Source organism: Ciconia boyciana, chromosome 9, assembly GCF_034638445.1.
Source record: "Ciconia boyciana chromosome 9, ASM3463844v1, whole genome shotgun sequence".
NCBI classification, from domain to species: domain Eukaryota; kingdom Metazoa; phylum Chordata; class Aves; order Ciconiiformes; family Ciconiidae; genus Ciconia; species Ciconia boyciana.
In genome coordinates this window covers 32,499,267-32,561,447 of record NC_132942.1, presented here as the reverse complement: position 1 = coordinate 32,561,447, position 62,181 = coordinate 32,499,267, and the positions used below count along the sequence as shown (strand labels likewise).

At 45.5% G+C, this 62,181-nt stretch overlaps 1 protein-coding gene across 1 annotated transcript; it reads right to left on the bottom strand.

Annotated features, from left to right (window-relative positions):
• Window positions 1-2,110: 2,110 nt before the first annotated feature.
• On the bottom strand, window positions 2,111-27,046 carry VSTM2B (V-set and transmembrane domain containing 2B). Its single transcript, XM_072872890.1, has 5 exons — window positions 26,732-27,046; window positions 25,883-26,067; window positions 24,229-24,258; window positions 22,758-23,163; window positions 2,111-2,505 (listed from the first exon to the last, which is right to left on the bottom strand). The coding sequence occupies exons 1-5, from the start codon at window positions 26,802-26,804 to the stop codon at window positions 2,417-2,419; spliced, it is 783 nt and encodes a 260-aa protein (XP_072728991.1). The 5' UTR covers window positions 26,805-27,046; the 3' UTR covers window positions 2,111-2,416.
• Window positions 27,047-62,181: the final 35,135 nt, after the last annotated feature.

The window sequence follows — 62,181 nt, the reverse complement described above, 5'->3', positions numbered from 1 at the left end:
TACAAAGGGAAGGACAAATGCAAGATGATATATTTCCTCCCATGTTTTCTGCAAACCACACAGTACGCAATTCAAGACATAATGTACTCTGTAAGTGATGAAACAAAAGTATCAGAGCAAAGCAGATCATCTATTTACTAAAAGACCACGCTGAGGTATGGCTGAAGTTGAAATAGAAGCATAACTACTCCTAGATAGACGTGGTCCACTGCTTCATGCATCAGCTATTTGTTTAGATAAATTTAGGCAGATTTTCTTCTTCCTCTTGTGGAAAAACTTGTTTCTTTTCTCTCCCTTAGAAGGCAGATAAGTCACTGGGAAATATTCACTGCCCTTGAGAAAAAGCAGCAGCGATGATGAGCTCACCAGAGGACCCACAGTTCAAACCCAGGCAGGCTTCACTTTCATGACCGGCCATTACATGAAGGATTAGAGCTCTCGTGACATTACAGGCTCCACACATACCTCTACATTGAATAATTGGCCTTGAACAAGTTCCCAGACACGAATGCTGGTATTCCTTTAGGCACGGTCTGACATTCACATCTTTTTTTCCACCTGTCTTTTCGTTTCACGTTATAAAAGACTTGCCCTCCCGCGTGCATATGGAAGCCAAGGACTGTGCTCTTCACCGTCTCACGCTCTGGTGCACTTCCAGGCTTGCAACAACCGCCTCCCCCAAGTCCTTCCGAAGAGCAGTTCTGCTTTTTGTGAGATTATTATGGATCATTCCCCAATCCATGGGATACTACAGCTGACGTTAAGGGGATGAACATTCTCACAAAGGTTTTATCACCTTTGGATCCCCATGGCGAGTTGGCTCCAGTACAAGAGCGCTTTTATTAACACAATGTAGTAGCACGTATGAAACACAGACGTGTTCTGGGCTCACACCTAGTGAGATGTGAGTGGCACAAATCCCTCACTATTACTGGCAGCCCTAGAAAAAGCAAACTCTGACCATCTGAGAAATTGAAAATCCCTTCCTACCCTCCTTCTAGAAGAGGACTCGGGTACGAGGTGAGGCGACGGCACGTCCTGCTTTTGCTCCACAGCTTCTGCCGACAGAGTCCTGCTGGCGCTGCAGCCGTCACTTTACCATTTCCACAATTAAGGTCCTTTCTAAAATGCTACGCAAATGAAAGGATAAGAATCATAGTCAGACATAGGAAAATTCAAAGTACTTCACGAAATTCAGCTAAAGAAGGTCGTGTTTCTTTACCAAGTCATCCTCTTATCCCACTTAAAAACCAAGCATTTTGGAACAGAAAAGGAACTGCTGTATTTACTGTAAAAAGGCCTTTTGCTTTCATTAGAGGAAAGCTCACTTGGTAAGACAAGTGACACAATTATGTAATTTTAAAAATCTGAATATATTTTAAACAAATATTGGAACCAGGTCTGGGGAATACAACATTCCAGGTTGATTCATTTTTATTTTTATTTTCCACTGGTTGCTTCATCTTTTTTCAGAGGCCTGGAGAAAACCAAAGCAACTTACCTTGAAGGCTCCATGCTGTCACACTGTCCATCTGACTAGATCTTGCATTAACTGCCCAGAGATAACTGGTGTCACCACAGGAAAATGCAGCTGTAGCTTGCGACTAGCTGTCAGCACACTGCGCTGTGGGGTTTGGCAATACATGGAGGTGTGTAATAAATAACTGATTTTAATTTTATTTTGTTTGTGATGCACCCTTCCTCAATTCTCCATGCTGTGACAAGGTAGGGAACAGACACAGCCATGAAGCCTTCTCAGGGAGCTTCACGGCACAGGGAAAGGCACACACATCTGTAAAAACTTTATTTCAAAATCTTTTTATTCAACTGTTATTCAGCAATATACAATACAGTTTATAAACAAATGTCTTACCTTGTTTCCAATCTTCATTTAAAAATAAATATTATTGACAGTGAATATTAATTATGGTAAGATGTACCTTTTTAATTAAAATGTCTCCAAAAGAAATAATTTAATTAAAAAAGAAAAAGGAAATCCAAAAAACCTAAACACAATAATCTACTAAAAATATTTCCTTTCTTAGGAAGGGCTTTGACCCAACATCTTTACATATTATCATAAAGATAACTGCTCAACAGTTCGTGCAAAATGAAGAGTCAGAGGAAAGGTTTAGAAAAGAAAAAATATTACATTAAAATAGAGAAACCATAAGTGCCATGCACAGAGCAGGGCTTTACACCATAGAGTCTGGAAACTAAATGCATTATTCTATGTGGTTTACTTTCTGTGGCATCCCCAAAAATATGTTTTTCCCCCCACGTAGAATTTATCATGCTTCTTTCAGTCTCTCTCTGTCCATCTTTAGAACTGTAGGTATTTTTTTGTCAGGGGTTTGTTCTGTTTTTAAATAGATTCCTTTTTGTTTGGCTGAGGAGGAGTGGAGGAAGTAGTCCGTCAGTGGTTTACTAATAAATGTACAAGCTTATGCAGTATTAACAGGAACATATATAGAAGTGGGTCTGTAGCATAAATAGGTCCTGTACCTAGAAAAGAAAGAGACAAGGGAGAGAAGGAGATTTTATTCTTTATCTTTTCCAATATAGAAGATTAAATGCAGAAGAGAAATATAGGCAGATTTATTTTTATCACTTCAGAGCCAGGGGTCAGAAGCTTAATTTTAATAGTAAAACAGCATCCTCAAGCTATCCAACTCAAATAGCTTTCTCTTCCCCCTCCCAAATCTAACTCCACTTAGGTCATTTCATTATGCATTACTAATGCTATGCCTAAACTTGGCTTCAGCCAAGTTACCAGCAATTGAGATTTCTATAAATACACCTTAATCTGGTATATAGTTTCTTGAGAAATGACAGGTATCAACCACCCATTACTTTAAAGGGAAATGACAAATGCTGCAGCTGTACTTCTTGATTAACAGGACATGAACCCATTTCATTTGGAATGGGAACAGCAAGACCTTGACATCTTCTTTACCTTTTATAGGAAAGAGCAGAATTCTAAATTAAAAATGTGCACAGAAGCTATAGAAAAACAGAGGTCAGATGTGGAACACAGATGTTACACTCATTTCTTCCAAACCCAGGGAGTGCAAGTCGGCTCCCGCTTCTATGAGGTAAGCTTATGCGGCACGATATAGGGCTGCAGGGGTAGTTATGGACGTGCCATCACAGGAAAGCCGGTGCCTGTGACCTTACGGCTGTAGAGGGAGGATGCAGCTCTCCCCGGGAAGGGGCAGACACCGATGCCCTCGCTCACAGTGAGAAGTGGCATCCATGTCCATACTGCAGCTAGCAAGGCTGTCCCTGCCTCGTATCCACTTACACTAAGACATTTGTTCAGTTTATTTTCTATTTACCTGCACAAAAAGGAGAGGAATTTACTGTCTGCCACCATGGTCTGGCCCCTCTCCCTTGCGTGGGAGGGCTGAGCTGTGGGGCCGAGGTCCGTTGGCCACACTGCCAGGAGAGCAGCACACGCAGGCACGGTGTGGGGCACTGGGGCTGCTCCGTCTCTGAAACAGGTCACTGCTCTGCCACCGGGCAAGGGCAAGAATAGCCCCTTCCTATGGAGAAGTTCTGCTGTCCTGGTGCAGCCTACGGCATTGCTGCAGGACAAGAGATGGGTGCCTTTCACTCCCCAAGCCCCGGCTGAGCCGACGCAAACAAGGCTGGACCGGTCCGCAGCAGCAGCTGTTTGGGTCCCAAGTGCCAATGGGTGACACCTTCCCAAAGCCATGACATGGACTAGCGTGTGCAGTTGTCACTCAACACTGTAACATGACAATACAGGGCTGCACACCCGTGACTGATGTCTCACGTGGCCGTGGGACATTTCCACAGGGGTGAATGCAAAAGCCGGCGCCCAGCGGGAGCTTTGCCCTGCAGCTGGAGTGCACAGAGGCACCCAGGGAGAGGCTTCATCAGTGCTGAACGTCCTACATACAGGAGTAATCAATGCCCAAAATACTGACAGCCACCAAGAAAAGTGACTGTCAGAGCCACTTTGCAAAGCATGAAAGCTTTAAAAAAAAGTTTTTTGCGTTCAGTATCTCTGAAAAAGGAATCAGGCCACTTCTATTTAGGAAACTCACTTCAGGCACCCTAATGTGAATACTTTAGTCTTGGTCTCTAGGAGATGTGAGTCTCTCTCAGCTGTGGCATGATCAAAGGAAATACCTCGAACAGTTCCCGAGTAAACCACTGCTCTTGGGCTCGCTGTTCAGGCTGCCTCGTAATCTATATATACCTCACCAGCAAAGCTAGAGTATTATTATCCAATATCAAAAAATAGTTCATAGTAATGTGGCGTGCAATTGAGGAATTCAAGAAATGTCCCCACAGTGCTATCTCATAGATGCCTAGACTGCGTGGAGATTATTTAGTTATTAAGGTTTTAATTAAATCCTTGCATGCACAAACACGTGGCTAAGGACTGCCTACGTAGCAATAGCAAGGCATTAAGATGAATACAGGATTTTTCTTTTTAAAGCTGAAAATCATTAACAAACACAATTAACTCAGGTAACTAAAGAAGTAACTTGTTAAATTCTTGCAAAAAGACACTAGAAGTGCGTGCAGGAAAGTGCACAACAGCTGCTAAAGCTCAGGTTCCCGGCCAGCACATGGGGCAGACAACCACCAGCCCCAACCGTTCTGGCTGCTCCGAGGCAGCCGCGCAGGAGCTCACGAGCTCGGACTCGCCTTCCCGCCCCGGGAACCAGCCCTGCGGAGCCGAGGGGCAAGGAGGGTCTGCCGCTGGAGACCTGCAGTCCCCTGAGCAATGCCCCTGCCCGTGCCGAGAGGGCGAGGGCAGCGGGAGCCCTGCCTGTGCTGGTGCCAACCCTACCAGACCTCCCAGCCTCTGTGCCAGCCCGGCAGCAAACAGGGCTGTGACAGCCGCTCCCCAGCCTCATGGACATCCCTGCTCCAGCAGGTCCCGCCGTTCCCTTAAAAATATACAGCCAGTTCACAAATATGTTATACCCTACAGTTGTAGCCAGGATAAAACCCTAACAACAAATCTACCTACACCAGCGAGAGAAAACAGCTTGCTGACTGGGAAGGCTGAAGGTAAACCCCCATTTTCTGTCGGTCTCTGAGCCTGACATGCTATGTGGTATCTGAAGACAGACTGCTTATTAACAATTTGCAGTCACTGGCACAACGGACTCATACTTTCAGTCAGCACATCCCCATCTCCAAGCTGTCAGATGGCTCTCCTCACTTCTGGGACACTGCACAGTGCCCGAACGCCAGCCCAGGATGGTCCCCATGTGCTGTTGCTGTCTCCTGTGCTCGGGGACGGCAAGGGCAGCCCGGCAGCCGCCGGCACTCCTGGCAGCCGCACGCAGCTCACAGGTGCCGAATTTGTGCCAATTCCACACCTGCCTACCACTGCAGTGAAGATCTGGCCTTGGGTATTTATTATGCTCAGACCTGAGGGTAGTGAGAACCCATTTTTCCCTGCCAGGGCTGAACCTGTTCTTTCAATGAACAGGACTCGAGTTTGAGGAGGTGCTGCCAGTTACTCAAAAAGAAAGCTGCACTTTTGTAAGGGGGGAATCCCCCTGCAAACGCTGAGGAGCTCAACCTGGAGAAACGGGCTCTTGCAGCTCAAGTGCTCTTACAACCATCGTACTGAAGGGCTGCGAGGGACACCAGGTTAGGATTGTTTCTGTTCTGAATGGAAAGCAGTATTTGTCACAACTCCCTGCAGTAGCCGTGTGCCTGCTTACCAGAATCATTCCTACACCAGTTTTACCTTTATGTACTAGTTTTAGTTTAAACCTCGACGCAGGACTGTGAATTAATGCAACAATCCTTTTTTTTTTTGTCTTTTTCTCTTGTAGAAATTGTGTTGTTTTTAACCTACATTCTCCATCTTCTTAGTCTGACAGCAGAACGTGAGTTCAGAGTTTGTTAACAGAATCTTAGCAGTTAAATAAAATATATTTTAAAAAAAATATTTGAAAGCAATTATTCTTACTGAACACCAAATACAAGCTTCTTTTTTTCATACTGATTCAGTGTTATTCTGCTCTAAGACTTTGGGCAGTAGAAGCAGATACACAGAACTTCAGAATTCTCCTCCCTCTGAACATGAGCACACCGGAAATACAATTTCTAGTAATTTCTCCCTGTTCAGTTAACCCGAACCCTTTTCCTTATAGGTAGCTTTGTTTATAAACAAGCTGGACTTAGTGCCCCGAGTTCTGCTTTTACTGCTGTAGCGGAAGTCTTGACTTTTAAGTAATAAATTGCTACAGGTGTAGATGTAAACAAACAATGTGGTCTTGCCCACTAGGATCTGGACATGCGACCGACCCAGATTTGAGAACAGAGTTTCTATCCAGAGACTTTAAGTCAGGCCTACACAGTTATTTACAAACTACAGACACTTACAAGAAAACATTTCATTTATATTTTGAATATTCATTTGATATTTTGTTATTGTAAGATTATTTATCACTACATAGATTTACGATTTTGCTTTTAAATTATTTATATGGACATGGCTTAAAGGGAAAGTCTACCACTAAGCAGAACAGTAACAAATTGTTCTGTTCGTGTACGGTGAATTGCTCTCTGGCATCACTCATCCTTCTTTTCGATTTACAACATAATGATGTTTTACTGTAGTTTTCGATTTAATAATTTGTTTTGTGCCAGCATCCATCAAAGTTTGACGTAAACCAGTTCATCCAATTGAAAACAATCATTAATTAACCAAGTGACTTGTGACACATGGAAAAAATGGGATGATTCTTTTGCAAGCTATATTTAACCAATGGCCAAAACCCACAGTTTCCAGCAGTTTCCTATTTTTCTTCCTAGAAAGAATCTGAAAAGTCCCTTGATGTTTCTTTCTGAGGTGGTGGTAAAATGCAGTGGCCCATATAATAAAAAGCTGAAAGACATCAGTAGTCTGTTTTCCTTGAAAGATGAGATAACACCAAAATTTGACTGCCTATTCATGATGGAGCTGGGACCCCGGCTGGCAGTATCACAAAACATTTCTCTGTAGTGGCTTTTATGCAGTGACCTGCTAGCCTCAAGACTGTTTCCTTACAGAACAATGTTCAATTAAAACTCTCAAACCTGGCATTTCATTAAGAGGTGAGGGACCAAACTGACTGTATAGATTGATTTATTCTCTCAATCCAGAAACTTTAGACTGTGCTGGAGACATATTCTTGCAGAAACTGCTCCTACTATCTTGTATCTATGGAAAAAAGAGGGTTTTATATGGGTTGTTGGTCAAGGATCATTACAGGCAATAACCTCCTAGATAAAACAAATTCTCTCTCACTGACATACATTTGGAGCACTTCCATTGAATTGAAGGGAATTTACCAAACTTCAGATCTAAGAGCTTCTTAGAAGTTTTTAATTAAAAAGACACCATTACTAAAGTAACTATACACTTACTGAACTGAAGAGATAATAAGCTACACCACATTAGAATTACTCCACAGTCTGAGACATGATCTTATAAGCTGCATATATCCTTCTTCCACTCTTAAATACTTACAGCACAATCCACACGCTGCATTTTTGCTATTGGGTTTTTTTTAAAGGCTTGTAACTGGCACCTTAAACTTCCTACTCCTCACCAAGTGCTAATTCTCCAGGATGGTGTGCAGAAGCATATCCAGAGCCTGTGCTAACTTTAGCACACTCTCCCAGCTAAACCCTAGAGCACTGTACATAATGTGAGGTGCTCTTGTGAAACGAAGTACGTGGTACTATGGAAATCTATGCAAAAATACTAAACTATGGGGTCCCCATTGCTCCTGGCTTTCAGCTGGCTGTGGACCATCATGCCTAGGCACAACTAGAAACTGCTCTGAGCTGCCTTTTGGTGTTGCTAATTTTGGCAATGGTGACTTCCCACATAGTTATAAACAACTGCATGGGATGTGCTCACCACTGAACCTGCCTAGAAGGCACGATGACAAAATTAGTTTTCTACCCACTACACATTTTTATTTATGATTCACTGAATTTTGGAACAGCTTTCCATAACTCATCTCAAACAAAATGCCTCATAGAAGTCAGCACATGTATTTATTTCTACACAACCATGCAGGTATAAGCTAGTAATCCTGCTTTCTTCCTTCATCCATGCCATCAAGGTTTTTAAGGTCAAGAGTAAATCTTCTCACGCAGCTGGGTGAAACTATCAGCATTGCCCTCCGCACCCTTCTTCTTGAAAATGCCCACGTTTCACTTCCCTTATCCACACTGTAGCCTCAGACTCTCCAGGAAATGGAAACCAGTTTTACTGGCCAGAGTTTTGTAAAACTGTGTCATCAATTCAGGTCTTGCCAATTACACCTGAGTTTGACGGTTTGTCTACCTTCTCTCTTAAGATATCCACTGCTATGTTCAGGCCTATATTTAGAAGTGAACTGCCAAAATACCATGTAACAAGGGTAACTGAAAGCCACTCCTATCCTAATTTTGGAAACTCAACAGGTTTTAGTACTTCAAATAAGATTCCATTTGCATTTGGAGTATTTAGCACTCCCGAAATGACCATGTTTGACTTGCCCATACCTGTATCTATTTACGTGCTGGGCTGAACTCACGTGACTGAACATAGAGGTGAGGCAGAATGTAAGGTTTGATAACTCTACAGAGGCTGCATACAGGGCAGCACAATGCAAATTGCCAGCACGGGTAGAAAAATAAGTATGTGTATTTGAGGAAAATCCAATTCTTTGTAGCAGCCTGGTTCTTAATTTTGATTGTTCTTGATGTGACATCTGAAAAAGCCCATCTAGGACAGAAGACTTTGGGGTTTTAGTGGTCAACCACAGCATGGCTAGCAGGAAGGCATGGGAATTGCAGCATATTGAGAGGCATGACAGCACTATTAAGGAGACCAGCGGAACCTTGTTTTCTTGAGAAGCAGCATCTTCTAGCTCCCTGAGCATTTCAACTGACATGCTTAATGCCCACTTTGAGAAAGAAAACTACAACCTGGCTAACCACCCTTGAATACCGTGATGCCCCTGTTTTAGCTTATTCTGTGAAAAATGGGTCACGTACATAATACAGTTATGGACAGATTAGAAAACAAATAAATTGGATGGCAAGGAGAGGGAGGTGTAGTCATGCAAGGAAATGATGGAGAAAGAAAAGTTTGGTTCTGATACGAAGCTAAGAAAAGAAAAAGATTCCTTCTGCAGTGTCACTTTTCTAAAATACTGCAGTGCTTTGCTGGGAGTCCACCTGTGTGAGTGCCTGTGGGATAGGTCAGACGCAGGAATTGGTAGAGGAGTTGGGTATGTGTCTCTCAGGCACTTGCAATTACTGAGGTGGATTTCTGATCACATTAGGGCTTATTTCAACTGAAACTCATTAAAGCCAAATTGTTCTCAAAATATTAGGACTGACAATCCCTTCCAAACATGCATATGGTACACGGATCAGTCAAGTGCTCAATTATCCTCTATGGAGGCTCCTCCCTTTTTCTCCTAGATCGTAAGGACATTATTAGACATAAGCGACAGGATTAGATGGACAATTGATCTGATCCAGTTCGACAGTTGCTGCAGGTCTGCGTGGCAAGACATTTTTGTATTAAGCACAGCTACTAACAAACAGAAAGAGGGGTAGTTAAACTAGTGGATTTGGTGAATGTATGGAAGAGCATATCAGGTAGAGAGCAAGAAATACTTCTACCTTTATAAAAAATATTTCTACTTTTTAGGTTACCAGAGAAATATGCAGTTTCATTGCCAACAGGGTGGTAAAAACTCATCTCCCACTAAAGTTACAAGAAGTAGGGACTCACAATACAGGGAACAGTTGCTACATTTTCCCTCAATATCCCCACTTCCCTTCTGTGGTAGCCGAAGATGTACAGAGCTGTCAGCAGTCTTAGTGAAAGCCTCACCCCACTTCTTCCAAATGCTACATTTGACTATGCAAACTGCTGTATTGAGAGAAGGTCGACCAGGGAGCGATGGTATCCCCCCGGCAGAAAGCCACAGCCTCTAAGCTCTGCACCCACCACGACTGACGCAGCTCCCAGACAGCGCTCTGGCGGGAGCACGCTGCCGCCCGGTGCCAGGCACGGTGCGGGCTGTGCCCTGCTCTTACGGCAGTACCAGACCACAGCAGCGAGCACACCCGCGGGAGTGTGCCCGGGCAGGGGAACTCCTCCGCTTGGTGACAGAGCTCCGGGAGGAGGGGAGTAGGTTGAGGAGTATCAGGGAGTGCGAGAGAGAGAGAGACCTCTGGAATCGCACCCTGCCTTCCCCGAGACAGCCCAACAGGCAGACAGGACGCATGATACGGAGGATTCCCGTCCTCTCTCCGCCTGGCTGAACACAGTGACTTACGGGATAGGGGGCAATGGCCATGAGCTCTTGCCCGGCGCAGCAGGCGCGTCTCCTCTGTGACTGCCCCACCTTCCCCGGTGCCCTTGCACAATAGGTACAAGGCTCTGCAAGTGGAACCGAACAATGACGAAGACGATGGTTCATCTAGCTGGGAGGTGTCCTCGAGGTTAAGTCGGCCTACGCCCTGCATCAAAACTGGTTCCATAAAGAGAAAAAGACGGGTCATTGTCATAGGGAGACTCCTTCTGAAGGGAACAGAAGGCCCAATAGGCAGACCGGACCCACTTCTTAGGGAAGTCTGCTGCCTCCTTGGGGCCCGGGTGAAAGATGTGAAGAGAAAACTTCCTACCCTGGTACAGCCCTCAGATTATTATCTGTTATTCATCTTTCAGGTAGGTAGTGATGAAGCTGCAACTAGAAGTCTGAGGGCAATCAAGAGAGACTTCAGGGCCTTGGGACAACTGGTTAAGGGGTCAGGAGCACAAGTAGTGTCCTCCTCTATCCTTCCAGTTGCAGGGAATGATGAGGGAAGGAACAGGAAGAGCCAGCAGATCAATACCTGGCTCCGAGCCTGGTGTCACCAGCAGAATTCTGGGTTTTTTGATCATGGGTCAGTCTACACGACACCAGGCCTGCTGGCGACAGACGGGGTACACCTTTCTCAAAGGGGGAAAAGGATCTTTGCACAGGAGTTAGCAGGGCTCATTGAAAGAGCTTTAAACTAGATTTGAAGGGGGAAAGGGATAAAACCAGGCTTGCTAGAGATAAGCCTGAGGGCGGCACGCCAATGTTTGAGGGACGGTGCGCTAGCGAGGTCCTTCGGTCTGTGTCTCAGTGGAGGTAGGGGATGGACATCCATGCGGCAGCAAAGATGAAAGGGTTATGGATGCATTAGAAACTACAGAAGCGCCTGAGAATGGTCACGTAGGAATTAGGGGCTTCTCCCTCCAAAAAGGTGACAGGATCAACAGCCCAGCTGAAGTGCATCTACACCAATGCCCACAGCATGGGCAACAAACAGGAGCCAGAAGCCATTGTGCAGAAGGAAAACTATGACATAGTTGCCATCATGGAAACATGGTGGGATGACTCGCACAACTGGAGTGCTACAATGGATGGCTATAAACTCTTCAGAAGGGACAGGCAAGGAAGGGAGTGGGGTAGCCCTGTATGTTAGGGAGTGTTTTGATTGCCTAGAGCTTAATGACGGTGACGATAGGGTTGAGTGTTTATGGGTAAGAATCAGGGGGAGGCCAACAAGGCAGATATCATGGTGGGAATCTGTTACAGACCACCCAACCAGGATGAAGAGGCAGACGAAATATTCTACAAGCAGCTGGGAGAAGTCTCACAATCGCTAGTCCTTGTTCTTGTGGGGGACTTCAACTTACCAGATGTCTGCTGGCAATACAATACAGCAGAAAGGAAACAGTCTGGGAGGTTCCTGGAGCGTGTGGCAGATAACTTCCTGACACAGCTGGTGAGTGAGCCAACTAGGGAAGGTGCCCTGCTGGACCTGTTGTTTGTGAACAGAGAAGGACTTGTGGGTGATGCGATGGTTGGAGGCCATCTTGGGCACAATGACACAAAATGATAGAGTTTTTGATTCTTGGAGAAATAAGGAGGGGGATCAGCAGAACTCCTGCCTTGGACTTCTGGAGGGCATATTTTGGCCTGTTTAGGAGACTGGTTGACAGAGTCCCTTGGGAGGCAGTCCTGAAGGGCAAAGGAGTCCAGGAAGGCTGGACATTCTTCAAGAAGGAAATCTTAAAGGCGCAGGAGCAGGACGTCCCCATGTGCCGAAAGATGAGCCGGTGGGGAAGAAGACCGGCCTGGCTGAACAGGGAGGTTTGGCTTGAACTCAGGAAAAAAAGGAGTGTTTATGACCTTTGGAAGAAGGGGCAGGTAACTCAGGAGGACTACAAAGATGTCGTGAGGTTATGCAGGGAGAAAATTAGAAGGGCCAAAGCCCAACTAGAACTTAATCTGGCTACTGCCGTAAAAGACAATAAAAATGTTTCTATATATACATTAGCAACAAAAGGAGGACTAAGGAGAATCTCCATCCTTTATTGGATGCGGGGGGAAACATAGTGACAAAGGATGAGGAAAAGGCTGAGGTACTTAATGCCTTCTTTGCCTCAGTCTTTAATAGTAAGACCAGTTGTTCTCTGGGTACCCAGCCCCCTGAGCTGGAAGACAGGGATGGGGAGCAGAATGAAGCCCCATAATCCAAGGGGAAATGGTTAGTGACCTGCTACACCACTTCGACACACACAAGTCTATGGGGCCAGATGGGATCCACCCAAGGGTACTGAGGGAGCTGGCGGAAGCACTCACCAAGCCACTTTCCATCCTTTATCAGCAGTTCTGGCTAACTGGGGAGGTCCCAGTTGACTGGAGGTTAGCAAATGTGATGCCTATCTTCAAGAAGGGCTGGAAGGAGGATCCAGGGAACTACAGGCCTGTCAGCCTGACCTCGGTACCGGGAAAGCTGATGGAGCAGATCATCTTGAGTGCCATCACGCGGCACATACAGGACAACCAGGTGATCAGGCCCAGCCAGCATGGGTTCAGGAAGGGCATGTCGTGCTTGACCAACCTGATCTCCTTCTATGACAAGGTCACCCGCGTAGCGGATGAGGGAAAGGCTGTGGATGTTGTCTACCTAGACTGCAGTAAAGCCTTTGACACTGTTTCCCACAACATTCTCCTGGAGCAACTGGCTGCTCATGGCTTGGATGGGTGTACTCTTCGCTGGGTAACGAACTGGCTGGATGGCTGGGACCAAAGAGTGGTGGTGAATGGAGTTTACTCCAGTTGGCAGCCGGTCACAAGTGGTGTTCCCCAGGGCTCTGTGTTGGGGCCAGTCCTGTTTAATATCTTTATCAATGATCTGGACAAAGGGATCGAGTGCACCCTCAGTAAGTTTGCAGATAACACCAAGTTGTGCGGGAGTGTTGATCTGCTTGAGGGGAGGAAGGCTCTAACAGAGGGACCTGGACAGGCTGGATCGATGGGCCGAGGCCAATTGTATGAGGTTCAACAAGGCCAAGTGCAAGGTCCTGCACTTGGGTCACAACAACCCCATGCAACGCTACAGGCGTGGGGAAGAGTGGCTGGAAAGCTGCCCGGTGGAAAAGGGCCTGGGGGTGCTGGTGAACACCTGGCTGAATATGAGCCAGCAGTGTGCCCAGGTGGCCAAGAAAGCCAATGGCATCCTGGCTTGTATCAGAAATAGTATGGCCAGCAGGACTAGGAAAGTGATCGTGCCCCTGTACTCAGCACTGGTGAGGCCGCACCTCGAATACTGTGTTCAGTTTTGGGCCCCTCACTACAAGCGAGACATTGAGGTGCTGGAGCGTGTCCGGAGAAGGGCAACAAAGCTGGTGAAGGGTCTAGAGCACAAGTCTTATGAGGAGCGGCTGAGGGAACTGGGGTTGTTTAGTCTGGAGAAAAGGAGGCTGAGGGGAGACCTTATTGCTCTCTACAGCTACCTGACAGGAGGGTGTAGCGAGGTGGGGGTCGGTCTCTTCTCCCAGGTAACAAACAATAGGATGAGAGGAAATGGCCTCAAGTTGCACCAGGGGAGGTTTAGACTGGATATTAGGAAAAATGTCTTCACCGAAAGGGTTGTCAAGGACTGGAACAGGCTGCCCAGGGAGCTGGTTGAGTCACCATCCCTGGAAGTATTTAAAAGACGTGTAGATGTGGTGCTTAGGGAGGTGGTTTAGTGGTGGACTTGGCAGTGCTAGTTAACGGTTGGACTCGATGATCTTAAAGGTCTTTTCCAACCTAACGATTCTCTCATTCTAAGGTGGTGCCCCTGGAAAGCCCAGCAGAGCAGCAGCACACGGAGCTGGGCCCTTGAGGGGCTGCTCTTGGGATCTGTCCTACACTGGAGACAGCCAAATAAACCGCCCAACCACTCCAAATATCCACTCTTAGAGAAATTAAGTAAAAACTTCAAGAAAACACCAGCATGTGCTTCAAGAAAACACCAAGACTAATTTATATCAAGCTCCAAAAGGAAACACTGCTATAGACAGTGTCAATGTAGAATAGGAATGTATCCTGAACACTTAAAAAGAATCATTCATTCTATATAGATTATACAGCTTAAATACTTTATGTTGGTCTGCATTTAAATAAGCCAGTACCTTTCCTCTGTAGCGGGTCTCTACTTTGTAGCACATTCCCATAAACAGACTTCTGCTCTAGTATCTGTGAGATGATCTCTCCTCACCAAGTATCTTATTAAAGAGACCCAAAACATGCAACTATGGATTTGTTTCATTTCCAGAATTTTCTGCAGTTCCATGATCTAAAACTAACTTAACAAAACCAAGCACCATTAATTCACTCCTTGACACTTGAATAATGAGAGATATAAAATTCTTTGTGATGTGATTTGGTGGAAAATGAATTTTGAACTAAAACATAGAAAAATATCTAACTACATTAGCGGTAGTTCAGGTGGTAAATGAGCATCCAGCCCTACACGTCCTTCTTCAGTACTACTATGTGAGCAAGTCCACAGCATATTGATACACACAAATAGCAAAAAGCACAACTCAAACTACCCGAATCATGAGGCGATGAAGAATACTGGTAGCGGGGTTTCAGTTACTGAGCGTTGAAGTGAGTCTGAGCCATATTCTCAAGTTTTTCATTATAAGCAGGAGGACTAAAAAGCCGTGCTGCAAAAAGCAGGCGAGCTAGACATGGTCGCACAATTCCCTAAGTCAACACTTTAAGAAAAGACTTACAATAAAAGTCACACTGGACGGAACCACAGATTTCACATTCTGTAATTGATACAAGCTGTAAATATTTGCAACTCAGAAGTAAAGAACAAGGCACCATAGTTCTCACTTCACTGTCTTTTAGAGTATTGTTGACTTGATTAGGATTAGCAGCAAGCTGCCAATGTAGTTGTAATTACCACTCCAATCAGAAGTACTAAAGTTAAGCAGATCTGAGTGCAGATTATCTAAGGATTTTATTGAAAAATAACCCTACCCTGTCCATACTTAAAGAATAGAGCTAAGTGCATTAGCAAAACACATGATGACACAAGGAAAACGGCTGTATTGAGAGCATGTGCCTGGAAAAAAGCAGAGCCTGTGATTTACATAAAGAAGGGATCACCTTTTTGCTATAAAAAGCAGAGACATTTTGGGAGTGACCCACAAATACACAGAGCCTCCAAACCTTTCCAATGATTGATATCTGCTAGATATTAGCTAACTAAAGACATTGCCATGCCCTAGACCTAAGGGAGGCCAAACTTTACAGAACAAGCCAGCAAGGGGTTATCTGGAAAAACTGTGGACATAGGATATTCCTCAGTGTCCTCTTTCCATGTGAAATCTCCAGCTCCCTGGCGTGAGAGGGATTCAGATCATAACGCCGATTTTAAAATTTATAAAGTACTAAGTAGTTCTAATTATACCAGTTTGGTGAATTTTACACACGACCAATAAAATGACAGACATAGAAGATGATGTCCATTAGAGGACTTACTAACTGTGCTCTGCCTCATTTCGAAGTTAGCAGCCGCTCCTAGCACACGCAACAAGGATGCTCTGCTTCCTAGCCACAACCATGCAAATGCAGGGTAAGACCAGATATTACAGCAACTACTTGACATCCTGTGTAAGCTTCGTTAGCACAGCTCCCTTCTCCAGCCGTGGCACAACGATCTGTGCACTGCGATCACACTGCCTTCTCCACAGAGCACAGTTGCTGCTCTGCCAAACTGCTCTTCTTTCCAGCTAATAAAATTGCCTCCCAACTGATAACAGCCTAGCAATATAAAATACTCAGTTGTTAACTGCTGTTGTGACAAATAATACCATTCTGCTGACAACCCCATTTTTTCCAATACAAACCTACTTGAACTGTTTATTATTGACATATGGGACTGCTCTGCCATTATCTAATCTTAAAAAACACATAGTAAACAGCAATAGTGAACCTGCCAGCATTCTCACTGCTTTAGCGAAGCTAAATCAAAACCCAAAACAAACCTCTTTTATTACCAGCACAGTCCTGTCAGGCTCTGTTACGTGCAGAAGAAACACCTTCTTCACAGGACTACGGTAAGATTCGTTTCCTGGCAGCTCCTGCTTTATGTTCGCCTTCCAACTACAGACCACCACTACTAGTATCCTTCTCAAAACTAGTACCAGTAAGATCGTCTTGACATTTCTTTCTGCTATGACTGCTAAGTATACCACTTAAAGTATTAGGGACCTGTATAATCCACAACACAGTTCAAGTGTTACTTCATACATCAGTAAAGCTGCATCAGTATAGCAGAGGTGGGGAATGCATAACAATTATCTGCCTCTTGTAAAATATACAGACTAAGTTAGCTGGTACTGCAAACTAAGACTCAATTTTCCAAAGTACCTATTGAAACTGTACATAAAGAACTAGCAGAATATGTTTATTCCTGCCCAAAGTCCTGTTTGTTCATGCAAAAAGACACATGGGTGCACTCAGCCTTCCCTCATACAAATTTCTGATTTTCACTCCCTAATGAATCGATCTGGCATAGAAATCTAGACTAACATTAGGTACAGCTTCCACATTCATTAGAAAGACCTGGAATACACCTTTCATTGTGTTCAGTAACATATTTTAAAGACTTTTTTTCATCTATAACTTGAAGATATTAAAGAAGTTCAAATAATATTCAGACTGCTTCAAGGACACTGCACAGGCTTTAGCAGAATAGGTTAGTACAGTTTTCTCTGTCCTCTGGGGAACAAGCAAGAACCGCTGAAAGGAGGTTACTCAAATAAATTGCATTTCCACAGTACAAAAACACCCTGGCACAGCTTGTTTCTGCCCTAGGTAATGAGGTGACACGGTATTGCAGTTCGTGCTTTTGTCCAGTTCGAGAATTAATCCGTATTACACACACACAAAAGAAGATATTTGACCTCGCTTGTCCCCAAAGCAGTCTAATTTGCCTAGATATTAAAGTGCTAGTGATGTGTATTTAATGAGAATTCTTTTTGCATGTTTATTATCTAGTGACATTTAGGAGGTCAGCCTGATAATTCAGTTATGGCCTCTGCCTTGCTACTTTATTTAATGTAAAGGAAAATGTGATGTGACCCAGGCTGCATTTAACTACAAATAACAACAGAATGTGAGCTCATAGATGGCCTCATAAGACGCACAGGGGGAGTGAAGTAGACCCAGACATTACCGGGTTGGAAAGGTAGGGAGCCTAAGCTGAACAGCAACATAGAGAGACTTTCCTTTCTTGCTATTTTGTGTAATGTTCATCTATCAAAGATAAACGAGCTCCATGGGCTGCTTCTCAAACTAGCACGCAGAGTCATTCAAATCCTGACAAAGCCAGGAGAGCCCTAGACCCAAACCCTTACCCAAAGTTAATCCAACCTCAACCACAGCCACTCCAAACAGAGACCCTCTGATCAGCCACAGCTCGTTACGCTCAAGAAAACAGCGTGTTCATGGACTTTCTTGTCTCTAAGCTGCAAAAAAATACCTTTTGCTTCCCAGTGCACGATGGAGATCTAATAATCTCCCACATGGTCTCCTGCCTCAAGGTAGGTTGCCACAGCCTGACTTTGTGCATGTACTGCTCTTATAAGCATCACCAGGAGCTGCACATGCACAGAGACTGCAGAATTGGGACCTGGTGCTTTATTATCTCGGGCCACGTAGCCCACAAGCAGACTTCCTTCTGCCTCAGACTTAAAAGGCTTTGTGGGGGGGAGAGGGGGATAGGTGTGAAGTGAAGACTTATTTTCTCCCTTGCTGTGAACACTTCATCTCTGCATAACACATGAGTCTCTCTGTGTCCTTCCTAGAGCACTCTAAGCATAATGAAGCACAGTTTCTTGTTTCACACTCCCATCTTTGTTTATTTTATTTAAAGCTTTCACTTCAGAGCTTTGAGGCTAGAGATCAAATAAATAAAAGGGAATTTGGAAGCTGCAATGTCTGATCTACATTCTGCTCAGAAGTTAAACTAAAAATTGCCCCCAAGCCACAGGCACTCATTTTGGACACCGTTTGGTAGGATATAATCCAGCCAACTTGCCTCCCAGAAGGTCAGTGTGAAGATCCTTGTTTATTACTTTACCCGTCAGATGACAAAGTTAGTCTCATGACTAAGGCACTGGACTTAAATTTAAGAGATCTGAAATTAAGTTTTTGTATTTAATTTCACAGCTGCCACACACTCAACATCGCTCTTCCTGCCATTTGTCTGTCTCATCCATTTGGACTACAAACTTTCTGGGACAGAGACACTGCATGTCTTGCTCAGTGATTCTCCTGTATCCCCCCTACTTACCTAGTAAAAACTAGGAACACTTCCAAACACATTAACACTATATGCACTCTTTCACTTGCTCACCCTGATTTTTTTCCTACAGCAAAAGATTCCAATTGCTTGTAAGTATTTAAACTGAAAGCTAAATACTATTTTCATTTAGAACCATATGGACAACAACTCCTTCTCTGATAGTATTAAAACCAATTATCTTACCAGCAGATCTTTGCCTCCTTGCAGCCTAAGTAACACGTTTTCAGTTTCCACTTCAGTCTACCTTACCGGCAGACAAGCAGTAATCTTTTTGACTCTTGTGAGACCACAGCACTAAGTTTTTATATGGTAGTTTAAACATTACAGATAAAATTATGTTTGAGTAGCTAATATTTCTGGCATATTGGGCAATTTTTCCTGTTACATTGCATCTATTCCCTTATATACTATAATGCTGATGACAAATTTCTACCAAATACAATTTCAGATGACATGTCCAAAACTATGGATTTTCTATTTATACCTGGTTTGTCAGATAAGACTCTATGCTCTTTAGAGAATCTCAGTAACAGACACATTTATTGTAGGAAGTTCATGTTTCAGTTCAACTAGATGAGGTAGAGAATCACATTTTTCCACAGTGCATGACTGGGACTCCAACTGAAGTCAACAAGAGCCCTGCAGGCACATCTGAAAGCAGCATTTGATCTATAATCACATTTATTGGAATACAAGCACACAGAGTCCCTATCTTACTACACTGAACTTACTGGGAAGATTTCTATTGCAAGGAAAATAGGATTAGAACCCAATTAATGCAGGACACTGTGGCTAGTGCCATGCCATCAGCTTTTAGGCAGAGCTCTCCAGTGTATTAAATGAGGGTGTTTCTTAATCACTGATGGCAAATCCATTGTTTGAGCACATTTCTGCTTTTATACAGAGGAAATGTCCCTGTGTACAATGAAAAGACTTACAAATGCTAAGGACTTTTGAGAGTAAATGTATTAGATGATTCAATGATTACACACAGATGTGGTGCAAGTACTTATCTGTATGTGTGTTACAGAGCTCAAAATAGGATAATGAAGCACACGTATTATGCTACTATGCATACACATAACTCATACAGCAACACAGGGTTAGGTCCTGCAGTCTTACACACCTATGTGAACAAAGGTTTAGTTTGATTTGATGGCCCTACTGTGTGGAAAACCAGCTACTACACTGCCTTGAGGGGGTGGACTCGAAACAGGGCTTCTAGTTTCCAGAGGTAAAAAAAGAGAAAAAAAAGTATTTCCTATAAAGAGACTGCATTCTTTACAGAGAAAAATAATTACTGTACCTAAAATAGCTCTAAAGAACACCGCTTTAACATACAAATGGGAAACTCTGAAGCTCTAGGATGTAATTTTCTTTTAAGACATTTTGAAGAAAGTTTAGTGCTTATCCAACCCGAGCGACAGCACTGGAGACGTGAGTCTTTGATTTCCTCACAAAAGCAGGTGATATCCCTAGAAGTCCTCATTACACTGACTTCCACGTTAGTATTTTATCCACCTGCCTTTATTCTGGGTAGGGAGCAACACTTCATGTCTACAGGAGATAAATCCATTTCTTGCCTCTACACCAAGCTGTCTCTCTCTGCTTCCAACCAACTGCCTGGGCCAGAAGTCCTTCTAAAATACACCGGTGATGGGGACTGGGACGGCAACCAGCAATCCGCTTCACAAAAGCAACCAAAAAGACATCTCGTGGTAATGAGACTCAGACAGTTCTGGTCCAGAGGCACCTGAATCAGGAACTTGGAGAGACAAGTCTTTCAGCTGCTAGTCTCCTGAGCCATGCTGTGACTCATGGTTTATTGATAAGTAATTACAGGCAGCTCCAAACTGCCACAGGTATGGAAATCACAACAAACCAAGAAGCAGCCTGTTATCCAGGGGGTCTTGATTCAAGCAGAGTAAAAAGACATTATTTTTACAGAGGACCATACCGAAATACAAAGTTAGTTGCCTCCCTTGTATGGAGACAAAAGCAGTTGCTGGTTTGTACCTTATTAAGTCAGTACTATGAACAAGAACAGGAGTCCTGTGCTCTCTATGCTGACTTCAGCTGTCTCCCGGAACGGAAACTGCCACGGAGTGGCACTGTTCACAGACACCAGTGTGCACAGGAGAATGTCACAGCAGGAAATTTTGGTTTAGCCTATTTTGTAGCCCTCTTAGCATCAGTCTCCATTTGGAGATCCCCACAAAATATTTTTCTGCATTCCACTACCTTTTTCACTGATTTAAATCATTCCATTATCTCCACTGCTGGCCACAATGCTTATGGCTTATTTTCAGAATTTAATCCAGCCTAGAAATGATGCAGCAGTGCCACATCCCCAAACCACGGACATGTAAAAAATCAGGATAGACAGCAGTTTAGATGATCTGGGCAGGGGGTCTTGCCCTAACAGACATATGTGACATGCTCTCTTGGCAGCACACACTCACATCCATCTGTTGAGATGGAACTGAGCCCACTGCACTTCCATAGTCCTGTTTTTAGTTCATATGCACCACGTAAGCTCTGGGTTCAGTAGGCAGGGCACACAGTGCTGCGAATCCTAAACCTAACTTCTATTGTCGGCATGGAAAACATTGCAAGAATTCTCACTGTGGGGGAGTGGAAAGAGGAAACATGAAAACAACCACCAGCCCTGGGCTCCTAGGAGGAAAGCAGATCTTTCCAACAGGAAAACAACAGATCGTGAGCATTACAGCGGTTGGTTTAATTTCTTGTGGTCAGTGAATTCAGCAAAAGCAAACTGAATTTTTTTATATGCCCACAGGCACCTGTAGTTAGCCCTCGGGAATTATCACTTTGTCTTCCACTAGACACTGATGAACAGTCAGCTTAGTTTTAGGAATTATAAGGAATAAAACCTAGTTTTCACACGTATTTCTACATGAGAAAGAAACTAAATTATTCAGGAAACAGCGAAAGGTAGTAGCCAGATAAAGCACAGCACCTGTAAAGCACCAGCAGGTCACAGTGACCCATATACAACTGATTTCCATTACTGTGAGCCAAAACCCGCAACCGTTTGCCCTGAGAGTGTGAAGAGGTATCAGGAAGAAGTGTGAACATTCCTGCCTGAGGATTATGAATCTGCGTCAGAAGAGACTCAGCAGACAGAGGAGCTCAGGGCTTTCCCTGCACAGTCAGTGGCATAAGATTGTTTCCCTTCTTCCCTAGATAACTTGGCAGGGACATTTGTTCAACATGAGCTAAGTGACGGTGGCTTAGAAGGGAGCTAAAGCTCAGCCGGGGCAGCACCACACCTTTGAAGCTTGAAACACCTTTGCAACACGGATTTAAGACTGTGCTCTTTGTCCCAGACTTTGTTGTCATTAGTGTAAATAAAGGTTTACAATGGCCTTCTCCGGCTAGCTGTGATACGGTAATGTGGCATTAATAACTTAATACAGTATTAACTGATAGACAATCAGTATTAGCACAATGTTTACATTTGCAAACCACTATAGAGCGTAGTATCTCCAATTCTTATCCTGCCAGTAATCCCAGTGTGGAGCTCATTACACAGGAATTGACAGTTCCCTTCCGAACCCGCACCCTGCTCCACGTGGGCCCGCGCCTGCCCAGGGCGACCAGCCCCTGTAACCGCTCGCCGATTCAACTTCTCTGCAGAACAGCCACGGCGTTTCGCTCGCCTCGGGCTGCAGCCACTGTTTAAAACACCACGTCCGAAAAGCTGCGAGGGGGACGCTGGAAGTGGGGCCTCCCACAGCACCTACCGAAAGCAAGCAGGTCCCAGCCCGGCTCTCAGACCCACCTCCCCAGCCCCGCGCCTCCGTGCTAACTTCTGACGAGGCAGGGCGCAGCGCGCCGGCCCGGGCTCTCGGGATAACTTAAGCGCATCTACTTACAGACTCGGGTGCAATTACCCGGCGTTAGCACCGCACCGACAGTCCCACCCGTGACAGAGGGGGTCGCGCTGCCCGGCCCTAGGCCGCGCGGCGGGACTCGGGGCGCCACGGCCGGGCAGGGGAGAGAGAGGGGCGCGCCCCGCCCGCGCCCCGCGCCCCGCGCCCTACCTGACCCGTGCTGCTGGCGGAGGATGGCGGCCTGCCCGGGCGGCGGCGAGGCCGAGGAGGCGGCGGCGGCCGCCGAGGCGGTGGCGGTGGCGGCGGCACCCCCCTCGGGCGGGCGCGGCGGCGGCGGCGGCGGCCGCTTGCCGGGGCCAGGCGGCGGCGTGGGCCGGGCGGCGGGGCCGTGGCGGCGCGGGGCCGCGCCGCTCTGGATGTGCGAGACCGCCTCGGCCGCCTGCACGTCGGGCGGCGCGAAGCGGGAGAGGACGCGCAGCAGCGCCTGGGCCTTGTGCTCCTGCGTCTCGTCGTCGCTGTAGTCCGCCACGCGGCACTCGTAGACGCCCTCGTCCTGCCGCCGCACGCCCGAGAGCCGCAGCCGGTGCGAGATGTCGTTGCCCTGGACGCGGACCGTCTGCAAGAGAGCGCACCGCCGGGCGCCGCCTCAGCAGCGGCCGCCGGCCCCCGCCTGCCCCTTCCCCTCCCCAGCAGCGACCCCGCTCTCCTCGGTGCAGCCCGGGCAGAGCTCGCTCTCGCCCCAGGTACGTGTCTTTTGCTGTCGAGAACGCCGACCCTGGGCTGATCCCCCCCCAAACCGAGTGCACCGGACGGTTAAGCCCAGCTGTTGCAGCCCCGCTTCGGGGTCCCAAGGGGCCATCCGGAACCAGCCCCTGCTCCCCATCATCCCCGCGCCGCCACGCACCCCTCACCGCTGGCGCTCTGCCCCCACCCCCCCCCCCCGGGCCCGCCCCTAGCCCGGGCGTCCTCTCTCCCCTCTCCTCCCGCCCGGTCCCGCCCGGAGCCCCGCAGCCGTCCCCGGTGCCAGGCAGCCTCCAGCCCGCCCGAACCGCCCCGAACCCGGCACCTGGGGAAAGCCCAGCACCCCGGGGGTCTCCGCCCCGCGCCTGCTGCAGGGGGCCAGGCCCTGCTGGGTGAAGAGCCACCCAGCCGAGACCGAGGCGGTGCCCCGCAGTGCCGGTGCGGCGGGAGGGGACGGCTCCACCGCGCCTCAGCACCGCGGAGAGGGGCCGGCGTGCCCCGGCGGCCGCCTCGCCGGGGCAGAGGCAACCCCGGGCCCGCAGCGACGGGAAAGGGGCTCGTTTCCTGCAGGCCAGGGAGAGAAGGGGGTCGCCGCAGACGACCGGGGTTTGCAGAGGGCAGGGAAAAAAGCGGACTTCTCTCCTGATCTGGCCCACCGTGCTTTTTAAGCGTGGCTAAGGAAGGGCCGTAAGGCAAGCATCACCTCCTCTCAATTTGCGAGGAATGAGACGTGACTGCTAAAGCAGCAACAGATGGTAACGTTTCGACCAAGCCACGACACACCGAGGAGGGGAAACGTGCCACACTCCCGCCGTGCTGCAGGAGCAGGGCTGCCAGTGAGACCAGCTGCATTCCTGTGTCAGGAAAGGAGGGGGGCATGCAGTAAATCCCCCGTGTATGGGAGGAGGGGTGCGCACCAAACAGCTCGAGCTGCACTTACGCTGATTTTGGTTGCATCCTTATTTGTTACCTAAAAGAACAGAAAAAATGGGGATTAGACTCAGCTCCGCCAGCACATCAACAAGATGGTCATCTTCCCACCGCAGTGCAAGGACAGGACACGGGCAGCTGCAACTTTCTCCGCTTGCCATGCACACAGCCCGTGCGTGGCTGGGGGGGAGTTCCCCAGGCGATGGGGAAGGCAGCAAACCAGTGCTCAGCTCGGGGGACTGTTTTGGTAAAGCTTCTGTGGTGCCCACAGAAGCGCTGGCTTCACCAAGGGTGCGAACAGCAGCCAAAGAAATGCTTGTTGCATGCTGTGCTGCTCACAGTCACTGACAGACACTGGGGAAGATGCTCTACCAGCAGCATTAGCACAGTGGTGAAGTACTTGGGCAGGCTGGATCCCGTACTGCTCAGGGCAGAGCTTCGGTCCTGAAACATCCTGGGAGCAGGTATCGCTCAGCAGGTTTCGTACTTGGTTATTTTTTTTGTCTCCAGCCAACTACTGTAAAGCTAACTGATGCCTCAGATCCCATTGATGCGCCTCCCAGGGAGACGGTCATCATTCTCCAGGCATGCCCTGTCATCATTTATTGTAAAAGCAACTCACGGTTTTTATATAAGGTTAAAGAAGACATTTAAATCCAAGCGATTTATTTCCCTGTCTGACAACTGACTTATACTTTCCCCAGCTAGGCGGCATCGCATTAGCTCAGTGTCTATATGCTTTGCATCTCTATTTGAGCTCTGCAGGAAAACAAGCGTGCTACAGAGATGGGAGCTGGCACAGGCACGGAGGCTGCCGCGGGGCACCCTGCTGGCACAGGGGCCGGGGGGCTGGAGAGGATGACGTGCCCCGTGCAGTAGGGCAACATGGCCCGGAAATCCTGCTTTACCCCACTCCTTGTACAGCCTCATTTGGCACCAGCAAGGTGTCTTGCACTGGGGGGAGGCTGCGGAACGAACTGGCTTCTGTTGGGAAAATGCAGCTGAAAAATTTAGACTAGAGCCTACCCTCACGCCAGGTGGCTTGCTAGGGGGAGGGGAAAGGACACGCGAGATTTAAGTCTGCTTCATGCATTTTAATTACTACGTCCAACTGTCTGAAAATGTCTTGCTGAGCTCCAGATACGGACACAGGTGTGTACGTGCACCCCAAGAAACTGTGTGCATTTGTATATGCAGATTGATATGTACTTAACATACCCACAGAGAGAGGTGTATCCCTCATGCCTTTCTCTGCTCTATCAGTGAGCAAACAGGGGCTCTCCCACCTTTTACAACAATTCCTAGCTCAGCCCACAGAAGCACCGGTTTTTGCTTGTCCCCACTTCATACTACAGCTATTTTTGACTGCCTTTCTTGGGTCCTCATTGCTGATTTTGCAGCGGGACATTTATCATTTTTCTATTTACAATCCTTAAAGCACTGACGTTTTTTCCTGAGGTGAAGTCCCCCACGGTGCATGCCCTCTCCTCCTCTGTCCCAGGGAAGGCCCGGGGAGGCTGGTGCTTCCAACCGCTCGCTGGCACTGGGTAAAGGAAGCGCTCTCCTCTCAGCACTCTGGTCTCTGGGGCGGCTGAGTTTATTTTGATCACCCTCTAAGCACGCTGTACTCCGTGAATAGATGTATCTCCATAGCACTGTATTACCTTGCTCCTGCTGCCGGGGACACTGATGGCTAATTCGTGTGCAAGTTCTCTGGCTGGTTCTTTAAGGTACCACCACTGGATTTCCAAGGAGTAAGAGGTGGATCCGCTGGCTCGGAAAGCACAAGGCATCTCAATATCATCTCCCTCCCTAACAGTCACATCTTTGGGAACTTCAGTAAAGGTAGCTGGGGGGGGAAGATAGAGTTACAAGGGATGGTTAACGGGAGAGATTAAAAGACAAGATCAGTCCTTTTCAGTGTAACGTGAGCTGCTTCAGCTCAAGGGCTAAGCGCTGACCGAGACACGGGTCTCCTGTGGTCCCCCGGCCGCAGGATAAGCGGAGCATCCAGGACTGCGCACCCGCGGTAGGGCCGAGCCGGTCCCCGCCACCCCGCAGCCGGGGGCCGCGGCTCCAGCGGAAGGGGGAAGTCCGAAGAGGGCTTCAAAACCTCTCGCCCTCCCGAGCAAGCCTTCGGCTGGATACAGGGGCACCCGTGTCCCACTGCCCCCTCCCCCAGACGCGGCGCGGGGACCGTCCGGGCTGCGCGCCCGCCGCGCCCCGCTCCGCGCCGATGGCCGCTCCGCGCCGGGCCCGCGCTGCCGGCAGCTGCGGCCGCAACAGTGCCACCTTGTTCTGCAGCCCCCCGGGCAGCGCTCCCTGCCCCCAGCCACCAGCGCCTCCGCAGGGGAAAGCGGCGAGGAGGCCGGGGCTCGCAGCAACCGCCGGCAGGAGCGAAGCGGCTGGAGCTCAGCTGCGGACAGGGCACCGCAGCCCCCGCTGCCTCCCGCCAGCAAGTTGCGTCCGGAGCGGCGGCCGGCCGCGGGAAGAGACAGAAGTTTCCTACTCACCGGTGACGACGAGCAGCAGAGGTGCGTTCAACATCAGGTAACAGAGGGTGCACAAGAGCCCCCGATTTTCCATCGCATCTACGTGGGCTGCGGGCGGGGGCCGGGCTCGGGGCGCAGCCGGGCACGCCTCAATCCATGGCACACAGCGGGGCCGGGTCAGGGCTCCTTCCCAAAAAGCCAAAGCCACCCGACTAATCTTGGTTTGCGGGGAAGCAAATACAAAATCCACAGCCGGCGGCTCAAACTCGCTCGCAGGTGGAAGCGACGTTCCTGGGAATGAAGCAATAAATCTGGTCCCGGCTCCCCGCTCCGCCGCGGGCGGGATTCAGCTGCCCTGCGCCGGATGGGGGCTCCTGCTGCCCGCAAGCGAGGAGGCGACGCCGGGCTCCCCTCCGAGACCCATCACACGGAGTCCGCTCTCGGAGCTCGCAGGAAGGTCCAGCCAGGCGGCAGGGACGAGCCTCCTCTCCCTGCGCCTGGGGAGCGCCCGGCGTGGCCCCGTCGCGGCCCGGGCTCTGCCCCTGCACGGGCGGCGGCCGCACGGAGGAGGCGCGGCGGCCGCACGGAGGAGGCGCGCCGGCACGTCCCAGCCCGCCTCTCCGCTCCCGGGCGACGGGCGGCCCGGCCGCAGCTGCCCCCGCGGGCCGGCCCCCGCCTCCGCGGCCGCGCACCGCTCCGCCCACAGCGGGAGGGCCCCGCCTGGCGCCGCCCCGCCCCGCGGCCCCGCGCCTCCGCCGCTGCCCGCCGCGGCTCCGCCGCTGCCCCGCCGCTGCCCCTGCCCCGCCGCTGCCCCGCTGCTGCCCCTGCCCCTGCCCCGCTGCTGCCCCGCTGCTGCCCCTGCCCCGCCGCTGCCCCTGCCCCTCCCCGCCGCCGCCGAGGTGTTCGTGCAAGCCGGGCCCGGCGGCGCTCTGTGGGCGTGCCGCCCGCTTTCCGAAGGTGCCGGGCTCCCTCGAGGCGTAGCTGCGAAGTTCTTGAATGAAGAGCAATACGCTGGCTGCTTTTTGCTGGCGTCCTGAGCCAAGCCTGGGTCTCCTCTTGGGGTGCGTGCCCAGAGCGGATTGTTCAGCTGCTGTCAGGCTTCCAAACTCACTATGTCTAGTACTTGTTAAAATACATTAAGGAAAAAAAAACCCGCTACCGATTTAGAATACGGTGTCTTAAAATGTTCCTGCGGATCAGCTGTTTCTCAGGCAAATGTCCCAATTAAAAAACAGAAGCGCTCAAAAGTCAAGTCGGTAAGGTCGTTACAGTGAGTTACAACCGCAAGCAGAGTTTGATTTTTGCAGTAAGTAATGTGAGGGAGCTGTATTTTAATAAATTTGAGGTGCCTTTCTAAAATCTTTGCCTTTTTTTTCCCTGGAATTTCATTAAAAGTCACCATTTCATTCAGCCACAACTTCATTTAATCACTGGGATGGCATGGGAAGTGTGTTTTATGATCCGCAGAAAATTTCCTTTATATTTTTAATGGTTTCATTCTGTACCAGAATGCAAAGCGGGATGCATGAAGATTTCTATCGAGCAAATTATTTAGAAACATTCACTTTCTGAATAACTAAACCGTCGGACCAATTTTTAAATGGGTGCTAGTACTAGCTTCCCAGCTGACTCCCTGTCTGGCCAGCCAGACTGCTGGAGGCTTAAGCAGTTGGGCCCTGCCAGCTGCTGGCTCCCTGCTAGGAAAACCCACCCACATGGTTTCCACCGGGAAGTTTCAGTAAAATTCACACGATCCTGAAGAATACTGAAACTGCATCAAATCACTATTTCCTGTTGGAAATTTTTTTCTTCAGAGCATTTTCAGCCATTCCAACGGATCATATCATGATTTAAATCCTGCGACAGTCCTCTGGCAGGCCTATGACAACTTGCCTGAAGAGCAACTCCGTGCCTTTCTCCGCAGTCTTTACTGGGAGACTAAATCCTGCCAGCCTGAATCCTGCCAGCAGGCAGAGCCCAGTTCCCCAGGCAGGTGAAGTCAGCCCCTGCCAATCATAAAAGCTTTTATTGTAATAACTATTAAACACCATTTAATCAAATAGTCTAACAATCACTTACGCTTTGCTTTTCCACCCAAAAGCTCAGTGTGCTTCATGCAGTTAAGTAAGCATCATTATTTCTTTTCACATATGGCCTTAAGCCATGTAGCACTGCAGTGAGCTTTATTACCACCTTGCTAGAGTCCCCGCGTAGGGCTTCACCCACCAGGCTGCGTGAAGGCAGGGAAAGGCAGGCATGACGGACATACCTGAGGAAGTGAATCCAGCAGCCACTCCGCTCAGCAGCAGAAGTCTTTCCGTCAAATCCCAGGAACGGGGTAGCCAGGTCCTCTGCTAGTGAGGCAATTCCACGACTTTGTGCCCTCCGCAGCAGGATTGATTAGAAAACTCCTGATGGATAAGCAGAGTCAAAACAGAAGTAATTTTTATATCAAATTACTAGTGACAAATCATATTTGGAAAACTTTTACTTAAATTTTTATTCAAATTGATGTTTAAAAATTTCTTCTGAAATTGCAGCATTGTGAAAAGTTATAAAGGCTTGGAATGTGAAAATACCCACTTCACGTTAAGTGAGTTTTGTTTCTTAGGTATAAAAAATAAGTAATAAAAATGAAAAGGAAAGGCAAATGCATTTAAACTTAGTTCTATTTTAATAAATCTAAGTTTGTTATTGTAGTAATAGTGTTGCTGAAGTGAAGACAGTTTTATCTTGAATGCGTCCCTTGATTTGTAACACTAAACCTTCAGTTCTACTGTATTTACTACCCAGCAAATTTGATTTTATGTGTAGCAGCTGAACACTGAAGCGCTGGTATCTTTGTATTCAATTAAAGTAAGGAATTAGGAACACAAGCGTGTTTTTCACAGTCTTAAGTTAGAGTAATAACAAGACTCTTTATGTTCTCTTCTACTAAAATTATAATGGGCGACTATTGTGCTCTACACTGACTAGCAAGTACTCTGTGCAAATCATTTTGCTCTTAGGATCATAACAACATTTGAAGTCATTTATTGATTCAATCCTGCCGGCAAAAGGGACTTCTGCAGCGCAGAAGCTATCACCTGCCTGCACTCATACCCCAAACAGGTGATGAATGGCAGGAATATCACAGGGAGAAGCTCCCTTTGCAGTCGCTGATCCTGCAGCATCATCCACACCAGTGATTCTCAGCGAAAGCCAGGAAACTATTCAGGTGCTTAAAGTAAAGGCTGTGTTTTGTTGATGACTGTATTTTTTTGCTGTAACTTTTACTCAGATATTACATTAAGCTGCGTGGCAGATAGGTAACAATATTTTACACCTAGGCAAACTGAAATTGGTTGTTTTTATGGAGAAATCCTATGGCATTTCCATAGCTTTCCACTTCCAAATTAGATTTTAGTAGAGAAGATTCTCTCTGCTGTAGGATAAGCCAAAACACAGGAGCATTTGTACTGGCAACAGGACTTTTCGTCACTTTATCCACGTGACTTCATCCTTAAGCCATCCCTGAGGAGATGGTGGCAGGGAGAAGCTCCAAGTCCCCTTCCTGGCTCCTGAGCACCTTTCCAGGGAAGCCAGAAGGAGTCTGAAGGGACCATTGGATGAACCAGCAGAATTCCTCCTGATGGGACAGTCATCTTTGTCATCGCTTAGACCCATTCTCATATTCCACTGTTAGCCCAGATCCTCCTTTGACATGAAATGCAGGAGCATCGCTGACCTCAGGAGGTGATGGCAATTAACAGCGGACGAGTATCTGGCGCTTTAAGCAGGCACTGAGACTTACAGGACTGGTAATGGCAGACTGCTTTTGCTGTTGCTGGACCATGTTTTATAGCAACTCATGAAATCCCATAAGCGATTCCAGCACTGTGTAGCTGATGACATTTAAGAACATTTCTCCCTGTAATTTTTTTAAATGACTAGCAACTCCATTATTTGAATAACCGAAATACTTTCTAATGGCTGCTTGAGGAGCCTTTAATTCATACCCTGCTGTTTGGAGTTAATCCATTCAGAAACTAAAACAGTGCAGGTCACCTTTGAAAAGGAGAAAGCTGCAAAAATATCCAATTTTACACACACAAAGCATACATGATGAGACATTTACTTTGAGCTGGTGTAAAAGCGCTGTAACATACTTGACGTGACGCAGTATTCCTACCGTATTTAAGCAACGTTCATCTCTGCCCTAAATCCTCTGGCAGAAATAAGTCCTGTTCAGCACTCTATTCTTAGATTTTTGTTAGGGTTTTTTTTTTCTCTTTTTTCTCATTAGACTGACAATGTTTTCATAGTCACAGGGGCCAGCTTTGCTCCTACTGATAGAAAGTAAATGCTTTTGCAAATGACTGCTGTGAACGTGGAGGGCAGTCCTGGCCCTCCGCTCCTGCGGCGGAGCAGGCAGTGCTGCCGCTCGCAGCTCACGGGCAGCGTTCAAGCAAACGGGGGCTCAGGGTCCCTCCCCAGGAACATGAATATGCCCGTGGCATGCTGACCGGCTTCTGAAAACTGTATTATCTTTAGAAAATAGGTGAGGGGCAGAAGTGAATATTGGATGTAAACAAACAAAAAAAAGCGAAAGAGAGAGATGCTAAAATGTTCACATCTCTGCTTACAGCACAGTGACCTTCACCATGGAGCTTCTGCCTCAGAGTAGCTCATAACAACAGGCTGGCAACTACCAGCCCCGTTGCCTTTAAAATGTCACTGGTTTAACATCAAATCAAGAGGTATAATTGCATTTTTCCTTCCTTCTGCCCACCACCCGAACTCCAGTCCTGATCAGGCCCAAACCAAACTGACAGTGTATTTGTGTTCCCATAAGAACTCTGTAAGAGGTCATAAAAGCTGCAAGTTCAAACCTCTGGATTGTTTTCAATATACACGATGACTTTCCTATTTCCCAGCTGCAAGCGGTGGGCTGCACTGTCTTGAAGTTATTCCGGGATCCAGGTGATAGGCAGAAGTCTAACACAGTGTTTGAGAAAGAACTGATTGGTCTTATATTAGGAAATCCAGGGTTAAAACTGTCAGACTGTGCTGTCTCTTTGGTTTATTCGTCCTTACCCTGGACAGATGACATTTCCACCAAACCCCTTCATTTTACTTTCCATGGAACTGATGAAGGTAGAAAGCATGCTTCCGCATTCTGGCTAGCCACAGTTCTCACTTTATGCAGCAAATGCATTTTTAATTGCCTTTAGTTTCTACTTTATTTAGCTTTCTTATCTGATATTCTTTGTTAAACAATCTAACAGCATGAGACACTCATGCAAGAACATACAGAAAGAGAAGGCAACATGATAACGCAACAATAGCTCATCTTCTAGTACACCGTGCTTACAATAAAATCAAAATCAGTCAGAAAATCAGATTACTCCACACGGTAAAATTTATCTGAAATTTAAGGCATATAACCTGTTTTAATAAAAGACATGGTGCCAGCTGCCTAACACTTAGACAGGAGTATAAGATGGCAAGAGAAGGCTACATATAGAAATTGTCATCCGTCGGGTCCATCAGCGTGCGAGTTGCCATCCAGCCGCTCATCCTGCAGCAGATCGGAGCTGCTGCACCTCCACTGCTCCGTGCAACCCCTGCATGCGAAAACGGATCTAGTAAATTTACTGGGAAGAGCTTGAATGAGGTGGATCACCCAGAGGCAGAGTAGCAGAGTAAAAGCCAACTCAGCTCAGTCTTGGGAATTATAAAAAATACTCTGCTTTGCAGAAGTATACTAAATACAGGGAAGCAGCCAAGCTTCAACATTACCGTGAGAAGCTCTGACTCCAAGATGTCCCAGCAGTGCCTGACGGTACGGAGGCGAGTACTGCTTGCCTCTGAAGTGTCTCTACCTATGTACTGTGGTTACTCCCTTTGAGTAACATGTTTGTATTTAACTTACACCAGGATCTCTATAAACTACATTAGATCACCGTCTTGTAATAGCCTATATCTTAAAGATAATTATTATAAAATAGTATTTTATAGATTATAAATTAACACTTGTCCCTCTTCTGGGGAAAAAGTGACATAATTATCCTTTGAAAGAAATAAACACATTGACAAAACTCAAAATACTCCACATTTGGGCCTACAATTGTTTTAACAATTGTTTACCAACATCCTGATTCATCGCATTCTTAAAGCAGTATAATTAATGGGGAATTGAAGCCAAAATATTATTAATAAAGACTGAAAAAAGAACGCTACTAAAAATAAAGAATGTTAAGTCCAAGAGAGAACACCACTGAGTTAAGCAATATCTTGTATTTCCCACTGGGCTCATAGAAACTAGTAACATCTCCCACACAGAAAACTGACGTATATTTGACCTCAAAGAACTCCCAGTACCTCATATGGAAAAAAATCCATATAAGAAACCAACAGATCAGACAAGATCTGCAGCAACCTCTTAAATTCTTAGGCCTCAGTTCTGCAAGCGTTTCTGTGTGAGCTGCAATATAAGTGCCTCAGTAATCTGCCAGCTCATAACGTAAAGGGTGAGGAGATGAACCTACTGTGCAAGATTTTAAAGAGTAATACATGTTTTCCATCTGTAAAACTGGAGAGTTTGCTTTACTTTTTAAAAAAGCTAAGATTGTTTCTCCTTTCCTTTTTATTATTTGCATTGCCAGGATCACATCATGCTAGGCTCTCCACTAGTACAAAGCTAGAAAATCAAAAGAATTAGAAATTCAAGTCACATCTATCCAGTTTTTCAAGAGAGACTCAATGGATGACTGGAGAATTAGTATAATTACTGCAACATCACAAATGCTAAGCAACTAAAGCCTGATTGACTAGAGGTGGGGCAATAAGTTTTATTTGCTTAGAATGCATTGATTTCTTTTCCTTTTTCTTTTAGATAATAAATACTTGATAAACTATTGGAAGAAAAAGCGTTGCTGTTAAAAAGTCATCTCTTGCATTCCTCCGGTCAAGAGCTGAAGCTAAAGCTAGTATGAAAAAATTTTTGATTAAACACTCTTGCATTAGGTTTCCTGATTTGGCTCACAGGTAGCTCACAGAAACAAGCCGCTATGGCAGAGAGGATGCTGCTCTTGCAGAAGAAGCGGGGAAGAAAGCTGAGCCAGCAGGACTTGCAGCATCCTCTGCAGCACAACGGCCTCTGTTTCCTGGCCTCACCACAATGATTATCCAGGTACGGGGGGTAACCTTCCTGTGCTCACCTGTGGGCCTTTTGCCAGGACCAAGTGTTTTAATAACACTTTAACATAAAATACATTTTATTTTATATAGATCTATTATTGTCTCTCTCTCTAGTATATATATAGAGATACTCAGTATTCAGAGTTGTTGTGCTTTAAATGATTTATAAGATTTTCTATATTAAATACCTTTATAAATGCCACCTAAGCTGTGAGAACGTAGGGGAATACTCCATGGACGTGAGTTACTGCAGCTGTCAGTTAGGGATTTAAGGACATAGCATGCCAATGTACTACGTCTTTGAATCACGGGTGAGTGAGGTAGCAAGAGAAAAGGTGTTGACAGTGTGAATCTGGCTAGTTGATAAAGCCAAAATCATGACCTTTGTTAAATCAGTGCAATCAGAAAATGTACCGAAACCCCATCTTTCCAATTAATACTAGAGCATAAAAGAAAAGAGTGCAAGAAAAAGAAAAGTTGAAGTAGAACAAGAATGTTATGCTATATATAAAACAAGACACAACACGGAAAATCATATTAGGCACAAACATCTTGTATTAAACACACCATATCCGAGCTGACGTGCAGAAAGGCTTCTAAGTATTCAATTAATTTTCCTTTACAGCTCAAGACTGTATTTTTATTTTTTAAGGAACTATCTGCAGCTGCTCTCTGCCTAAACCACAAAAACCTATCCATTTAATAAAAGAATGCAACACAACTCATTGAAGCCAACAGTTTCAAAAAGCATCCATTAATTTCTGGATGCTTCTGGTTTTAGATGTCTCTCTTAATGAGCTTGAATGTAAACATGTTCTTAATAATTCTGCCAAAACTAGGCTAATAAGTCGATGTCTTCATTTATCAGCTGAAACACCTGACCTCATGCTGTACAGATGAATTAGATGCTCTGACTTAATCGTTTATATTACTTTTCTTTACATGAAATAAAAAGAAACTTTGGGCCAGATTCCCTATTCTGTTCTCATTCCTCCCAGCAACCCTGGCACTGGGAGAAAGCAGCCTGGATGGAGATGCCAGCAGAGCATCTCTGCAGCAGCCTGCCTGAGAGGGGGTCACCTCCACACCCCCCCATCGCAGCATGCGTTTGTGGAACAGAGAAGGGAATGTGAAAGGACGTGTATTTTTCGGTTAGCAGATAACCCTTTCATCAATAATGTCTCTCTTCAGACTGTTGGTGAATCATCCCGCTACCCACTGTTTCAGAAAGACTGTTAGAGACTATGGCTGCTAAATTAGAATTGAAATGACTGTTTTGTTCAAGCAGGATCAATTGCTTGCTCGTGTTTCCTCAGTGCTCACTGTAGTCAGAAAGCCACAGGGCTGATGCATGAGGAGGAGTAAGTGCTGACCTGGGAGGCGACGCTGTGGAAGTTTGGCTATGGCCTGTTGATACATTAACATTTAATGGCCATGGTAGGAAGGGCTCAGACTGAAGAAAAATCCATCCAGAAAATTGAACAGTTTATCCCCCAAAATGAAAGAAACCAGTCAGTGGGTGTATCAGGCAGATGCTGGCAGTCACTTGTGAAGGGCTATGTTCAGAGCTTGGAAATAGGGACTGCTCCAGCGAGTGACCCGAGAAACTGATAAACATGAGTGATGGCTCGCTCTGCTTCTCGACTTCTGGCTGGGAACGTCGGAGCCCGCTCCTGGCCAGGATGAATTTTCCCTTGGGTAATTTTCCTGCAGCCCACAAGCCTAAAGCAATTTTTCCCGAAGGAGAAAGAGTTGCACAGCCCCAAAGGACCAACAACATTTCAAGAATTTATGGGATGTAAGTCACTTGCTCGGTCACAAATGGCCCAGCAATAGGAGCCTCTGCATCCTCCAAAGAGGCTGTGGCACCAGAAGACCTGGGGAGATGCTGCCACAAGCAAAGGAAAGGAGATGGGAACTGAAAGGCAGATTGCTCTTGATTCCACATCCTTCGTGTGCAGACTCTGATGTTTTTCTCAGTGTTCTCAGGGAAATGAGATTAAAAGCAATCCTTTCTTGCCTCCCTTCTCCCAAGATCTGAACTGGTTAACTTCTGACAGGGGTTTTCTGTGTCAGCCCTTTGTACACATTCTAATAGGGAACACCAAACCCTAACCTCAGCAGCAGATTTGGTATGTGCGGATTAGAAGTTGTGCATTACAGAGTGGTAACTAATAATCAATTCTCAGCAGACAGGAGCCTGTCAGGTGGAAAGAGGGTGGACAGAAAATACTGGCTATAGACAAAGCTCCATACTCAGACGAGGTATTGAACACAGGGGAAGACGGATTCAAGGAAACGCTCAGGAGAGTTTTTTACAAAAATTTAAATAAGGTTGTGCTAATTTAAAATAATGATAATGACCACTGTAGAAATACAAAAATTCCAGCAATTAATCTGCAAAAGCATCCTGGAAAAGAGTCTGAGACAACAGATCTTCATGAAATGAATCCCTAGAGGTGAGCAAATAGTTCTAGCAAAGTGTTTTGTGGACAAATAGTTCTATTTGCAGAGTTTTAGAAAAAAATTGCAATACACATTTGTTCAAAGTGGCTCCTGTTAGGGATAAGCATGTGTCTGACTTCAGATGCTTCCCTCTGAAAGCTCTACTGACTGTCAGGAGGCTAATTTAGGCGATAACACGTAGATAACAAAATTTAGATGCATAAATATGTTTCTCCCTTCCTTGTCTCTTATGTGGGTAAGAGTCCTGATGCTCAGATGTGACTTTGCTCTGATTTGAGCCTTCTACACGGTGAAAATTTTTGAGTGGAATGATTATTTCTCAAGCTGTAATTCAGTCATGTCCAGTTCACTGCAGGCGGTCATTCAAACGCAGAGGCATGTATCCAGGTGAATTGGAAAGGACAGGCTTCATAGCATGCTAGGAATCAATTTGTGTTGCTGGGACTCGGGCTGTATGGATGACATTTGTGAGGAATTTCAGCGGGCGGGCAGGGTAAGCACCCAGTGGGCAGCGGTCACGGTGCTGGGGGACTGCAGCTCTAGCCCGGCTGTGCCCAGGCACATCCTGTCCCCACCTCAGGGACCTCCAGCCCGCTCAGATCAGCACCCACCTTAAGCATATTGCAACCGACAGGAAGAAGATAAAGGTACGTATTTGATTAGCCACAGAATAAATCATGTCACTAAGCAGAAAGTTATGTGAAATAAAAAGTAACAACTCTATAAAAATGCTAGAATTCAAATATTTACAGCTACTTAAATATTAAGGCTTTTACTTCGCTAATCTGAGATTAATCCACCATGTAAAAATAGATATTTGTTTAAATAAATTGACTACACTGCTAGTTAGAGATAGCGATTTCCATTGTTCAGAAGGTCTGCTTTATTTTGATCTTTTTTAGGAGATAATCCTCATAATCCTGTATAAAGTTGGCTATAATATGTGTTCTCCCTTAGAGCTCTTTGCATACAGCAGCGATCCTGCTACCACTCACTGGTTTCTGCTACTGTGGAGTTTAGGTTTTCACGAGGAAACCGGGAAGCAGTTATGAAGACGTTAACTGCAGCGATAACCAGAATGAATTCAGCCACAATGCTGTTAGCAGATGAACACTGCGAGGAAAACTCTAAGCCCTGATTAGAGCTTTCTATCCCAGCAAAATCAGTATTTTTCTTACAGCTGTGTGTGCACTGACGGTCTATTCCAGTGCTTCCAACTTAAGTCACCGAATGTGGAAGTTCAGTCTGTTTTCCCAGCATTATTATTCTGTGTATGAAAGCTCTACATATGATGTTTTCTGCTTATCTATTTTTATTGCATCTTTCTTAGCAATAAAGCCTCTCTGAGCTGTGCTTTCCACCTCAGAACGAGTCCGTTGGCCAGATGGTTGCTCTAACAAATGGGGAGAGATGTCAGAAGCACTTTTGCGTACCCGGGCAGTGAGGCGCACCAGTCCTGCTCCTCGCTGCCGGCGCCGGCCACGGCACGCCGGGGCTGAGCACGCCTTGCTTTCCCGGCACGAGGGCAACAGGCACAGGGACAAATGCCACCCCTGTGGGGACGATGACTGCACTGGGGAGAGGCTGCTTTGCGCTGCCTGAACCATCTGGCTGTGCCTCTGAGACCTGCTCCCGAAAGCCAAAACCTCACCAGAATGTTTTCTGGGTTTTCTTCCTGGATGGCACACGTGGCTTTCGCTATAAACACTACCCCCAACATTTCAAAGATAGCTTCGAATGGGAAACTCCTAGTTGGCTTTCAAAATCATAACCTTACCATGCCTACCATCTTACACTGATTATCAGCATTACATTATCTGCTGGATAGAGTATCATTTTATCTTATGGGTGATGATTTCTCACTGCTGCTTATGATTTTGTACAAAATACTTTCTGCTGTCAGGGAAGGTGTCTTTTAAAGTCCAGCATCATGGCCTTGTTTTATGGATGAGAAATGCCAAGTCAAATAGGCAGGATTGGTTGGCTAATGAGACTCTGGTGAAGTGCATCACAGTGAATCACAGATCAGCTAATGATTATTGAAAATCCTGAGAATAACATGCAACATTTTTTGCATTAGGAAGCTGTTCTGTTGTCTGTAGTTTCTCTGTCAGTGCGATACCATCAAGTCAAAAGCAGATCTCTGGAAACCAGAGGCCTGAAGTTGGCGATGGTAGTCACGGCTGAAATAAATCATATTAATTCATTTTTTAAATAATTCGTATGTTACAGCATAACCCTACAGAAAGGGGAGAGGTGCTGTGGGAAGGAAGAGGGATCTGCTGGAATAATCTGTGGCTTTCTGCATGTGTGGACAGTTACCAGCACCTCAAGCAACCCAGGGGAGGGACAGGCAGGAGAACTCATTCAGAAGCCAAAAAAAATGAAGCTCTTTGTTACCCCAGAGAATCACGAGGGCTCACGGGGGAAGAATGAGGCCCCGGAGAGCAGAAGCACAGGATACTCTGGGAAATCCTCCCTTGTGCCCAGCCATCCTGGGCAGCGGCGGGGGGGAGTGACGGAGGGGACACAGGGACATGAAGGCATGGCAGTGAGGCCGTGGTGGCCTCCTGAGCGCTGGGTAGCTGCAGCCCACGGGCACTACTCTCAGGAAGCCTCCAAAAGGTCTCACCTTTTCAGGGGTAAAGTTAATACCAGAGATTATTAAAAAAGCAAGTAGATTTCTCCCTCCAATGTAACTGCTGTAATAATTTATGTTTTTAAGATACCGTCATCTTTATTTAGCTTTTCTTTCAAGATATTTTTTGTTGTGGTTTTGGCTGTACTTGGATCAACCTTTATATCCAGCAACAAAGGATTCAGTCTTTTTGGCAGTTATTTTTGACCTTTTCTTGAGCAATAGCTGATAGCTTTCCAGACTCTTTGTCTAATGGTAGAGGTTAAGCTAAGACTAAAATGCTCACCCGATTGCACTTGAACTTGTGGCTTACCTGGGTAGAAAAAGCAGCTGCACTTTTGACACAGAGCTGCTTCCAAAAACATCGAACAAGTGTTTGGGCTCTAACTTTATATGCTATTAAGCTGTATCGCACAGAAATTTTTCTACAATATTCCTCACAGACTGAAAACCGCCTTTGTAGTTTATGAAATGTTAATACCATAGCATGAATTTATATAAGCGCATAATTAGAAATGATAGCTTAGGGAAAAAATCTTATTTAGAAAGTTAAATTTGTTAAATTAAAAATGCAGCTAATGACTCACCTTTTACTCTCCAAATATATTAGATGTCTATATTTTTATGAATTCTGCAAAGTAATTGATAGGCTTTAGTATAACACTGATAATACATGAAGGCACATTACACAAGTGAATGTTTTGGATGTGGTGAATCCACTGTTAATTATAGAAAGGCCTTCTTACAAATCTAGGATACCATCTGTCCTAAAACTATCCTTTAGCTAGCTCTCTGCCTGCATTCTGTGCAGCTGTACTTTGCCATTGCACTCAAAATAAATAGGAGCATGCTACAGTACAAGTTAATGAATAAATGACGAATTACTAAAACTGTCTGACCAGATTATTCAATCTCTTCATCATGAGTCAGAAATTCTACTTACGTTTCTTCATCATCTGCATTTACATGTGTATGCTCCCTCAAAGCATGCTTTTTTGTTGTCATTGTTATTACACATTTTAATGGTTGGTTAGATTTGTCGGATTTTTGCAAATTCAATGAAACGCCATACAGAGAAAGCACATGAAACGCAGCGGGTTTTGTACTGAAGAATTATTGTTATTTCCACATTTGACTTGTGCTGGTGTTGAGAGACAGAGGGAAGGAAGAAGGTGTTCCTGATACCACATGCTAATGCTGCCAAACTGAATGCCAAAAATCATTTTTATCTTGGACTCAACAATGTTTTTGGTTTTATCCCTGCCTTTGGACTGGAGGTTTTGTGAGTCTTTAGCTTAACACTCTTCTGTGCAGAGACTGTATCTTATCTCCAGGACAAAGAACCACATAAACCTTTGGTTTAGGTCAACAGTAATGGTGGGAATCTGTTCCTTAAGTAGGACATTATGGAAATACCAGCTTGGAGTGGCATGGAGAGCCTGTTTTTTTTCACCCAGCTGCTCATTATCATGATTCACCTCTCATGGCTGATTATCTGAAATTTTCTGGCAGGTGCTTGGTGGGCACTATAGCATTTGTGTTCAAAAAACCTGCCTTGCCCGTGTCCATAACTAATTCTTTCTAGACTTTTGGTGATGCTTCTCCCCTCAACCCAAGGAATAAATTTCTCTTCCATTCCTGTAACAAACCCTGGCTACTTTTTATATAAATGTTATTATTTACATTTGTTATGATTAGTAAATGCGGAGGGTGCAAGGCCTGCTAATGGAATTGAGTGGCTCCTTTACCCAACCATCTTAGCAGGAAAAGGCTTTCAGGGCACTTGATATTGACTAACTCCACTGGGGCCTTCTTCCAACTTGGGATGAGCCAGGAGCGTCGCAGATGTGTTGTGTGAAGTGGTAGCCCCTGGCTACCGCAGTGAGGGCCAACATACCTAGTGTATCTGAGTGGGTGGGACAGCAGGTTGGGGCAGATACATTTGGGTCATTTCTTCCAAACTGTTATACAAAAATTGGATATTTTTAAACAGTGGTTTATAATCTATGGAGTCACCCACATTAGACAGCTGATAATCTCCATCCTACGGGTGCAATGGAGCAGCCCCTGTGATGGAGAAGGAGAACTAGCTCTTCCAAGTTTTAATTTCAGCCCCTTCATCTTATGCTCCTTTCCATGTAACAGCATCTAATCACAGCATATATGAATCAGTTCTGTTTTAGGGTCATAATTTTCTCTGTTCTTTGACTCTCTGTAGATGAGAGCCTTTGCAGGCAGTCACACCTTCGCTGGAGAGGGACACACACTCACTGATACTGCTACAGGCAAGAGTGGACCTATGCACCACGCTAGTCTCATGCTGGCTTCCCTTCTCCATGGTCATCAGCCGATTGCATTCTTATACCCTACTGAAATGCACAAAAATACACTGTCCAATTTGACAAAACTTCCAAGTAATTATAAAGTACTTTTTGCAATTTCCTATATAATATCCTTTCAAAGTTGTCCTGTTTTCTTTCTCTTTGAATGTATATTCAGAGCAGGCAGATTTGTAGGCACACAATAAGAAGCTGATTTTGAAAAGAGGTAAATAAATTGCACTGGCTGGAAAAGGGCTTCTTGCTGCCCTTTTATTATGATGTGCACACAACTTCCTACAAATTCTTTACTTTGCATTTCTATCAGACTTGTGCTGGTTTTGGCTGGGGTAGAGTTAATTTTCTTCATAGTAGCTAGTATGGGGCTATGTTTTGGATTGGTGCTGAAAACAGTGTTGATAACACAGGGATGTTTTCGTTCCTGCTGAGCAGTGCTTGCACAGAGTCAAGGCCTCTTCTGCTCCTCACCCCACCCCACCAGCGAGTGGGCTGGGGGTGCACACGAAGCTGGGAGGGGACCCAGCCGGGACAGCTGACCCCAACTGCCCAAAGGGCTGTTCCATACCATATCACATCATGCTCAGCATAGAAAGCTGGGGAAGAAGAAGGAAGGGGGAGACATTCAGAGTTACGGCATTTGTCTTCCCAAGTAACCATTATGCATGATGGAGCCCTGCTTTCCTGGAGATGGCTGAACTCCTGCCTGCCCATGGGAAGGAGTGAATGAATTCCTTGTTTTGCTTTGCTTGCGTGTGTGGCTTTTGCTTTCCCTATTAAACTGTCTTTATCTCAACCCACGAGTTTTCTCACTTTTACTCTTCCGATTCTCTCCCCCATCCCAGTGAGGGGGGAGTGAGCGAGCGGCTGCGTGGGGCTTTAGCTGCCAGCTGGGGTTAAACCATGACACACAAAGATAAACGAATTGTCAATCCTGTTCACAGTTCCTTATGATGGCTTTATAAAAGTACTAGCCAGGATGCTAAAAAAAGCTTTCATTAATTCTTCTATTTATTAAGGTGAAAGGAGGACTATTTTGCAAACAAAGAGGAATAAACAGACTGCAGTGAAATGTCTGCTCCTTTTCCAGAGGATACGCCTTCTGCATGATTCCTAACTTTAGGATGACTCTGAGCAGCTCTTAAAATGGACAAAAAACTTCTTGATTTCAGATTTCTGTAACTTTATTTCAGTATTACACCACTCCAACGCTAAACAGGATAAGTGAAATGCTGTACGGTAATGTTGAAATTTAATCCAGGGAATCTGCCCACACTTTAACAAAAAAAAAAAGAAAAAAAGAAAAGAAATTGTGTATTTGTTGCACAGAGATGTCTAATATTAAAAAAATAATAATATCTCAGCATTGCTTTTTGTATGTGTGTGTGTCCATAAACACATAGATATAGCTGTCAGGGTCATTTCTTCAAAACCATCTTGGGAAAAGATACCCCTCATAAATCATTTTTACTGGGAGTAGTTTGGAGCAGAACAAGCCCTGAGTGCTGCCACGTAGCTGACACAGAGTCTACCAAAACTTACTCTTCCTTGGCAGCACACCAAAACGATTTACAGCCCAGCAGGACAGCAATGAGCTACCTCCAGTGCCAGGAAGGTGAAACAGAGAAAGGTATTTGCCATCACCGCTACTGCCAAAGATGAAAACACTAATCACACGTGGCCAGGGAAGGATGGGCACAAGTTGGAGGAGGAAGGGGGAGGGCAGAAAGCCCTCTTGGGGAGGCAGTAGAAAGGGGAAAGCTTAATGTCAGGGAGGAAGGTCATGGAGAAGCGAGAAGGCCACTGCACAGGCTAGCACAAGGCAGCCAGCCATGAGACTTGGCCTCTGAGGTGGTCATCAAGGAAAGGAGAGTTGGGGCCCTCAACAAGGAACTGGAAAAATCAGATGATGGTTTTCACAGATCACCTCTGGAGCCTCTGCAGATGGGGGTAAATCTGTCTGCAGAGAGGGTAAATTCTTATAGGCTCAGATGCTTATGTGGACTTTGGTCCTTTACTTTTTTCACAGCACTGCTTTTTTCTCCTGTTGTTTTGTCATTGAATGAGATTTACTAGATTCAGATTTTGAGAAAACAGCAGGCCTCAAGAGAGAAATAAAAGTTTGGAGACTCTGATAATTAAGATGGATAGATTTGTTAATTGTTTGAAGTTCACCAGCATCATCGTCAGCTCTGGTGTGCTCTAACCTCCTGCCCTGCCTGGGAAGTGTTTGAGCAAAGAGTTTGTAAATGTTTAGGTGAGGAAGAAATCTGGTCCTCTATGGGACAGGGAAAGGGCAATATGTCCCTGAACTCCATGAGACAGGATCAAGTCTAAATTACCACACTGAAGTTGCCTTATTTGTCCTTCTTACGAGAGGCAAAAGGTCTCAGGACAATTAATTCTGTCTTTTTTATTGTTTCAGTGTGGAGCTGAAAACCCCTGACCTTTTATCACATCTATTTAGCTGTATATCTATGGCTCAGGAGACAATTAAAAATGGGATGCATGTTCTGTGTTTGGCAGAAAAATGCAGTACTAATTCATTTTCTGGCTACAACAGTCCAACTGTGTTTAGTTTTTCCTTCTTGCATTCACATCTAAATCTACCTTCCCCCCTTCCATTGCATTTTATACAAATTTGCATCTATATGTGTTTATGCGTCTGTGTAAATCTTCGGAGTCATTTTTTACTACACTTCTTATTAGCACAGAATATAGAAGACATTCTCTAAAGGCTTGAGTTTTCAGAATATAAAACTCTTTTGCTTGTTTGGATTTGGTTCAGCCTCCTCTAAACATGATCATAAAGCATTCATTCCCAGACACTCGGTGGCCCACAAGGCATGATATCGACTCGGCTCCTAGTGCAGCTGCGTGTGATGTTATTCACAGCCAAAGTCCCAAGCCATCTTTCTACGCCACTTTGAGGGAATCACTCTCTCTATCAGCGAAGAAAACAAGCAGCTTGTCTACTACAACATTCAGAAACCTCCCCTTCCATCTCTCTCCCTCCCTCAGTGGCAATATGAACATCAGAGGTGGGAGAAAAATAATGCTGGGTTTCCCGAAGCAATTAATTTGACAATAGTGCAACTTTAACACCTTTGGACATAAGCACAAATAGGAAGAAAAATTAAAGCTTAGATTTCAAAGCCATGAAAACAGCAGTAAACCACTAGCAAAAAGCGTTTCCTTATCATCAGCAAGCAAAGGATTTAGCCACTGGGAGATGTTTTAAAACCTATTTTTTTTTAAATCTACTTAAACACTACTTCTGATTCCATGTGAAATTCAGATCCAATTCCAAAGCTTCAGGAAAACCAGGCAGGAAAGCTTGAGTTCTTGTTTGAAAACAAGAGATATCTGAAAGTACAGCCTTCCCTAATGAAGCCACAATTTAAATATCAAGTTTTACACAAAGCAGAAAGATAGAAACTCCAACCCACGTCTTGTATCAAAACCAGCTGTTTGTAAAGATTATCCCTCATTTTTTATTAGTGGGTTTTGACACATCTTGTGCCAGCAGCGGATATGGTGAGAAGTTAGCCCTCTACGTTAACCAAGATGCTGGCAGGCTGCAATTCTGGCGTTTAGCAGCATTATAAATGCATTTGTGAGCGAGGTACCCAGTTACAAGCTACTCCCCATGACGGGAGACCACACGAGCCAGCGGATCAGCACTGCTCATCCTGCCGCACTGTGCGCGGGACGAGGCATCCCCTGACGCTTCACGGTTTCTAGTAGCGGGGCCGGTATCGTGCCCGTGCGCGCTGCCACAGCAGCCGTCTCTCCCTCGCAGCGGGACCCCAGCGTGCCCCGGGCGTCTGAGCTGCTCCGTCGGAAAAGGGGCTGCTGTGCAGGGGGCACCGTGCTCGGGGCAGCCCGAGTGGCGCAGCCGCAGCCCCAGCTCCACGGGCACCGACGTGCCGGTGACACCGCCTTTGCCGTCGCACTGTGCCAGTGCTTCTCTGTATTGAGAGAGGAGACACTTGGTAGATCTGATTAGCCTGGAATCTCTCCAGAGTGGGTACATCTTTCTGGCTGTTTGCTCAGCCCTTCATTAAAAGAGACTTTGACCATGGTAGAAATGACATTATGCAAGAACTGAGGCCCTGAAGCTTTCCTAGCTAGACTGCTTTTTCTCCTTTTTTTTTTTTTCCCTTTTCTTTCAATTTTGGATATTTTTCCCGTGACGCTTAAAAATGATATAAATATTAAGGGCTAGATGGTTGTCTCCCAAACTTCTAATAGTATTGAAGCAACAAAGGTATCTGTGTTTAAAAACACAGGACGCTCCCTAGCTACTTGGCCGAACGTTCTTTGCTATGCAAAGCTCTGCAATATTTTCAGTAGTGCCTTATAACGTCAGCTCTCAGAGTATGATAAGGTATCTCCACGGTTTCATGTTGCATCAAGTGGAAATCCAGCATATAAATGACTAGCTCAGGAATATTTTACACAAAATTATTGAAATTTTTAAGCTGTTTCTGCTTTTACACAGGAAGTGGAATAGACTATACGGTATTAAAGCATTTTTGGGAAAGTTTTTACTTTTTGGAAAGGTCACTTAAATGAGGAATGTTATATTTATGGACTATGATACATTTGTCCTCCTGTACATTCCCCTCCATCACCCAAAAAAAGGGCTGTATGTCAGGACGGTCAGCAAAAATCAGGTCTGTTTGGTAATAGGGCTATATTCAGACCATGCAACTACCAACCCGTATGAGATACCTCATTTGACAAGAATATCACTCTCTTGCCTGCAGAGTGGCTCTGTACCTGATGTTCAATCATTATGTTCATTAGTGGGGAAAAATCCTTCAGGAAGATCATTCTTTTTAAAAGCCATATGCAATTGTGTGGCTAAAAAGCACAAATGCCTTTAATTATATTAACCATGCTTGCAAATTAAAGGCATAATAACCCATTTGCATCTGTGTAAATCGGGTATTAGACCTGAAGTCAGTATTCATTTGTGTACATCTAGTTAAAAAATAAAGGAGTAAAACACACATACAAGCATCATGGTTAGAGTTTGTGATGGATTGGAATGATATGAAAGGGTATCAGATCAGTAAATTAGTGATACCACACAGACAGAAAATCATGGCAGATGCTAGATGATGGCATGAGAAGCAGGGAAATTTGCTTCTGCATTAAGAGACTTTTCTCCACAAAAGCGATGTGAATATTGTCACTCATCCTTCACTTTAATAAATCTGCAGGACAAAGCTTAGGAATATCTTAAAAGTAATTGGAGTACAAAGCTGGCATCCTTTCCTGGATGTGAAAATATGTCAGGAGAGCTTCTACTAGCAGGCATCAACGTGATCATCAAACTTTCTCCTCCAGCTCAGGCTTCAGATTCTGGTAGGGAGCTACACTCACTGATTTGAGATCCAAAATTCAAATTTAGATTAAAAGAATTTAAATATCTGTAAGGAGCATCTGGAAGTCCTTTCTCAGACACTGAATAAGCAAAGGCTTCAGGACTGCGATCTTTGTTCGTGTGTGTTTGGTTAAAATATACAACAGCATCAGTGTCAAACAAATGGATGTACTTTAAAGAGCTACAAGGAATTACAAAAGACTCTTGCTCTCCTTACATCAGCTGCGTGATGCTTCATGCTCCCACCTCTTGCTGAAGCTGCTGCTATAAACAAACAAGCAAACAAACAAATCCCAGAGCTGTGCAGACAATGTTGGAGACATCATTCGCCATGGCTGGGGAATAAACCGAGACGTCCTGACGCTGGAAAGCAACACGCGTGTTGAGTCATTGTTCAAGCCTGTTCACTTCAGCCATTTTACAAGGCAAGGCGGCAAGGATTATATAAGCAAAATGAACTGATCTCAGTCAGGATACTTCTCAGGCCTGTCGTGAAGTTAGTAACAGTGCAATAAAATCCTTGTAGTTTAACAGTGGAAAACAAGAGAGCTTATAGGAGAAAATAGACTTTACAATTCAAAATGCACTCTACAAATATTGGGTCAATTCCTGCTGTCCTGATTCACACAGGCGCTCGGGCCTTAGCTAATCTGAAGAGTAGCCCTGTCTATAGCCAGGCCAAGTGCACTGCTGCCAGTCACAGTTATTTCGGCTTTATTTGTTCCCTTTTGGGGATTGCGCTGGGAAGCTCTGTTAAGGGCTTATGGTCCCAGTGCAGAAAATGCCTAAACAAAGGGAGTAGAGAGTTTCATCCAGTGGGGATTAAAACCCTGGCCCTGCATGTCTTAGCCATCCGTAACCTTATCATGTTAGTTCAGTTTGTATTTTGTAACAGTCATACATCTGACATTAAAGTACATTTGGTTAATGGATCTGTGCCAAAGAACACAGGAATATAAGCAATTCTTACAAGGAGAACTACTAAAAATAGTGCTACTTCTCCTAAGAGATGCAAAGGGATATTACTGATGGAGAGTCATTGCGTCCTCTCCCACTGGGACTATTTCTGTGCTTGGTGCGTCAGCGGGGCAGCCTGGGCTGGAGGAGACAGAGCTTGGGCTGATGACAGAAATTAGGGGAGAACATTCAATACCGAAATGAGACCTGGAGGAGTTGATTCCTTGTCTCTAGAGTTCTTATGCTTGAAAAACAAGGAGATTTTACTCTCCCTATATTTCTTTTTTCTTTTTTTTTCTTTTTTTTTTTTAAATATCTGCCTAAAAGAAAATCTAGTTTTATCCAGTGTTAGGCCAATTAGTACTAGTGCCTGTGGAACCTATTAGCAGCATCAACAACAGCAGATATGGTCAAAAAATAAAGCTGGTCATTTCTGTACTCTCATCTTAATTGTAGTTTTAAATCTAACACTGTTTTGCTCATTAAAATAATGCTGGAAAGAAAAGCCTTGCGTTTTGGGGTTAAAAAAAATCTTTCATTTCCTATGTTCTTTTCAAAAAGCTATGGTAATTATTTTTATAGTGACAAGAGGATTATTTGACTTAATTTAATATAGAAGATTAAGTTCTCAGAAAAAAAAAATCACTGTAATGTATGCAAGTGGAAAAAAAAAGTTAACTTTTTCCTATATCATCATCAGAACTTCCCTGTCCTTCTGTGAGACAATCCTACCGTGGGGTGTGCAGTGAGATTTAACCTGGAGCTAAAACCACCTGGTTCCTGGAAGCACGTGTGCTTGAAGTAGCACTTGGAGAACTGCTCTGCTGGAGAAGTGACCAGGCCGCTTCCTGGAGGATCCCTTTTTCCCCATGTTGCAGCAAGGTCGTGACAGGAGGAAAGGTAAAAAGAGAAGAAAGAGAGCAATTTTGTAAAACAGAGAGGAAAAATGGTGCAACCGGTTACTCCTTTTGTCCTGCACCAAGCCTGTCTCCATTCCCTCTCTGCACCAGTTACAGAGCAAGTCACCTTTCTCATTTTCATCAGCAGATTTTACTGTCTCCATACACCAGGGATGATCTGTGTGGACTGAGGAACAGAGTGTGTCTCAGCTCCGACAGGTTTGCAGAGAGGCAGGACATGCTTTGTTTTCAGGAACAGTTAATATTACCCACCAGAAGGACAAAGAGAAAGTAATTAAACTGTGTATCGGTCCTTGCTGCAAAAGGTGTTTCATTAGCAAAGCTTCATCCATGAAGAGAGCCACGCTGAAGGAGCTTTGAGCATGCATCTGTCTGGGCACACATGTTAATCTTCCTTATCATGTGCTGGGAAATGTGGAGCATTCCTGGAACAGGCTGGTATCAGTGCCACAACCAAGTGTCAAACATCTGCATCTGAGACCCCACACCAACTCACAGCTCTAGAAATTCCTTTGTTTTTCCCCAAATAGTTCTACACTGGAAAGTCGCTGCCTTTTCTCCTTTCCAATCCAATTTTTAGAAATTCTTTTAAATTAAGTTTAGCTGTGAACTAATGGAAATAAATTAACTATGAAGTATATCATGGTGGTCCTGGTCTTGCAGTCTGCGGTGTGCTGATAAATGATCAGCGTCATAAACTAGCTGTTAATAGATTTTAAAGCCAGAGCAGAAAATTATGATCATCTAATTCTGACCTCCAGCACAGTGCTGGTGACTGGACAGTCCCTGTAACTCCTGCGTCAGGGCCACCGCTGATCACTGAGTGGCAGGACATTTTTCAGCTAGAGAAGCCCACCAGCCCCTTTACAAGGAGTGGGACAGATCCTCGCCTGGTGAAGATCGGCATGGTTGCAGCACCGTGTTACACCACATGAAAATCTGGTCTGCTACTTTCTTTTTTTATGGTGCCATGAATCCTATTCTCTTTACTGAAGCAGTGTTGTTCTCATTCTTTCTCTGCCTGATCCATCTCTCCTAAGCTTTCCTATTGCTCTTATCTTTCCATCCCAGCAAGCTGTCTAACTGTCAGTTTTCCCCATCCTTGCTGCAAACTGCCCCCAGGCCCTTCCCCTTTCATGGTCACATTATCTTCTGTGCTGGCTTGACCAAATCCACTTGTTGGCTCTGCTTTTTAGGGACAGATGCCAATATCTTGCTCACGACAGCACGATCTACAGAAGTGTCTCTGCCGAGTGTTCTTTGTTTTAGCTCCTTCCACAGACTCTTGCCTCCTGGAGGTCACCAATGACAAAAACAAGCCCCAAGTGAGCAGACATTTACCTGTAGCTCCACAAGCGGGTGAGGAGCTACAATATTTCCACTTGGAAATATTTCACCGCTTATAAGCAAATCATGAACAGAGAAAAGGGATAAATGAGTTAACTGATCCTCTGTCAATCACTTTGCTATGTCTACTTTTAGAATTGTGAGCACTATAACTCTCAGTTTTCAAGGTTTGTGCTCTAATCAGTTACTTCAAAATATGAAACACAAAATTTTGTTCAGGTAGGTCACTATATTTTCCTGCCTATATTTATACATTCAGGACAAACTCCACAAAGTACAGTTCACGGGTGGCAGCGCTGCTCATTACTGTTCAGAACTGCTACACTGTTCTCCTCCTACTTAAAAAGTTTAAACGCCCCATGGGGTTTTAAGTTAATTTTATTACTAGAAAAAGTCCCAAATGGAGCTTGAGTCCCAAGCACTTGCCAGTTTTGATTTGTTCAACACCATTCTTTAACTTCACATGTGTGCAGGCCCTTTTCACCCTGACAGGGCAATGTTTGCCAGCCCAGACTATTTAACACTCCTATTAAATAAATATAGAGATAAGTAAATAAATATCTAGATAAGTAACTAAATAAAGCAGTTGTCCAGACAGAAGAATATCTGGTCTTGTTCAAAACCAGCCAGATTCATGACCTGACAGACAGTGGCAGGAGAAAGACCAGAGCAGGCTCCACTGGGTCTCCCCAGGAGCTCTTCCCAGACCCCAGGGGATCACTGAAGGAGAAGCAATTGCTGAAAACTCAGCTGAAAGGCACTTGGAAATACTTGCAGCACTTTCTTAGTGACATGGGTTCCTGTGCAAGTGCCAGCAAACACTAACATATGAAGCAAAGGTATGTTACGCTTCTGCTGGCTTACTCTAATCAAAAAGCAGGGTGACCCGAATTGATTCCTGAACGTGGCTTTCCTGGTTAGCACTGTATAATGCCCATTACAGCACTGTCAAGCCTTGAGGTGATGAGGGCATAAAGCACATTTCGATCCTGAAGAGCAAAATAAATTACTTGGCTTGGGCAGATGGAAAAGGACACTTCTTTTCACTGCTATCTAGCAAACCAGGAACAGAGTTTAGTCCAGTGAGATCAAAAATAGCCCAATAAAACCTACAGGCTGCAGCAGTACAGATGGCTTGTACCATCTCCTAAGCCATTTGCTTTTAGAAGCTGAAAAATGGCAGTGCTGGAATTTTAGGTGAACATTTCACTGCAGGTGATCGTCGTACTGAGCAGTGTTAACTCGGGCTCTCATCTTAAAACTGTACTCTCAGCATTTAACACCTCACTCTCCTGCCTCATTCTCTTCCCCAAAAGACATTAAAGCCAAGCCAAGGCTTCAGCATCCAATGCAGGATCACTAACTTTAGGGACTAATTTCTAAATCTTACAGTACATCGTCGCTGCCTTCAGAAGCAGTTGCTGATTATCGCTTTCACAAATATTTACTGCTTTCTAATTCTTGAATAGAATATATTATGAAAATCTCCATATGCCCAGGCACAGCTTGACTTTTCGGGTGAAAGACGACGACTCTATTTTGGATTCACGCTGCTGAGAGAACACTTACTGTATTGAATTCATACCTCATTTAAAATTGCCTTTACAGATAATAAATCCAAATGTTCCTTTGATAATTATTCTGTACTAAAATTAATACCAAATAATGTGCAAGCAAGCAGGCAGGCCTTTATGGGTATGATTACAGCATTTACTCCTCTTTGGGAACTGCTGGAACTGTCTACATAAATAATACCATGCCATTATCCTTAAAGCAGCACATTTGTTTTACAATGAACCCTTGCAGGGAAAACTTTCACATATATACTATTGAAGCTTTCTGTGCACCTTAATCATCTATCATACCCTTTGAGAAAAGGTCTCGTAGAAGATAACTCTTTTTTCCCCTCACTACTGCTTGACATAAAACCATAATGGTTGTTAGGCATATTGGAAACCCTCCCATCCTTCTAAAAGACAATTTCTCTTCTTTATTCATTCTACTTGGATGCCTCTGTAGAGAAAGAAACTTTCACTGTGCTTTGTCTGAAATTCACGTAAGGGCATATGTTGTAACTGGATGGTGAACTGCCAGAGTTGCAGACAGTGTTTCTCCCAGCCTGACGTGTCTTAGTCCTTCACTGCCACCCTGCAGCCTCTTAATTGCATCCAATCTTTTTGCTGGGACACTTGCGCTGGCACGATGACATGCTGCCTGCCTGGGGCACTGCCCACTGTGCATTTGGCTCCTGAACTTTGTGGGAAATCTATCAGACAGTCAAAACAAATCCTGTGCCCAGTGAACACAGTTGACAAATTATAACCCCATCCTATTTGTTGCTATCAATAAATTCTAAGTCAACACCCATATTTTCTGCTAAAGTCAAACCAGATGAGCACTAGGAATTGTGTAATAACAGCTTCATTACAAACAGAAGGGGCTTATGCAGCACCAAGTCCAAAAGCATGGAATTACTGAGCTGCTCCTGACTAGCATTGGCATCAGAAAACCAAAAATACATGGACGAGGAAAAATGGCAGGTTTGTTGAAGACTGCTACTGAGTAGCAATTACACTCTAATCAGAAACTTTAAAAGGAAAAGCAGGAGTAACTCAATTCAGAGGCCTTTTACTGTCAATTACACTAGACCTTTTCTTATTCGCTTTGCTGAGCGGCTACTGAGTGATTGCTGATGGAGTGAAATCACAAGTGCTGCATGCCATTACAGCCGCGGCCGCAGCTCTCCCAGTCTCACCCACGTGGACACTTCTTACAAGTCAAAATGGGATCTGATAAATCATGAAACAAGGACTCCAAGATTCAGATTGCATTATGAGAGGATTTGTATTCTTGGGCCCTTTCTTCCATACACAGACAAGTTGAAAAATTTAGGTTGCATTACGTACATTGAGTCTATTTTCCCTGCTAGATCTTTGCTGGGAGATGGGCTCCTCGGCAGGTGAGGTGTCACTGCCTTCCTCTGATACGTTCCTGTGCACTGTTCTCTGAAATACTGGGCTCGTCTCTGCTTTGCAATGGAAGAAGAAGATTAGAAACCTAGGAAAACTCATCGTGCACAGGAGCATTACAGCCTGGCCTTGTCTCTAGTTACCTCCTGCTTTGGGCAGGGTTGGACTACTTGATAACTCCATCATGTAACTGAGAGCTGATGCGCCGATCAGCGCAGCAATACCAGTAACACTGCTAATGCTGAGCAGGGCAGATAAGCCTCTTCCCCCTTGAAGCACCCAACCCCAAAGAAAATAAGGCAACTCTGCGGTAGATGCTGAGAACAGCTTTTTTCTTCACTTTTAAAAAAAATTTTCTAAGTACTTTGTTGATGGCCTCTTTCCCCTATTTTTCCTCTACAACCTATATTTGGGTTTCTAGATTTTAGAACTCTAATGAATGGGAATCTTCATTTTTCTTACAGGGGTAGTAAAGTATGAGGGTTGATGCAAAGGTTAGTTAAAATGGGCATCTTTCTGCCCTGATGGTAATACAGGTTCTCTGAACATTTTTTCCTTTTCCAACAGAGCGTGCCCAGCCTGTAACAGAGGCAGGGGATGAGGCAACACATGCTCCTGAGACATAACATAGTATCATTTTTATTTAGGGTTGGAAATTTTCCGATAGGAAAGGAAATTGAGAAATTGCCACCCCGAGGGTGGCAAATGATTTGGTAAGCATTTCCACTTTCCAATAAAAGAAGTAACCAGGGGCTCTTGTTGGCCTGGTGATACCATTAGCAACTGGAGTCCAAACCCTTCTTGTCTCAGCTATGCTAAACTTAAATCGTCACCATTCACCTTTGATAAACGTGCAGTGATTCTAAGTGGCCTGTACTGGGACTGGCAACTCAGACTGGAGATAGGGCAGGAGGGTTCCCTGGGAAAGCTGGAGTGGTGAAAGGCAGCAAAAGAAGTTGCCTCTCCCCTGGCACCCATTTGCACTGCAGTAGGTGCTCCTGGATCCCATGTGGAGCCGGGTGTTGCATATGCCATAGAGAAACCAAACCAAACCTTCACCCTCGGTGGGAACAGCAGAGTGCAAGAGCAGCCAGGTGCTGTGCAAAAGCAGGGGATAGCAGATGCTCCCCTCTGTGCCACCACTACAGCTAGCAACAAGCCAAAAGCCCCAGAGAAGAGTGAGACATGGTTATAGTAAGTAAAACAGGACCTGAAGAGGGTTTTTTGAAGTTCTTATATGAAAGGCAACACATGGAGGGACCATCTCTCCTCAGAACGAGAAATACGGATATTGCCATAGTTTGGAAGAAGCAAGCTGGAGCTGCCGGGATGAGAAGGTGAAGTACAGCACATTGGTGCTGCGACTGAAAATAGGAGACTCGAAATCCAAGAGGAAATAGTTGATTCTGTGTTGTGAAGCCTGAAGGAAATGGCCAACAACTGCACCAACTCAATCCAATTAGGAAAAAAGATTTAATTTAACTACTTTCCACAGATCTTGGTCTCTGAGAACCAGTCAAATGCAGAGATAGAAAAGATAAAGGGCTGCTTTAGGGGTGAACGTTTTCAGCAAAAGGTTTCTAAAGGAAGTTAAGTTGAACAATATAGGAAAATCCATGCAGAAGAAGATATATTTCTCCTCCAAGTTTACAAACTCTTAAGTGATGTATTTGCCAACTTTTTTCAATTAGTTTTTTCAGCTGAAAGAACTCTGACATTGTGAAGCCTTACAAAGACACATGATTAAATTGACTTAGACAGGTGAGGTTCAGAGCTCGCTAAAAGGTCATACAATTTAAACTGACAGGTATCACAGAAGACAACCTGACTAGTCCAATATATTTCCCCTGATAGAAAAGCCAAGGACTTGCAGGCAACAGATTATCATGGATGCTGCTACCAAAAGTTATTTAACCTAGAGTGTAAATAAAAGTTCTGGCTATAGAGAGCAAATGACACCAGAGCTGGCTGCTGAGCCTGCCACTGCCTACATAATGGGACATCATTCCGTATTTTCTGCCCTGCTGTTCTTAAGCCCCTTGCAGACTGTCTCATGGAACACCATGGCAGGAACACCATGCGCCTGCCACACTGATTTCGGATGCAGCGCAGTGTTGTGGTTTAACCCCAGTCGGCAACTAAGCACCACACAGCCGCTCGCTCACCCTCCCCCTGCCCCGGTGGGATGGGGGAGAGAGTTGGGGAAAAAAAGTAAAACCCGTTGGTTGAGATAAAGACAGTTTAAGAGGACAGTTTAATAGGAAGAGAAAATAATAATAATAGTAATAATGACAAAAGAATGTACAAAACAAGTGATGCACAATGCAATTGCTCACCACCCACTGACCGATGCCCAGCCCATCCCCAAGCAGCAATCTCTGCACCCCAGCCAACTCCCCCAGTTCATATACTGAGCATGACGCCATATGGTCTGGAATAGCCCTTTGGCCAGTTGGGGTCAGCTGTCCTGGCTGTGCCCCCTCTCAGCTTCTTCTGCACCTGGCAGAGCATGGGAACCTGAAAAGTCCTTGACTAGTGGAAGCACTACTTAGCAACAACTAAAACATCAGTGTCTTATCAACATTATTCTCATCCTAAATCCAAAACACAGCGCTATACCAGCTAGTAGGAAGGAAATTAACTCTATCCCAGCCAAAACCAGGACAGTATCCACCCCTTATTCTATACCATCTATGTCATGCCCAGGTCCTACACTCTCTAATACATCTCAATTAATCACCACCACCTTTCCTGTCTTTTGATATATACACACAGATATCATTCTCTTAGTCAATGGGCCATCCCTCTAAAATGTCCGTTGAGTTCATTTAGTCCATGACGTTGGGCTCCATCTGTCATAACAGTCTTTCAGGGCAGGAGAGATGGTGTGGGGTGTTGGATTGTTGCATGCTGAAGCCAGTTCTGGTTCCATCACCACTGCACTTTGCTTGGTTTAATCAAAGTTCATTCTTCATTAATCTGGGTGATTCTTACTGTAATACCATTGATATGGCATATAGCAACCACAGAAGTGATGACATACAGTATTATATAGCAATTAACATCATACAATTCAGTTAATTGGCTTTTCTCACCCAAAGTAAAATCCCTTTGAGGTACACATTGGAATTCCCCATCCTTCTGCATCACCCACCAAGCGCACCCAGGTCCTTGAGCAAAAGCAATTCCATGAATGGGTTTACCTTTGCCTGAATAACCCAGACTGTCTTCCCCAGCATATTTTTTGTGTGTACTACAGGAACTTTATCCCCTTCTACAGTACGTACAAGTTTTGATTGGGCAGGGCCAGCTCTATTGGTAAATCCCCTAGAGTAGAGTAACCAGGTGGCTTTTGCTAAATGTGTATCCCAATGTTTGAATGTCCCAGGACCCATTGCTCTCAGTGTAGTCTTTAACAGTCCATTGTATCATTCGATTTTCCCGGAGGCTGGTGCATGATAGGGGATGTGATACACCCACTCAATGCCATGCTCTTTGGCCGAGGTGTCTATGAGGTTGTTTCGAAAATGAGTCCTGTTGTCTGACTCAATTCTTTCAGGGGTGCCATGTCACCATAAGGCTTGCTTTTCAAGGCCCAGGATAGTGTTCTGGGCAGTGACATGGGGCATGGGATATGTTTCCAGCCATCCGGTGGTTGCTTCCACCATGGTGAGCACATGGCGCTTGCTTTGGCGGGTTTGTGGGAGTGTGGTATAATCAATCTGCCAGGCCTCCCCATATTGATATTTCAGCCATCACCCTCCATACCACAGAGGCTTTAACTGCTTGGCCTGTTTGATTGCAGCGCATGTTTCACATTCATGGATAACCTGTGCAATAGTGTCCATGGTCAAGTCCACCCCTTGATTGTGAGCCCATCTATATGTTGCATCTCTTCCTTGATGGCCTGAGGTGTCATGGGCCCACCGAGCTATTTATAGCTCACCCTTATGTTGCCAGTCCGGATCCACCTGAGCCACTTCAATCTTAGCAGCCTGATCCACCTGCTGGTTGTTTTGATGTTCTTCAGTGGTCTGACCCTTGGGTATGTGAGCATCTACATGACGTTCTTTTACAACCAGGTTCTCTACCCGGGCAGCAATATCTTGCCACAATGCGGCAGCCCGGATGGGTTTGCCTCTGCGCTGCCAATTGTTCTGCTTCCATTGCTGCAACCACCCCCACAGGGCGTTTGCCACCATCCATGAGTCAGTATAGAGATAGAGCACTGGCCATTTTTCTTGTTCAGCAATGTCTAAAGCCAACTGGATGGCCTTTACTTTTTCAAATTGGCTTGATTCCCCTTCTCCTTCAGCAGTTTCTACAACTTGTTGTATAGGACTCCCTACAGCAGCTTTCCATCACCGATGTTTTCCTACAATACGACAGGACCCATCAGTGAACAGGGCATGTTGCTTCTCATTTTCTGGCAGTTTATTGTACAGTGGGGCCTCCTCAGCATGTGTCACCTCCTCCTCTGGTGATATTCCAAAATCTTTGCCTTCTGGCCAGTCCATGATCACTTCCAAAATTCCTGAGCAACTGGGGTTTCCTATTTGAGCCTGTTGTGTGATCGGCATGACCCACTTACTCCACGTAGCATCAGTTGCATGATGTGTAGAGGGGACCCTCCCTTTGAACATCCAGCCCAGCACTGGCAGTCAGGGTGCCAGGAGGAGCTGTGCTTCAGTACCAACGACTTCCGAAGCAGCTCAAACCCCTTCATATGCTGCCAATATCTCTTTCTCAGTTGGAGTATAGCAGGCCTCAGATCCTCTATATCTCTGACTCCAAAACCCTAAGGGTCGACCTTGAGTCTCCCCTGGTGCTTTTTGCCAGAGGCTCCAGGTAGGGCCATTCTCCCCAGCTGCGGTGTAGAGCACATTTTTTACATCTTTCCCTGCCCGGACTGGCCCAAGGGTTACTGCATGAACTATCTCCTGTTCAATTTGTTCAAAGGCTTGTCGCTGCTCAGGGACCCATTTGAAATTGTTCTTCCAGGTCACTTGATGGAGAGGGCTTACAATTAGACTGTAATTTGGAATATGCATTCTCCAAAAACCCACAATGCCTAAGAAAGCTTCTGTTCCTTTTTGCTAGTTGGTGGAGACATAGCTGTTATTCTGTTGGTCACATCCATTGGGATCTGATGATGTCCCTCTTGCCATTTTATTCCTAAAAACTGGATCTCCTGTGCAGGTCCCTTGACCTTACTTTGTTTTATGGCAAAACTGGCTTTCAGGAGGATTTGGACTATTTTCTTCCCTTTCTCAAAACCCTCTTCTGCTGTGTTGCCCCACACGATGACGTCATCAATGTATTGCAGGTGTTCTGGAGCTTCACCCTGTTCCAGTGCCGTCTGGATCAGCCCATGGCAAATAGTAGGGCTGTGTTTCCACCCCTGGGGCAGTTGGTTCCAGGTGGACTGGACGCCCCTCCAAGTGAAAGCAAACTGTGGCCTGCACTCCGCTGCCAAAGGGGTTGATAAAAATGCATTAGCGATATCAGTTTTGGCATACCACTTGGCTGCTTTTGACTCCAGTTCGTATTGAAGTTCTAGCACGTCCGGCACGGCAGCACTCAGCGGTGGCGTGACTTCATTCAGGCCATGGTAGTCTACTGTTAGTCTCCACTCTCCATTAGACTTTTGCACTGGACGTATGGGACTGTTAAAGGGTGAGCGAGTCTCGCTGATCACTCTTTGGCTCTCCAGTCAATGAATGAGCTTATGGATGGGAGTCAGGGAGTCTTGGTTTGTGCGATATTGCTGCCGGTGCACTGTTGTGGTGGCAATCGGCACCTGTTGTTCTTCAACCCTCAGCAACCCCACAACACAAGGGTCCTCCGAAAGACCAGGCAAGGTGGACAGCTGTTTAATTTCCTCCTTCTCCAAGGCAGCTATACCAAAAGCCCACTGGTACCCTTTTGGGTCCTTGAAATACCCTCTCCTGAGGCAGTCTATGCCAAGGATGCACGGAGCCTCTGGGCCAGTCACAATGGGGTGCTTTTGCCACTCATTCCCAGTTAGGCTCACTTCAGCCTCCAATACAGTCAGCTGTTGGGATCCCCCTGTCACTGCAGAAATACAGATGGGTTCTGCCCCTTTACAGCTTGATGGCATGAGGGTACGCTGTGCACCGGTGTCTACTAGAGCCTTATACTCCTGTGGGTCTGATGTGCCAGGCCATCGAATCCACACAGTCCAGTAAACCCGGCTGTACCTTTTCTCCACCTGGCTGGAGGCAGGGCCCCTATAGTCCTGGTCATAGTACTCCTTACCCACTTCTTGTAAATCCAAGTCAGGAGTTCCTTCATTAAGATCAGGAGTAAGATCAGCCCTTCTACTCTGTCTGGGGAACTGCCCACTGGAAACCAGAGCAGCAATTTTTGTGGAAGAACCCCCTTGTGTGATTGTTTTTCCTTGCAACTCACATACCCGTGCCTCTAGGGCTAACGTAGATTTTCCATCCCACTTCCTCATGTCCTCTCCATGGTCACATAGGCAGAACCACAGGGTGCCCCGTGGTGTATATGCACTGTATCCTCTCTCTTGAGCAGAGGAATGCTTACTCCTAATAGCTGAGATCCTGGTCCATACGGGTGGGGAGTAGGACCTATCCTCTTTGAGTTGCCGGACCAGTTTCTCCACAGCCGAGGCAAGGGAGGAAGAGAGAGTTTCTTCATATTGCCAGAGCTGGCCAGTCAATTCATCCACCGTTCGTCCCTCTCCATCTTTCCAGGTCATTAGTGCCAATGAGTTGGCATACGATGATGGTGTGCTCCATACAAACTTCCACCACATGGGTCATGTGCACTTGACTTCATCTGGATCTTTGGATAACTGCTCATTGTCCAGGTCATCATAAATCACCTGCAGCATGGCTAATTCCCTCCGTTACCAGATACCTCTCTCCGTGGTGGTCCACTTGCCTGGAAGACATATAACATCTTCCTTGAAGGGATACCTTTCCTTCACGCCTGACAGGAGTCACCTCCAGAAGGCTGACGACTTGTGCCCCTTTTCCAATCGCTTTGTCAATGTCCCCTTCCCTAGAAAGGGATCCCAGCTGCTTGGCTTCCTTACCCTCTAATTCCAGACTACTGGCCCCATTATCCCAGCATTGGAGCAGCCAGGTGACAACATGCTCGCCTGGATGATGGCTGAAATCCTTTTGCATATCTTGCAGCTCACTCAAGGATAGAGATCGGGTGCTTACTGTCTTGCTTATGAGTTCTTCCTCTCCCTCCAAGGAAAAGGAGGAACCCTCTCAGTGAGTTCTTCCTCAGGGGGAAGCAGGGAATTCTTCCTCTTCCTCCTCCTGTTCTCGTGATGGCCCTGCTTTAGAGTAGTCTGTTTCCTCACTGCCAGGGCACTATGCTTTCTCCTCCTGCTCCATCTTAGGGGAAGCTTCTTCAACCCTTACTAAACGAGCTGACTTTCACTTCCAAGATTATTCTTGCGTCGGTGACTGATACCACCACGGGTTGGTTCTCTGGTTCAGCTGCAGTGCCTGTCGCCGGGGTTTGAGTAGCTGCAGTATTCTTAAATAGTTGTTTAACCCTAAGCAAGACCTGACACACATAGCAATAGGACCATGCTGGTTTGAACATCACAAGGATATTCAAAATTCTCCAGAGCTACTGTAATTAGCCTGGAGAGGAAGGGGAAGATGGAGGAAGGTGTCTCCCACACAGGTTGGCTCTCCGAGGAGAAAAAGTAAAAGGTATAATTATTAATAATTTCCGATAGATGGCTCCCAAAGTACAGAGGTGACAGCAATGCTGAGTACAAATACCAGATTGATCTCATGACCAACAATTTTATTATACCATAAGCCAGTGTTACACAGTACAGCAAAGTGATAACCTTAATCCACCTCCCAGAGGTGATAAACAGCACATAAATACTGATAAAGAGTATATACAGCAAATAAGGTGTTATATGAGAACAACTCTGAAAAGAAACACAACAATTCTGAGAGCAAGTAAATCAACATTGTGAGCAACGACTACTAAACTAGTATAATGAATGCTTATAACAAATTTGTTTTTAACATGCTCTGATCAGATTTGTCATTGTCTCAACCCTTCACGCCCCACGTTGGGTCCCAAAAAGGACTGTCGTGGTTTAACCCCAGTCGGCAACTAAGCACCACACAGTCGCTCGATCACCCTCCCCCTGCCCCAGTGGGACTGGGGAGAGAGTCAGAAAAAAAAAAAGTAAAACCTGTGGGCTGAGATAAAGACAGTTTAAGAGGACAGTTTAATAGCAAAAGAAAATAATAATAGTAATGATAAAAGAATGTACAAAACAAGTGATGCACAATACAATTGCTCACCACCTGCCGACTGATGCCCAGCCCGTCCCCGAGCAGCAATCGCTGCTCCCCAGCCAACTCCCCCAGTTCATATACTGGGCATGACGCCATATGGTCTGGAATAGCCCTTTGGGCAGTTGGGGTCAGCTGTCCTGGCTGTGCCCCCTCCCAGCTTCTTGTGCACCTGGCAGAGCATGGGAACCTGAAAAGTCCTTGACCAGTGTAAGCACTGCTTAGCACACTGATGTTTTAGTTGTTGCTATCACGTTATTCTCTTACTAAATCCAAAACACAGCACTATACCAGCGACTAGGAGGAAAATTAACTCTATCCCAGCCGAAACCAGGACACACAGTTACCTGAAGTGAGAGTTACATAAAACATCCCAGTCTGGCCCAGGTTCTGCTTCTCTTGCCGATGTTCATACCCTGATAATGAGAACAGAATCTAATCAGCTAGTTCTTTCCTTTCTACATGGATGCTGACTAATTTCAAAGAGATTTTCTATCTCTTGGTGAGGCTGAACTTCAATAACTGTATGAAGATACATGTCATCAGGACAGTTGAAAATATTTAAAAGAATTTTAGACTGTTTTGCTAGCCCTGCTTAGACAGAGATGTATAGTAGTAGCCCCATGAAGCATAAAATTTAGTGGTCAGTGAGGATACGGGCAAGAGAACCAAAACCATCCAAGATGGTTTGCACAGCACCCTCCTCCTCACCTCAATGTGACTGAAGCAACAGCAGGAGTTGGTGAAGAGTAGACCTGGATAACAGAGAGCCGCTTAACAGTTCCTCAATTTTTGTATTTTGTGGACAAAGTAACCACGTGGATCAAATATGCCTGCTTTCCCTGACTAAAATGCAATTTTCATTAGGTGTTTTTATTTATAGACAAATAATACACTTAGCCACTCTGGACCCTGAGCGGCAGACAAAATG

What these genes read in the sequence shown, in the direction of transcription:
- VSTM2B (XM_072872890.1), bottom strand. Translation starts at nt 26,804, where the DNA reads ATGGAAAATCGGGGGCTCTTGTGCACCCTCTGTTACCTGATGTTGAAC. An exon ending in TCTGCTGCTCGTCGTCACCG is followed by an intron (nt 26,068 to 26,731) that starts GTGAGTAGGAAA and finishes TTCCCCCCCCAG; the next exon opens with CTACCTTTACTGAAGTTCCC. An exon ending in TCCCCGGCAGCAGGAGCAAG is followed by an intron (nt 24,259 to 25,882) that starts GTAATACAGTGC and finishes CTGTTCTTTTAG; the next exon opens with GTAACAAATAAGGATGCAAC.